We start from the raw sequence: 72,089 nt of genomic DNA, 5'->3' as shown, positions 1-72,089 counted from the left end.
AAGCATGTAGGAACTATTGTTTTAAGACGTTAGATTTTAAGAATGCTCCCACGTATGCATGTCGCATGAAAATACACTTTTATGTAAAAAAATATGTCTAATATTCAACCTTATGATATTTTCTTAAAAACCATGCATGTATGATAGGTAGAAGTTGCATTATTCTTTTGTGATTTTATGTGAAAAATGTTCATGTCTGGAAATTATGTGTAAATTGCACTATGTGTGGATGGCCCATGCACACATGAGGTATATGAGTTGGGCACAAGAAAGTCTTTTGTGATGCTAAAGAATGCTATTTGATTATAAGTATAGGCTCGTTGTTAAGTTTGTTCATTTTGGCTTTGCTCGGACCTGAGGTAAGGAAGTTAGATAGAACTCTATTTATTTATGCTATGAACGGTAAGATGGGTTTGTTGAGGTTAAATGTTATGTATGATGACATACCATGAGATATGAAGTATGAAATGTTATTTTGAGATGATATGATGAATTTGATGAATCATGTATGTCCTTTGTGTTGATATGACTGGATTGCATGTGTTTTGTATGCTGTATGAGAAAGTAAATGGTTGTTAGTGTGTTGAATGCGACACAACAAATGTGTTACTAATGACATAAAGACGTAACCCGAGTTACTAAGGATATAAAGATGTAACTCATAGGGCGGACGGGCCGATGTTATTCAAGGACCAGAGCCTCTTGTTTACCTCAGGATGTGACATGGACAAGATAGGGGGCCATGTTCACAAAGATATGATGATGATGTTGATGATGATGTTTATGATGATAATGTTTATGATGATGATGTTTATGATGATGATGAAGTTAAGTATGATGTATAACGATGTATGAATATGAATATGTTTTGTTGTGTTAACTTGTGTGTTGTTTGTACTTCCTTACTGGGCTTTTAGCTCACCTCCTTACTTTCCCTTCCAAGTAGCAAATATGGTTTCTCTTTGGCACGTGGGATGATGTGGGGAGTTCCGACGTCACAGTGTGTATGGTGTGGGGGTATCCTATGGGCGAGAAAACGATTAGGTTAAATGCCAATTTTAAAGAATGATATTATGTTTTATTTTGTTTTCAGAACTTATCAGTGGGACTTGAACTACATTTATTTTCTTTAAAAACATTGCATGAGAACTTTGTTTTATTTTAAATATTGGGCCCAACTTGCATGTTTTAGAAAGGCCCCACTGAAATTTTCATATAGTAAGTGGTTTCCTTCTATAAGTTTATGAGCATGGAGATGTTTTACAAATAATTAGTTTAGGGCATTTTACAAGGGAAAAGCTCTCCTCACAATCTAGCGGTCCACTCAGTTCCCTTCAACAACCGGACACCACTTCTCCAGCCCCAACTCAGTCCATGGGCTCCGTGGGAGCACTTTACATCCATGACAGTGGTTCCATCCAAATTACGACACAAACTTGAGGGTAAAAATTATTTGCAATGGACCCAATCTGTCAAAATTGTCATTTGTGGTCGCGAAAAACTAGTCTATATCACTGGTGACCTCCCTGCGCCTCCATTGACCGATGCATCTTACAAGGTATGGCAGGCTGAAAATTCAATTGTGCTTGCTTGGCTCATTAATTCTATGGATCCGAAAATCAGCCGCATGTATCTATTTTTTAAAACGGCTAAGGAGGTATGGGATGCTGCTCAGAAATATATTCTGATCATGGGAATACTTCTCAGATATTTGAAATTCGCACAAAACTCAAAGAGATCAAGAAAGGTTATAAGATTGTGACTCAATATTTTTCGAACTTACAAGATTTATGGCGGGATCTCGATCTGTATCTCGAGACCACACCTCTCTGTAATGGATGTAGCATAATCCAGAGACAACAATTAGAAAAGGAACGAGTTTTCAAGTCTCTTACGGGATTAAACAAAAATCTTGATGAAGTCTGGGGCCATATAGTTAGTTGTTCTCCTCAACCTGATACTAAGGAAGCTTTTTCTGAAGTTCGTCATGAAGAAGCATGACGCCGAGTCATGCTTACTATCCCTGAATCCCAACATGTTGATGGCTCTACTCTCATTTCATGGTCTTGTTCTTCATCCTATGAAAATCCAATCCCGATCCACTTCCAAACTGCGTGGGTGAACGACCCTGGTGTGATCATTATCAACGCCATGGACACTCCCGCTCCACTTGCTGGGAGATTCATGGAAAACCTGCTAACTGGACCCCTCAACGTCAACATGAGAGGAAGGTGTTGCGTAAAATAAAGTAAATTAAAGCTAAGTGAAAGTGTACATTGTCAACAACAAGTAATACAATAGCTAGTGCCATATATCGTCTCCACAATGACTGTTCTTAAGTTTTTGATTGTGAAACTAAAGTTTAAAAAAATGATTTTAAAGCACGAGAATTAATTGAAAAGATTGTGATATGAGAACTAAGTTATTAAGGACTAGTTAAATGAAGAAAAATAAAAGAAACAACTTAGGAAAATTGTATCAAGGAGTGACAAATGGTGTGATGGCAGCTAGAGTAATTATCCTCTAATATGCAACTCAGACATTGATGCTGGATTGATGCTGTAGCAATCGGTGGTCTAGTAGTCAAGAATTCTAATTAATTTTCATAGACTTTCGTCAAAGAACTATGATTCTAATGTTTTAACACAACCACATATGTCTATGCTAATTTAATTTTGAAGATTCAATTTAAGCATCAATTCCATAAGACTATGCATGGTAATAATATATGTCTATATCACTATAATGTTGAAATCAATGAATTCAAGCATGCACCATTCAAATTGTGTGTCAATTAATTCCAAAGTTTTCAGATTTGGACATTAACTCAACTTCTTACTAAAGGTGATCAATCATTAGCGAGCATTAATCATGAGAAATATTTGAATGAATAAACCTCAAGTGCATTAACATCAAAATCAAAATATCACAAGTTACATATTAGGGTTCAAATTATCCTAGCTATTTAAAGTTTAGCTCATGGTTACAAACTCAAAAACAACCAATTTAATAAAATCCATAATTCACAGAAGTGAAATTAATGAAAAACTAAGAGAATGGGTAAGAATATCAAGCCAAAATAATTTCTCCAAATGGCTTTGTCTTCTAGCTTTTTCTCCTTGCTTTTCCTCTATTTTTCTTCCATACCACGTTCAAGCTCTTCCTAAAATATGGGTGTTCTCCTTGTATCAGGCGATTGTCTCTATTTTTGCTCCCTGTCCGTTTGTTTTCCAATTGGGGGAAAAGATGATGATAGGTCTAGGTCATTCACCTTGCTTACCCACGCGGACCTCCTCTTCTCCAATGTCCTTTCTTTTATTTTTTAAGAAAAATGGACCCAAAGTAACTTAAAGGCCCGAAATTCAATTAATTACCTTTCAACCCAACTCAAATAGGTCCAAAGAAAGAAAATGGGCTGGATATGATAGTTATTTAGTCTCCCACGTGGTCTTTAAAAAAAACTGGCAGGTAGAACGTAATGCTGCTTCCATGTTGCAGCATCCCAAAATCCTGATTCACTTCAAGCTTCAATTCCCTCTCAAAATGTCTAAAGCTTTACCAATCATCTGCAAAGAAAAAATTTAACATTTTAGGATATATTTTCCAGCATTATACAAATATTTAATATTATCTTATTATATTTAATTTTTAACAAAACTAAAATTGAGACACTACAAAACATCCTAAACTACTATGTTCTTGATAAAAATATAAGTTTAAAACTATAAAAATAACTGTAATTCCTAGAGTTATCACATCCCCAAACTTATCTCATTACTCGTCCTGAGTGATGACTCTACTACCCAACAACACACAACACTACAAAAGACACAAGCGACACCACAAAGACACAACAATTCATTATCCTCTACCTATTACAAGTGAACTCAATCCCCCCAACTCACTCAATAGCACTAATACTACACTTATATGCTCAAACACGGTTACAATGCAACTACAAACAACTTATTTATTTACACTTAACTATATATACATATCTCTCTTCTTCTTTTTTTTTTCTTTTTTTTTTCTATATTTTTCTTTCTTTTCTTCTTTTTTTTTTTAATAAATACAAGGAAACTTAAAAAAAAAACATTTAAAATAAAAACATTGAAGATAACCAAAACATAAACACAATTAACAAATTTGAGCATATAAGTATATATTAATTAAAAATTATGAACACCCCAAGAACCAAGATACTCTTTCCTCACGTCCCCCCAAACTTATCTTAATTAATATCCAAGAAAAGTTAAGCCTAAGGTTTGGTGAGAAATAAAAATAAGATATTCAAAAAGGGATTGACTATCAAGTTAAGGTTACATGAACAAAATAGGCAAATAAGCTCAAAGTTGGGTCACTAGGGATAATAATTATAAGGTAGGCATGAAAAGCTCAGCGGTCTAAGAAAATTGCCTAAATCTTCTCTAAATCATTAAGCCTCCTAGGATTTCGCCTTAAGGGAATTATCAAGCCAATTCTAAAAACTTAAACCTTCATGAATACTTAGTTTAATCTATGGTGATGGGTTTCATGGTCAAACTATGCACACTCAATTGGGACACACTCTTACTATGGTTGAATTAGCACCAAAAACTTTAAGTACTAAAGGCTCACTAATAAACAAGAGTTAACAAATATTGCAATTTTGTTTTTCTGAAATTTTATCGTCAAGCCACCCAAAACTTTAGCACAACCCTTACATAAAATTGATTCCAATACAACCTAGACTCTAGATTCGACACAAAACAAACCTAACCAACACCTAAAACATAAGAAAAATACAAGACATTAAGGGAAACACACATAGCCCCCCCCAAAAAAAAAAACTTAAGAGAGAGCAATGTCCTCATTGCTACCGACACACAAACAACAATAGCAGTAACAAAACATCACAACAACTAGAAACAATCCAAAGTAAAACAACATAAAAAATAGAAGGCAAAGAAAACTCCCTCCTATCACTGGTTGCCACCATCGACATCTTCATCGCTAGCCTTTTTGTCGTTCTCGGTGCTATCTCCTCTACATGGAGTTAAGATGCTGTCTAGGAATTGTGGCAAGAACGAGAAAGGCTTTGTGAAATTCCTCGCAAGCATGTTCTCTATGGATTGATCGTGCACTCGAGCATAGCACCAATATGCTTGTTGTTGCTGATGCATCAAGTGCATCATGTCCATCATTTGACTTTGATTGGGGTCAACCATAGGGGAGTCACTAGAGGGAGCATTAGCAGGCATAGTCGGGGCCTCATTCTCATGTGGTGGCGCAACAAGCTGGTCATGGTCAACATCCGGGGCAACAGAAGAAATTTCCCCACGCTTCTTTGAATCAGAAGTCCTCAACACTTGAGCTATGTCATATGGGGTGATGCGACCTTGGATATACTTCTCATGGCCCTGCTTAGACATTGGGACACCTGCTTGATGACATAGCTGCGTGATCAGGGAGGGAAAGAAGGCATGCCCCACATTCTTATTGGCACACTCTTGTATCTCTCGTGTGATGATCTTGCCCACATTGATGGAAAATAATAAGAACATTCTCTCCCTATTGATTGTGGAAGTGTGCACGGTGGGCATAAAACTGATGCGAACAAAGTAAAACCATACTTTAGCTTCAAATGACAAGAATTCCCAGCGACATGTGAGGCAAACTTGGGTGGAGGAGGATATCCACTGAATTCCAGAAATAGTAAGATCATCCAATACTTGCTAGCATAGCTCCTAGTAACAGTTTTGAAACATGGCTGCATAGTCATCATCCTCAATATCTGGTAACCCATAAAGAGCATTGATGGCTTTGGATGTCAATGGGACTTCTGTTTCGTGAACCGTGACACTTTGTGACTGGGTGGTCCAAAGGTTGGCATAGAATTCTCGCACAACAGTGTCATTTGGCAGAAGGCTCGGGCTACAAAACAACTTCCAATGGAGAGCTTCAACGAGAGTTCAAATAGAAAGGGGCACTTTCGCATCATCGACACTATTAAAATTAAATCCATTGTATGCTAAATAGTCTTTGGTGCAAAATGTTGTCTCATAGCGATTGGCGGCCTCAGTACCACTTAACTTAACATAAGAGCTGAGCTGCCTAGCAACTTGCTTCTTACCCCGAGGCATTGTCAACAAAGAATCCAAGCAATAGAATGCAACCCGAAGTTTTGCTTACAAAAAGGCCCCGACAAATCAAGTGCAATGCTCTCCAAAGTATAGCAAAATGGATTTGAAATTCAGCTTCAAATGGTGCCCAAGAATAGCAAAATTGCCCACTAATGTATCCCCCACTTTGGCAACACAATAGTAAAAATTGCACTGAAAAAGCTGCTCAAAACATAGCTAAAATGCCCAAAATTTTTTAGAGATATCGCCAATTCAGTTAAGTCACTCGTGGTAACCTCAATAAAATTCAAGCAAAGTTACCCAATATGAACTTGAGAAGCATAAGCTACCATTCTACACGGTTTCACTATATGAACAAATTTTTTATTTCAATGCACAAAAAATAGACCACATATCAATTCAGCGAGCAACCATACCAATCAAGTAGCAATACTCAATGCAAGAACAACACTAAACCTCGTCATAGTCGTGAGCAATAGTACAATAAATGATTCAAAAGTGATTCAGTCCGTGTCATTATGGACCGATATACAAAGTCAGCTCACTTTTATCAGTGAGGACGAGCAAGAAATATAGTTGACCAGTATGCAGATCTCTATGTGAGAGAGTTAGTACGTCTTCATGGGACTTCAAGGGCAATACCCGTTTCTGATTAAAAGGGAAATATTCATAATTTGGCCCGTTATGGGTATATTTAGCATATATGTGATATATGTGTGGGACCACATTATTATGTGGATATATTTGGGTTACTCGGCACGAGGCGGTCCTAAGGAGCAAGCTAGTGGGAAGTCATAACGAGACCAATAATTGACTCGGTGAGAGTCAAGGGGTATTTTGCATATTTAGTAGATTACCAGGATTGGGTAATGGGGAAATTATTTGAGGATATTGAGAGTAACGGGAATTATAAGACGTCAATTATGATTAACGGGATATGTGGCAAACGACAAGTTTACCCTTGAGGGGCAGTGAGAGAGGAATTTGGCCCTAGGGGCATTATGGTCATTTTAGTGCCCATATAGTGACTTAGTCACTCTTTCCTTTAGCAATAGGAAACCCCCTAGAACCAAAACAGAGCGTCACTTTCCCTCAGCCTTCTCTCTCTCGTTAGTCACCTCCTCTCTTTGTCTTGAGGAGTTTTTTTCAAATTTTGAGGGGAGTTGGCTTGGAATTAGAGGCTTGAAGTTGGGTTTTAGTTAAGGATGACTTAAAGCCTGAACTACACAATTGAGGTAAAGCTACAACCATTTATTTGGTTAAATTCTCCCCTGTTTTTATAGTGTTCTTGAGCTTGAAGTTAAAGGTATTGGTTTAGTGAATTGGTGGAGGTTTTTGAGTGAGTTAAGCTTGGGTTTTGATGGTGTTGATGTGCTGTTAATGTTTGGGGGTTTGAATTATGGTTTTGGGAATTGATTGGGATGATTTTGGTAATGTTTTCGCTAAGGAAAAATAAGGATTTCTGGGTTCGCGGGGTCATGCCACAGCCTTGTTCTTAGGCGTCGTGGCCCGTGTGAACCTAGGGCACTGATGCAGTTCTACCTGGGAGGCATGCCGCGACCCTTAGGGGCATGCCGAGGCCCGTGTCTGGATTTTCCAGACATGGGGCTTTCTCTCTGGGGGGCATGCTGCAACCCTTAGGGGAAAATTGCAGCATGCATGGGCAGCTTTGGCCAAAATGGGTTTTTAGTGACGGGAATTCAAACCTAAGGGCTCAAGATCGATCCTACTACCCGATTTAGTAGAGTTCGACGTCCTGGAGGCTAGGACTTGGTCTAGAAGAGTTTATTCGCTCATTGTTGATGGGATTCTATATTATGGTTATGACTAGGTTATCGCTAGGGGCTTGGAACTGGGATTGTGCTCGAGGGTCGTTTATTGGTAACCTATGCTTGGACCAAAGGTATGAAAACTGCACCCAATATGTGGTACATGTGATACATGTGGTTATGGCATGGCCTGAATTGTTGATCATGAACATGAATAGGGCATGAATGCCTGAGTGTGTGCATGATTATGATTATGCTTGTGATTATTGATTAAGCATGCTGAATGCTTTGTATCGAGATATTTGACATATGATATATGCTTGTTTGCATTATCTTATTGAGAAAGGCTTGGCTTATCAGTCACGGATGGAAATAGCGCTAAGTGCTGGTCGAAAAACATTGACTTATTAGTAAAGGATGACAATAGCGCGCTGAGTGCTGGTCGTTTTGGTTAGGCTAACCAGAAGCGCTAGGTACGCTTAAACAGGGGATAGGACTAAGGGACATGGGTTGACTTATTAGCCCCATATCATAGCATTGACTTATTAGTCAAGAACGACTTTACCACGTTGAGTGTTGGTCAGCGCCAGGTACGCTTAAACAAAGGATAAGGCTAAGGGACCCGGGGTGACTTATTAGTCCCATATCCTAGCATTGACTTATTAGTCAAGGACGACATTAGCACGGTGAGTGCTGGTTGTAAAGCATTGGCTTATTAGTCAAGGATGACATTAGCATGGTGAGTGTTGGTCGTAAGGCATTGAATTATTAGTCATGGAGGACATTAGCACGATGAGCGTTGGTCGTAAAGCATTGACTTATTAGTCAAGGATGACATTTGGATGATGAGTGCTGGTCGTAAAGCATTGACTTATTAGTCAAGGACAACATTAACACACTGAGTGCTGGTCATAAGGCATTGACTTATTAGTCAAGCATGGCGATAGCACACTGAGCGCTAGTCCATATGATTTAGCCTAATTAGGAGTGCATTATACGCTTGACCGACCTATTGGTCGGAGAAAACTAAAGCGCTAGGTACGCTAGGCCAGCTCCAAGGCTGGTTATACAGAGGACAGGTTAAAGGGCCCCGAGGTGACTCATTAGTCCCATATCCTAGGGCGTTTAGCCAATATGATTTATTAATCACGTGTTTGGGCGCTGAGCCCCAGTATGATTCCACAATCATGTATTTTGGGCATTGGGTCCCGATATGATTCATTGAAAATTTATCTAGGGAAATTGGCCCCATATGAAACTGTAGTCATTTATATGAATGTTATGCATGCATGAGTAGAGTTATTAATGGTAGGCATGCTTATTATGATTTAACAACATGTTATTAACTGCTTATGAGCATGTTTAAGTTTTCTTGCCGAGCCTTGGCTCACGGGTGGAATATGGTGCAGGTAAAAGGAAAAGAAAGCTGGACCATCCTTGAGTTGGAGAGCTTAGGTGACGATGTGTACATATGCGGCTACTTAACCACCACAGTCGAGGGTTTAAAGAGGAACTAGGGTGAAACCCTATTTTGCCGCTTAGGTCGGCAGGTTGTAACTTTATATTGTAATTAACCTTTTAATTGTATTTTGGGATCCCATGTATACAGTAACCGTTTTAGTGAAACATTTGTATCTTTGACCAAAATTTTTAACTCCAAACCATTAATCATATTTAGTTACACAGTTATGACCAAATGACTCGTTTAGCGAGTTTAACACTATTTAAAATACATAGTGTAACAGTCCCTGAGTAGTAGGGCGTTATAGAGTTGACTCCAAAGGGTGGCTGAGTAGTTGAGGGAGACGCGAGGTGGTCGGAGATGGCCATGGTGGTGGCGAGTCGGTCTAGTGCGATTGGTTGGGTTCGTGGGGTCGACTTTGTGAGAAACTAGTAGTGTGAGACTTTGGGTCGTGGCTCTAGGAGGAGGCAGATTTGGGGTTGGCTTTGTGGGAAATTGGTAGTGTGGTTGTTTGGGTGGTCAGAGTTGACGAGGGCGTGGGGCAGAGATAGGTGGAGGGTGAGCTGAGTTCGTGGTGGTCGGCTGGTTTGTGGGGTTGGGTGGAGATGAGGCATTGGGTTGTGGTGGTGTTGTGGGGTTGGGTGGTGCAAGGTGGAGGTGAGATGGTGGGGCAGCTGGGTGAGAAAAAATTGAGATGATGATTATGATGATAGGATATTAGGGTTTCAAAAGAGGTTAGGGCTAAAATTTGAAAATTTAGGCCCAAATAATTCATTGAATTTAAGCAACTTTGCTGAAGCATTGTACCAACTTTGTTGTAGTAAAGTTAAGTCAGAGAGTTATCATTCCCACTAAAACTTTGCTGTAGCATTACATGAACTTTGCTGCAGCAAAACTAAGTCAGAGAGCTTGCTCAAAATTGATGTTGCTACGAAAAAAATGCCAAACTCTGCGACCCATTTCATTCCATTTTCTTTGTAACCACAAGCACATTAAACCATCAAAACCAAAATCTAAAAGAAAAGATTTACTATATATATATTTTTCTTTACTACTTTTATATATATATATTTTGTTTGGGTTGCATTACAATAAATCTCCAAAATCCACAACAACCCAAGTTGTTACATCTTCTTCAAGGATCCTCGAAAGAGATTGAGCACTTGTTTTGCTCTACCTCTCCACCCCAATAGTGTTTCAACCTCTACCCATTGACCTTGAATTCACCTCCTTCATTTCCTCTCAACTCCATAGCCCCATAAGGATAAACCTTAGTAATAGTGAATGGCCCAGACCACTTGGACTTGAGCTTCCCAGGGAACAGTATGAGTCTAGAATTAAACAATAAAACTTGCTGCCTTTCTTCAAATGAACAGGGTTGGATATGCTTGTCATGCCACCTCTTTGTCTTTTCCTTATAAAGCTTTGCATTCTCATATGAAAAAAAATGCTTTTCTTCCAATTCATCAAGCTATAGCTTTCTTTTCTCCCCTGCCAGTTGCAAATCTAGATTGAGTTGTTGGAGTGCCCAATAAGCTCTATGTTCAAGTTCCATTGGTAAGTGACATGCTTTTCCAAACACTAAGTGATAAGGAGACATCCCCAAAGGAGTTTTAAATGTCATTCGATAGGCCCATAAAGCATCATCCAACCTCTTGTACCAATCCTTGCGATTTGGATTCACCACCTTCTCAAGAACACCCTTGATTTCTCTATTAGACAATTCCTCTTGGCCATTGGTTTGAGGGTGGTATGCGGTAGCCACCTTATTATTCACATTAGACAACCCCGTTCATTGGAAGTGGCTTGGAAATCTTAGAGAAGTCTTTGATGAACCTTTCTATAGAACCCCACATGGCCTAGAAAGCTTCTAATGTTCTTCACTGAGGTAGGAGGTGGGAGCTTTTCAATAACCTCAATCTTGGCTCTATCAACTTCAATACCATGCTTTGATACTTTATGGCCCAAAATAATACCTTCCTTAACCATAAAGTGACATTTTTCCCAGTTAAGGACAAAGTTTATTTCTTCACATCTTTGCAAAACATTAGCCAAATTGTTTAAGCAGTCATCATAAGAATCACCAAAACAGAGAAGTCATCCATGAATACTTATAAGAATTTCTCCATCATATCAGTAAAAATGGCCATCATACATCACTGGAATGTAGCAGGAGCATTGCACAAACCAAAGGGCATTCTCCTAAATGCAAAAGTACCATAGGGGCAAGTAAATGTAGTCTTGTGTTGATCTTCTGGGGCCACCGCTATCTAATTTTAACCAGAGTACCCATAAAGGAAAAAATAGTACTCTCTCCCAACAAGTCTGTCTGACATCTAATCAATAAAACAAAGACAGAATTGATCCTTTATAGTGGCCTTGTTTAGCTTCTGTAGTCCATGAAAATCCTCCATCCAGTCAAATCTCTAGTACTAGTCAACTCATTGTCTTCATTCTTCAACACTATGATCCCACCTTTCTCAAGCACACACTGAACATGACTCACCTATGAACTATCAGAGATAGGATAAATAATGCCACTATCTAACCACTTGATGATTTCTTTCTTCAGTAATTCCTTCATGATAGGATTTAGTCTCCTTTTCCCCTCAATAAAACCTTTTTCACTGTCTTCAAGCAAGATCTTATGCATACATAAAGAAGGACTAGCACCTCGAATATCTGCAATAGTCTACCCAATGACCTTCTTGAACTTTCTCAACACCTCAAGCAACATTTCTTCTTGTTCACGAGTCAACTTCGCTGAAATAATGACAGGTAAAGTGGATGATGGACCCAACTAGGCATATCGCAAATGTGATGGCAAGACTTTCAACTCCAACTCACGTGGCTCTTCAATTGATGGTTTAGGAGCCTTGAAATCCCTAGATGACAACTTCAATGAATCAAATCGGCCTCTTGTTCTTAACCCTTGATAATTAGCCTCCAACCAAGCTAAGTACTCCTCATCATCTTCGTCATTTTGAGAGTCAAACAACAATAATCTCTCTAATGGATCATCAACATTACCTGTCTCAGAGTCCTTTGATACCAAAAAATCTACCACTGAAACAACAGAGCACTCCTCCATCTCATCATGAAACTTCATAGCTTTAAGAACATTAAAAGTAACCTTTTCATCTTGGACCCTCATAGTAATCTCACCCTTCTGCACATCTATCAAAGTTCTTCATGTTTCAAGAAATGGCCTCCCCAAGATAATGGGCACTTTTGTATCTAGCTCATAGTCTAGCATAATAAGATCAGCAGGGAATATAAATTTGTCTACCCTTACAAACACATCTTCAATCTTCCCATCTGGGTGAGCAAGAGATCTATTTGCAAGTTGAAGAGTAATTGTAGTAGGCCTGAATTCTCCAATCCCCAATTTCTTGAAAACAGACATGGACATCAAATTAATGATAGCACCCAAATCACATAATGCCATCCCACAATAAGTGTTTCCAATAGTACATGGAATAATGAAACTCCCAGGATCCTTCAACTTTGGTGGAAACTTGTCTTGCAAAAATGAACTACACTCCTTGGTTAGAGCCATAGTTTCAAACTCTCCTAACCTTCTCTTCCTTGTGAGAACATCTTTCATGAATTTCACATAGTTAGGCATTTGCTCAAGTGCCTCTACAAGTGGGATGTTGATATGCAGCTGCTTCAACATATCTAAAGTTTCTTGAATTAAGAATCCAACTTTTGCTTCTAAAAACGTTGAGGAAATGGAGGTGGTTGCTTTGAAATTGAGCTGTCTGGGCGACAATGCTACAAAATTCCAACAACATTCTGGGCAGAGGTAGATTTTTGTACACTAGGAATTTCAACATCTTTGTGGATTTTCTCATTTATTTGGATTGAAGAAGGCTCACCCTCATGCCCAGAATTTGTATTGGTATATTCTCCAACTCTTCCCCACTTCTCAAAGTGACAGCTTTACAATGTTCCTTGCCCACATTTCTTGGATTCTCGGTATCACTTGGTAATGTACCATGGGGTATATTTCTAAGCTCATTAGCTAGTTGCCCAACTTGGTTTTCTAAGTTCCTCAATGATCCCACTTGGCTTTGAATCATGGCTTCATTCTTCACTATATACTCCTTCAACATGTTCTCAAGAGAGCTAGATTGCATTACTTGTTGTTGTGCTTGTGGAGAATAGCCTGGTGGTAAATTTGGTCTAGGAGGCATAGAATTTCTAGTGCCAACCCCATGATTTCTCCATGAAAAGTTGGGATGTTGCCTCCATGATGGATTGTAGGAGTTAGAATAAGGACCATTCCTATTTGATTCCCCATATAACACACAACTGCTAGATTGGAAGGACAGTTGTCAAAAGTATGACCATCCCCACAATACACACAAGAAATGTTCTCCATTTGCCCCATTTGTGTCCCCATAGGCTGCCCCATTGAATGATTCATTCCCATGTTCATTGTCTTGAGCATATTAGAAATAGAAGAAACTTGGGCCACCAAGGAAGTGATGACATCTATATCATGAATACCAGTCACCTTTCTACCTGTAGATGATCTAGTAGTGGGCCACCGATAGTTGTTGTTGGATATCCTCTCAAGGAACTCATATGCCTCATTATAGGACTTAGCAAGAAGAGCCCCATTCACCGAAGCATCTACCACCATTCTTGTGTGAGTGTTGAGACCATTGTAGAATGTCTCCATTTGGATGCTATGAGGAATGCCATGATGAGGGCAATTTTGCAACAACTCCTTAAACTGCTCCCGTGCCTCATATAAAGATTCTTCATCAAGTTGCTGAAATGAAGTAATCTCATTGCAGAGCTTGGCATTCTTAGTGGGAGGAAAGTTCTTCATCAAAAACCACTCAGCCAAATCATGCCAAGTAGTCAAATAACCAGAAGGCAAAGAGTTCAACCAAGCTCTCACTCTGTCTCTAAAGGAGTATGGGAACAACTTCAATCTCAGGGCATCCTCTGTAACTCTGGGCAGCTTAAAATAATCACTCACTTCAATGAATAAGCGAAGATGAAGGTGAGGATCTTCTGTTGGCATCCCACTGAACTGGCCCATAGTTTGAAGCATTTGGAACATAATTGGCTTCAATTCAAATTGTATAGTCTGAATTTCTGGTCTCACAATGCCTGGACTGAGCTCGTTGAAGAGGGGGAGAGCGTATTGCCTAATAGCATGGTCTCAGTCATCTGCTACAATAACTGCATTTTCCCCATTATTGGCAGCTACTCCCCCTTGAACTACTCTTTCTTGAGCAGCTCCTACTTGATTTGCTGCTCTTTGAGCGGCTCTCTGTTGAGCTCCTTGCTCAACATCCATCACTACTACTTCCCTGTTGTATTTTTGTACTTTTCTCCTTCTTCTGAATGTTCATTCAATTTCTGGATCAAGGGGAAGTAGTTCAGAGTGTTGACTCTCATTCAGACACTGTTTGAACCTGAATTTGCACGAGAATCACCCAGTTAGCACAAACAAAAATTAAACCAAATTGCAAAATAATTAATTTCACAATGATTGACTCCAAACAACCCTCGACAATGGTGCCAAAAACGTTTTGCATAAAATAAAGCTAAGTGCAAGTGTACACTGTCAACAACAAGTAATACAATAGCTATTATCAAATATCATCTCCACAAGGATTGTTCTTAAGTTTTTGATTGTGAAACTAAAGTCTAACAAAATGATTAAAAAGCACGAGAATTAATTAAAAAGATTGTGATATGAGAACTAAGTTATTATGGACTAGTTAAATGCAGAAAAATTGTATCAAGGAGTAACAAATGATTTGATGGAAGCTAGAATAGTTATCCTCCTAATATGCAACTCTGACAGTGATGCTGGATTGATGCAGCAGCAACCGGTGGTCTAGTAGTCAAGAATTTTAATTAATTTCCATAAGATTTCATCAAAGAACTATGATTCTAATATTTTAATAAAATCACATATGTCTATGCTAATTTAATTTTGAAGATTCAATTCAAGCATCAATTCCATAAAGATTATGCATGGTAATAACATATGTCTATATGACTACAATATTCAAATCAATGAATTTAAGCATGCACCATTCAAATTGTGTGTCAATTAATTCCAAATTTTTCAGATTTGGACATTAACTCAACTTATTAGTAAAGGTGATTAATCATTAGCAAGCATTGATCATGGAAAATATTTGAATGAAAAAAATGTTAGGAAAACTTATACAGGATCTTTATTTATTTTCATGTAGATCTAATATTAAACAAATTAATATAAGATAACCTAGAACATATTTCTAAAATTGAATTCAAAGAGAAACAATGATAAGAATACTTACACTATACGCAGCGGAATGAAAGAGTCATTCCTTCAGTTTCTTAAACTCTTGTATCTTTTCTGTCGCAGAGTATTATCAAGAAACTGAACCATTCTTCTAATTTCTTCACAGTCTTCCAATGTATCCTTAGAATCACCTATACTAGTGTGGGAAATTCTCAACACATGAGATAGATACAGAGAGAAGAAGAGAAAATAACAAAGAGGCATAGAAAATAACTTGTGTTTAGAGAGAATCTAAAACCTATAAGAAAATCTGACTTGTGACTTGTCAAACTTATGTTTTGACTTCTCTTTAAGCACTCCTTTTATAAACTCAATCAGGCCATTTAATTTAATTAAAAAATCAATAAAATAATAGCCAATTAACAACCCTAGGTTGAAATTATCATGGGCTTTAGGCCCGTGAAATTTCCCATTAGATTATAAGCCCATTGGACTTAAAATCAAGACATGTATTATTTTCCATTGATTTAATTAATTAAATAATTATTTAAATCCTTTATCAAATTAATTATTTATAATTTGAACCTAATTTAAACTTATTTATTAATTTAGATACCAATTTATCTTAATTAATAAATCTACCCTAATTTCTCTTTTCTTCTCTAAATTATATAACTTTGTGAAACTATCCAAAATTGACCTGGTCAACTTTGATAATTCTAATTGATAATTAAATGAATTAATTGAGACTATCTAGATGATTTTATCCAAGGTACAATGGGGACCATGGGCCTATGAAATCAAGCTCCAATAAGTTATCATAAATCTAACAAATAAATTTACTAATAAAAGGAAACCATCGTTTCACTTCTTCATCAAAAGCTATAGATGTTCATATCTATGATTAACACTCCCACTCAATTATACTAATGAGTTCCCAAGATGTAAGTATGGGCTAGTCTGTAGGATAAGCTGGTAACGAACAAGTCAAAGAACTCAAATAATACAATCAGTTAGAACACTAACCACTCAAAATTGAGATTGAATTGACCTATGGTCAACTATATGATATGACTAGAATAGATAATAACGGTACGTTTACTTATCTTATCAACTGTCAATATCGGTCCTGTCCGATGTAAAAAATACATCCAATCTTATCTACTTTGTTAATATTCTGGAAAGAACATAACACTGTAATGTGTAAGTAGATCATATTGTAGATTGTCAAGTCAATGTAAATCCTGTGCACTAACTAATCTAGAACTAACATATTTTGAACATATAATCATATTTATATTCCACTGTGATTACGTCACTATAAATAAGATTAGCTATATGCTCGGGATTTAATAGAAGTTTATATTAAACAAATAATCATGAAAAAAAAAACATGTGAGAAAAGTGATTGACCAAGTCAAAAAATGTTTTCTATTCTTTTATTGATAATAAAATGAGATTACAAAGAATTTGAGTTTTAATTAGGGCATAAAACCCAAACAAACTCCCACTTGCACTAATTGAAACTAATGCCTTAATTATACTAATCCCATTTCCTTGATATGCTTATCAAATGTAGCTTTTGGTAGTGTCTTTGTAAACGGATCCGCAAGATTGTCTTCAGTTGCAATCTTCATAACCTTCACATCTCCCCTGGTCACATATTCTCGAATAATGTAATACTTCCTTTCTATATGCTTACTTCTCTTGTGACTTCGATTTGGATATCGTTCATGTGTTGTCACAAAACAACACAAGCAGTTTATCCATTTCTGGAATAACACCAAGATCCGAATAGAACTTCTTTAGCCAGACTATTTCCTTAGCTGCTTCTGACGCGGCTATGTACTCAACCTCCATGGTGGAATCTGAGATTGCAGACTGCTTTACGCTTCTCCAAATCACAGCTCCACCCCCAAGAGTAAACACCATTCTAGAAGTAGACTTCTTGTCATCGACATCAGTCTGAAAATCTGAATTGGTGTAGCCTACAGGGTTAAGAACACCACCCTTGTAGACTAACATATAATCCCTAGTCTGCCTTAAATACTTCAGGATATGCTTAAATACTATCCAATGTTCCGGTCCTGGATTTGACTGATACTTGCTCACTACTCCCACTGCATAGTAGATATTTGGTCTAGCACACAACATGGCATACATCAGACTTTAAACTGCAGATGCATAAGGAAATTTTCTCATTGCATCTTCCTCTTCAGGAGTCTGGGGAGACTGCTTCTTTGAAAGATGAATTCCATGGCGAGACAGTAACCGCCCTTTCTTGGAATTTGTCATTGAGAAACGTTCAAGCACTTTATCTATGTAAGCTGCTTGAGATAGAGCTAAGAATCTGTTCTTTCTATCCCTAATGATCTGGATGCCTAGAACATAACTTGCTTCACCCAAATCCTTCATCTGAAATTGAGTGCTCAGCCAATTCTTCACATTTGATAATTTCTTAACATTGTTTCCAATGAGTAAGATATCATCTACATAAAGTACCAGGAACACCACTATTTGATTTGCCTTCAATTGGTAAACATAAGGCTCATAAATATTTTGTTCAAAGCCATAGGTTTGATTATTTCATCAAACCTAAGATTCCAGGAACGAGAAACTTGCTTAAGTCCATAGATGGACCTATTCAACTTGCAAACTTTTCCTTCTTGTCTAGCTACTTTAAATCCTTCTAGATGATCCATATAAATGACTTCGTCAAGCTTTCCATTAAGAAAAGCTGTCTTGACGTCCATTTGTCATATCTCATAGTCGAGAGCGACTGCTAAGGATAGGAGGATGCGAATGGATTTGAGCATGGCTACCGGACTAAAAGTTTCCTCATAGTCACGCCTTCTCCTTGGTAATAACCCTTTGCCACTAATCAAGCTTTATAAGTCTTGATATTTCCATCAACACCTTGTTTCTTCTTGTAGATCCACTTGCACCCAATGGCCCTAAAGTCACTAGGTGCTTCCACAAGATCCCAGACGGAATTTGAGTACATGGACTCCATTTCCTGTTTCATGGCTTCGAGCCATAGTTCCTTTTTAGGACTTGCCATTGCCTGTTTGAAAGACAACAGATCATCATCACTAGTGTCACCAACAACCATATTAATTTCACCATCCAAACCATAATGAGCTTGGTTCCTAGAAACCCTCCCACTATGACTAGGTTTCGTGATAGTTTGCTCAGGAACTGTGGCACTTACTTCATTTAAATCGACTTGCGTTAGTTGGACAAGAAGAGTGGGAATTTCATCTTCAACTCACATTGATGACGATGGAACATTGGCTGGAGTCAATTCTTCAACCATCTCCTCTAAAACTACTTTGCTGCGAGGTTTGAAGTTTTGGACATAGTCATTTTCCAGAAAAGTAGCATTCATAGAAGTAAACACTTTCTTTTCTGAATGAAGAAAAGTCCACCCTGAGTACCTTTAGGATTGCCAAGAAACATGCAAACTTTAGTTCGTGGTTCTAGCTTTCCTTCCTTTTTCCTCAGGACGTGGGCGGGACACCCCCAGATTCTATAATGGTGTAAACTGGGTTCACGACTATTCCAGCATTCTAAAGGTGTTTTGGGGATTGATTTTGACGGCACGAAATTGAGAATGTCATTCGCGGTTTCAATTCCATATCCCCAGAACGAAGTTTGTAGAGTTGAGTAACTAAGCATGCATCTAATCATTTCCAATAAAGTTCTGTTACGGCGTTCCGCTACACCATTTTGTTGCGGAGTACCTGGGGCAGTAAGTTGTGATAAAATCCCAAGTTCAGTTAAATGATCTTGGAACTGCATATCCAAATATTCTCCACCCCTATCAGATCGCAAGATCTTTAACATTTTACCCAATTGGTTCTAAGCCATTGCTAAGAATTCCTGAAACTTTGAAAATGTTTATGATTTCCTATGCATTAGGTAAAGACATGAGTATCTAGAGTAATCGTTAATGAAAGTGATGAAATACTCAAAACCACCCATGGCTTGTACATTCAAAGGTCCACAAACATCTGAATGAACAAATCCAAGTGGTTCTTTGGCCCTATCACCCTTTGCAGAGAATGGATGCTTGGTCAGTTTGCCTTCTAGATAAGATTCACAGACAGGTAATTCACCTAAGGTGAGTTCCCTCAAAGTCCCATCCTTTGTAAGTCTTTGAATCCAATCATAGCCAATGTGACCTAGTCTTAAGTGCCATAAATACGTCATATTATCGTTATCGGTCTTTTGGCGTTTATTGGTCATAGGTTTAGCTACTTTGAATAAATCATTGTTAAGAGCGAGGGGTTCGTTAGGTCACAGAATTAAAGCCTGTTTTCCAAACATGCAATACACAATTGTGATCCATTGAAAGAAATAGATATATTAGAACTTGTGAAAGTCATAACAAATTGTTCTAATTGCAACATGGAAACTGAAATTAAATTTCTACTAAAATCTGGAATAAAAAATACATCATTTAAAATTAAAAATTTATTTTCGAACTTCAGACGAGCTCTTCCTCTAGCTTGGACCGCAACGAATGTTCTGTTCCTAACTCTAAGCTTTAAGCCGCCTTCGTTCACTTCCTCCCACAATTCAAGAAGCCGTAAAGAGTTGCAAACATGGTTGGTAGATATAGAATCAATAATCCAAACAGATTTATCATTCTCTAAAACACATGTTTCCAAGATAAATGAACTATAATCATTACCTTTGTTTTTCGCTGATAGAAACTTAGAGCAATCTCGTTTCCAATGCCCCTTATCTTTGCAGTGAAAGAACTTATCTTTACCTTTCTTGTTTTTCTTCTTCCCCTTATGCGTCTTTGCAGCCTTTGCATGCTTAGGGTTGTTGTTTTGTCCATTCTTCCTCTTGTTTTCAGCTTTCGAAGACGAAGTTTGGTTAGCTTCAGCCTTAGCTGGATCAGCAGCAACAACAGTAGTCTTATTTTCTCCTCCTTTACTAGGTCCACCCATGATAGGTTCAATAATCTGAAGCTCGTTTATGAGCTGTGTCAGACCATAGTTGAGTTGATCACGAATGTGCAGACACTGTGCCATCACTAACGTGCGGAGACGGTGATATCCACGCATTTACGGTGCCATCACGAGCATTGACGGTGCCATCATGAACGTGCAGACATAGTGCTTGTTGGGGATTCCTCAATCATGATTAACTCGGAGTTGTCACCAATCAACTCTATGTTGATATTCTGCTTCCAATTAAGGAAGTTTTCTCCAGTGGGTTACTCCATCGAAAGTGGAGAAAGGATGGGAGTAGACACAGACACTACTTAATTTAAAACTACAAATTATCAATAAAATGGAAATCAATCACATTTGCTCAATAAAACTCCTATTCACATAAATTTCAAGAAAAAACACAACATATACCAAAATATGTAAGATATGAGAATAAAATACCAAAAAAATCATATCTCTATTTCTTTAGGTTTTTAACTAATCTATGATATCCTTGTCCCAATTGGCGAGAGTAAAAAATACCACTAGTAAAATAGAGTTGTAAACTCATTTAATAATGGACACCATTATTAACAACCTACTATTCGATCAAAATAAGAAAACAAAATCTCTTATTTTATGAGCTAGACCCACTGTTTCGATAATCATAGATATAGTCCTAGTAGTCACCGTAGGGGTGAGTCTAGTAGAATTTGACCTATAATTATCTATCTTTCGAAATCTAACCTTGTCAAAATAGCTAATGAACACCTTCTGTAGTGGGACGAATCAAAGCGCCTCGAGGTCCCATTAAGCTATTGACTATGTTAAACCAACGGTGGAGATCAAATAAAATTCTTAAAATAAGCTCATTATTAAATTAAAAATATTATTTTTATTATTTATTTTTAGAAAATTAATGACTATAGTTTTCCAAAAAAATTAAATAGATTAAATTTTTTAAAACCAAAGTCCTATAATTTTCTATCAATTCTAAAGTGTCACATTGAAACAAATTCAACTAATTTAGAATTAATTTGTTGCTAATCAATATTTAGGTTTAACTAATATAATGAACCTGTACAATTAAGTCCAACTCAGGTAAATGGGCCTTAACAATTGGACTTGTATGGAGGAGGGCTGGGTCCAGTATGTCGTTCCCACTACAAAGACCCTCAATCTTCCATACAAGGTCCAAAAGACAGAAATTTAAATATTCGTTTTATTAATTGTTATTAATTGATTAGGCCCACTATAGTCATGCAAAGCAAATGGGCCTTCACAAGTGGAATCACCCACAAGAGAGGAATTTAAACTTTACATTTCTAATGGGCCCAAATAAACCTGTCATTTTATGAATATTTTATTTGGCAAAAACCATATATCTAACAAACATATGGGCCACTATATGCATCTAAGCCCAATTGCGAAAATACCACATATAGTGCAAACAGACATTACATATGAGCCACTATATGCATCTAAGCCCAATTGCAAAAATAACACATATAGTGCAAACAGACATGTTATAATTAGATGGGCCTAATCATGTTACTATATGAGCAATTCTATGAATTTATGCGAAAATACCACAATTAATTTCATTTTCTAAAATACCCCAATTAATTATCTAGAATTTATAAAAAAAAATTCAAATTAATTAAATTTTTACAAAAAATAAGTCAATTTAAATGAAATTTATCAACAATTAACAATAGTTAATTTAAATTTCATTTATCAACAATCAACTTGGTTTTAGGTTAATTTGAAAAAAAATATTAATTTAATTTAAATAGGATTTATCAACAATTAAATTAAAAAAATATTTTATTAATTGGCTGAAAAAACATGATATTTTTCAAATTTAACCATTTTAAAATTTTAAAATCAATATCTTAATTGTTTTTTTAAAAAAAAAAATCTTGTTTTATTACAACTATTACCTAATATTTTAACCATTTAAAAAAAAATATAAATAGTTATAACAATCCTAAAATATCTTAAAATAGTTAAACAAATTCAAATACCCATCAAAATATCTAACTAACAATATTCAAATTTCAAATAATTTAAATATTAAAAACTATAGTATAAAAAGATATTTATATTTTCAAATAAAGATTTAATAAAAAAATCAAGAATTTCAATGAAGATATCTTAAATATCTGATATCATAATTATAATATTTTAATATATTAAAAAATTTAAAATTAAGTTGTTAGTCTATTTTTAAATTTGAATTTGAATCTTTGTAGAAAATATCTAATTATTTAAATATCAACTAACAAAAATATCTTATTTAAAAAAAAAAAAATTTTAAATACAAAAACAAATCTGACATTTTTGGCTTTGACTATAAAAAATTTATTTCCACAAATTTTATTTTTCTTTAATTTTCAAAAAAAAAATTAAAATTTTTTTTGGCTGCGCTGGGCGCGCGCGCATGGCAGCCAGTGCAAAATTTGTTTCAAATTTTTTTTTGAGCAATTTTTCAAACCAAAATCATTTTATAATTAATTTTCAACATGTTTTACACAAAATAAAGCATATATTAAAATTAATAGCATAGAAAACACAGTAAAATAACCTAAAAATTGCTAAAATTCACATAAAATCAATATGCTTCATAAAAATATGAAAACCATCGACTTATTCAAACACATCAAATAATCAAATTTTAAACATGTTCATTCATGAAAATAAAGATTACCAAAGGCTCTGAGGCCAGTTGTTGGGAAAACTTATACATGATCTTTATTTATTTTCATGTAGATCTAATATTAAACAAATTAATATGAAATAACCTAAAACATATTTCTAAAATTGAATTCAAATAGAAACAAAGATAAGAATACTTACAGTATACGCAGCAGAATGAAAGAGTCATTCCTTTAGTTTCTCTACCTCTTGTATCCTTTCTGTCGCATAGTATTATCAAGAAACTGAACCGTTCTTCTAATTTCTTCACAGTCTTCCAATGTATCCTTAGAATCTCCTAGATTAGTGTGGGCAATTATCAACACATGAGATAGATACAGAGAGAAGAAGAGAAAATAACAAAAAGACTTAGAAAATGACTTGTGTTTAGAGAGAATCTAAAACCTATAAGAAAATCTGACTTGTGACATGTCAAACTTATGTTTTGACTTCTCTCTAAGCACTCCTTTTATAGACTCAATTAGGCCATTTAATTTAATTAAAAAATAAATAAAATAATAGCCAATTAACAGCCCTAGGTCGAAATTATCATGGGCTTTAGGCCCGTTAAATTTCCCATTTGATTATAAGCCCATTGGACTTAAAAATCAAGGCCTGCATTATTTTCTATTGATTTAATTAATTGAATAATTATTTAAATCCTTTATCAAATTAATTATTTATAATTTGAACCTTGATTTAAACTTATTTATTAATTTAGATACCAATTTATCTTAATTAATAAATCAGCCCTAATTTCTCTTTTCTTCTCTAAATTACATAACTCTGTGAAACTATCCAAAATTGACCTAGTTAACTTTGATAATTCTAATTGATAATTAAATGAATTAATTGAGACTATCTAGATGATTTTATCCAAGGTACAATGGGGACCATGGGCCTATGAAATCAAGCTCCAATAAGTTATCATTAATCTAATAAATAAATTAACTAACTTATTAAATCCTCGTGACTCAACTATAGACTCAAAATTGCACTCTTGAATTCATAGAATACTCTATAACAAATATAGATACGCTATTAATTATCCATTGTCACAGCCATAATTGTCACTCAATCCTCTATGGACGGTCTACAATGAGATAAGACTAAAATACCGTTTTACCCCTCATTGTATTTTATCCTTAAAACACTTAGTTCCTTATAAATGATATTTCAGTAAACTAATTTAATTATTGAAATGAGATCTCTATCATTTAACACCTTGAACAAAACTAAAAGGAAACCATCGTTTCACTTCTTCATTAGAAGCTATAGATGTTCATATCTATGATTAACACTCCCACTCAATTATACTACCGAGTTCCCAATATGTCAGTATGGGCTAGTCTGTAGGATAAGTTGGTAACGAACAAGTCAAAGAACTCAAATAATACAATCAGTTAGAACACTAACCACTCAAAATTGAGATTGAATTGACCTATGGTCAACTATATGATATGACTAGAATAGATAATAATAGTACGTTTACTTATCTTATCAGCTGTCAATATCGGTCCTGTCCGATGTAACAAATACATCCGATCTTATCTACTTTGCTAATGTTCTGGAAAGAACATAACACTGTAATGTGTAAGTAGATCATATCGTAGATTGGCAAGTCAGTGTAAATCCTGTGCACTGATTAATCTTAGGGCTAACTTATTTTGAACATATAATCTTATTTATATTCCACTGTGATTACGTCACTATAAATAAGATTAGCTATATGCTCGGGATTTAATAGAAGTTTATATTAAACAAATAATCATGAAAAAAAAACATGTGAGCAAAGTGATTGACCAAGTCAAAAAATGATTTCTATTCTTTTATTGATAATAAAATGAGATTAAAAAGAATTTGGGTTTTAATTAGGGCATAAAACCCCAACATAAACTTCAAGTGCATTAGCATCAAAATCAAAATATCACAAGTCACATATTAGGGTTAAAATTATCCTAGTGATTTAAAGTTTAGCTCATGGTTACAAACTCAAAACAACCAATTTAATGAAATCCATAGTTCAGAAATTTAGAAGAGAAATTAATGAAATACTAAGAGAATGGGTAAGAATATCATGCCAAAACTAATTTCTCCAAATGGCTTTGTCTTCTAGCTATTTCTCCTTGCTTTTCCTCTATTTTTCTTCTCTGCCACGTTCAAGCTCTTCAAAAAATATGGGTGTTGTCCTTGTATTAGGCGACTGCTCTCTATTTTTGCTCCCTATCCGTGTGCTTTCCAATTAGGGAAAATATGATGATAGGTCTAGGTCATTCACCTTGCTTACCCACTTGGGCCTCCTCTTCTCCAATCTCCTTTCTTTTCTTTTTTAAGCAAAATGGACCCAAAGTAACTTAAAGGCCCAAAAGTCAATTAATTACCTTTCAACCCAACTCAAATAGGCCCAAAAAAAGAAAGTGGGCTGGATATGATAGTTATTTAGTCTCCCACATGGTCTTTAAAAAAATTGGCAAGCAGAACGTAATGCTGCTTCCATACTGCAGCATCCCAAAATCCGGATTCACTTTCAAGCTTCAATTCCCTCTCAAAATGTCTAAACTTTACCAATCATTTGCAAATAAAAAATTTTACAATTTAGGATATATTTTTCAACATTATACTAATGTTTAATATTATCTTATTATATTTAATTTTTAACAAAACTAAAATAAAGGCACTACAAAAAATCCTAATCCACTCTTTTCTTGATAAAAATATAAGTTTAAAAGCATAAAAATAACTCTAATTCCTAGAGTTGTCAGAAGGCATACCAAACACAGAACCAAGGCATCGTTGATATTCCACCAGACACTGCCTCACTCCCATTAGTAAGGAACACCTTGCACAATTGTATGCACTCTTGAATCAGTCCTCTTCCTCGAGTTCCAGGTCTCATAGTGCTTCTTGTTCTATTGCCCACTTTGGTAATTTTTTCTCTGCACTCACTCGCTCTCAAACACCTTGGATAGTTGATTCTGGCGCCTTTGATCATATGACCAGTTTGTATTCTTTGTCTGACTCCTATACTCCATGTTCTAATCCTTCTAGTGTCAGAATAGCAAATGGCACACTCTCTCTTATTTCAGGAATTGGTACCATTAAATTTTCGGCTGATTTAATTCTCAAATTTGTCCTTCATGTTCCTTCCTTAACAAGAAATTTAATTTCTGTCAGTAAGTTGACTACTGATAATCGTTGCCTTGATAAATTCCTTTCCAATTCTTTTCAATTTCAGGAACTATCCTCAGGGAGGACGATTGGCAGTGCTAGGATTCATGGTGGACTTTATTTCTTTAAAAATCGTCATCAAATAATACAACAACCTAGTTCATCTAGTTTGACTTCTACTTCTTCTTCTACAATAAACTTTGTTTCCATTTCAAACTCTAGCAAAATTATGTTATGGAATTATCGACTTGGTAATCCAAGTTTTTCATATTTAAAACTTTAATTTCCATCACTATTTTCAAATAATAATTATAGTTCTCTACAATGTGATATTTGTCAATTGGCTAAACACACACGGGTTGTATTTCCTCCAAAATATTATACTCCAATCAAACCTTTCTCTTTAATTCACAGTGACCTATGGGGACCTTTAAAAGTCACCACTTCTCATGGTCATCAATGGTTTATTACATTTATTGATGATCACACACGTCTTACTTGGGTATATCTCCTCAAACACAAGTCTGATACTTTTCACGTGTTTAAAAATTTCTATAATATGATTCAACACACAATTTCAGACTTTTATTTGTATATTACGATCGGATAATGACACAAAATATTTCAATTCTATATTAGGTCCCTACCTATTGGAAAAAAGAATTATTCATTAAAGTTCTTGTGTTGATACCCCTCAACAGAATGACATTGCTGAGCGTAAGAATCGTCATCTCTAGAAGTTGCACGAGCTCTACTTTTTACTATGCATGTTCCCAAATACCTTTGGGGAGATGTTATCCTTACCGCTGCCTATCTCATCAATCGTCTACCTAGTCGTCCACTTGGTTTTCAGACACCATATTCTCTCCTTCAGATTTCCTATCCCCATCTATCTTCAAACAGTCTTCCTATCAAAACCTTTGGGTGTACAGCTTTTGTCCATATTCATCCTAAGGATCACACCAAACTTGATCCTAGAGCCCTGAAACTATATTCATTGGCCACTCTCCTACTCAAAAAAATCGTTGTATCTAGAGATGTCAGTTTTTTGAAACCACTCCATACTTCTCTCCCACCTCGCTTCAAGGGGAGACCAACACTTATCCAGAGAATGAAGCTCAGTGGTCATGGAGATTAGAAATACATTTGAGTCAATCTATAATCCCATCACATCCCAGAGACTCATCTCTTCTAGAATCCAGTCACCCTTCGGCAGATCCAAATTCAAAAGATCCTGCCTCATCCTCTAAGTCAATAGAAACAGATGCAAATCCTCCAAACCAACAACAAGAGTTGCTTGTTTATTCTAGACGACAAAGAAATAACCAAATCATGAATCCTCAACACAGCCAAGAAGCCAACCTGATGGTAGATCCTCTTCCTCCAGATGAGTCAGGGAATAATCACTCAAACACTGATCTAGACATTCCTATAGCCCTAAGAAAAGGAACTAGGTCTTACACTCAACATCCCATCTCCAAGTTCATCTCTTATTCAAAATTTTTGTCTTCAGTTAAAGATTTTACTTCTAGATTGTCAGAAATTGTCAATCCTAAGAACATTGAAGAAGCACTTGATATTCCTGAATGGAGAGTAGCTGTTCTTGAAGAGTGAAAGCCCTTGAGAAAAATGAGACTTGGAAATTAGTGGAATTACCACCTGAGAAAAAGGTGGGAGGATGAAAATGGGTGTTTACTGTCAAGTATAATGCAAGTGGATCTATCAAAAGGTACAAAGCTCAGTTAGTTGCAAAAGGGTTTACACAAACCTATGGGATTGATTATATTAAAACCTTCGCTTCAGTTGCTAAACTCAATACTGTAAGAGTTTTACTCTTGCTAGCAGCCAACCTGGTTTGGGAGTTACATCAGTTGGATGTAAAAAATTCCTTATTAAATGGAGAGTTAAAAGAAGAAGTTTATATGATGCAACCAAGATACTACTAATACCATGATCGTCTACAAACTCAACAAGTCACTCTATGGCCTGAAACAATCTCCTCCGACATGGTTCAATTGATTTCTGAAAGTAATGAAAGGTCTTGGGTACTCACAGGGCCAAACAGACCACACTTTGTTCATTAAACACTCAGGAAAAGGAGAAATAACTATCTTGATTGTGTATGTTGATGATATAATCATCACCGGTAATAATACCAAAGAGATGATTATGATCAAAGGATTGTTGGCAAAGGAATTTGAAGTCAAGGATCTTGGAGTATTAAGATACTTCCTTGGTATGGAATTTGCTAGGAGTGAAATGGGTATTTCTGTATGACATAGGAAGTACACTCTTGATCTTCTAAAGGAAACTAGAATGCTAGGTAGTAAACCTTGCAAAACTCCAATCAAACTTAGAGAAAAAAAATGAATGTTCACGAGAGATCCAGTTGACAAGGGGAGATTCCAATAGATAGTTCAAAAACTCATTTATCTCTCACACACTAGACCCAACATTGCATTTGGTGTGAGTCTAGTAGGTCAATATATGCATGAACCTCGCCAAGGTCACCTCAATGCCGTGTATCGAGTGTTGAGGTATTTAAAGCAAACACCAGGAAAATGGTTATTCTTGAAGAAAGCTCCTGAACAGATAGTTAAAGTATTCAAAGATGCATACTGGGCTGGATCGATTAATGATAGAAAATCTACATCTGGAAATTCTAAATTATTATGGGTAACTTGGTAACAAGGAAGAGTATGAATCAAAGTGTTGTTGCAAGAAGTAGTGCAGAAGCAAAATATAGAGCCATGGCCCATGGAGTGTGCGAAGCAATTTGGCTAAAGAGACTGTTGGAGGAGTTAAAGATTGAATATGAAGCTCATTTTCAACTTTATTGTGACAACCAGTGTAACGTCCCAAAATTACCTATTAAGGCTTAGGGCCTTGATTAGGGGGCCAGGATGGAAATATATGGAATTATGTGCTTATTTGTTGTATTTAATTGTAATTATGTGGATCATGTGATAATATGACTAGTTGTGCATGTTTAAAGATATTAAATGTGAGACCCGCTTCTTATTAGAAGGGAAATTATGATAATTTGGCTCGTTGCGGGCATAATTGTATATTTATGTGATATATGTGTGAGACCACATTATTATGTGGGTTTATTTGAGGTACTCGGCACGAGGCGATCTTAGGGAGCAAGTTAGCGGGAAAGTCGCAATTGGGCTCAATAGTCGACTCGGGGCGACTTGAGGGGTATTTTAGGTATTAGGCATTTAATTGGGTTATCGGGTAATGGAAATGAATAATTTGGTATATATTTGAAGTTAGTGAGTTTAATAGGGAATATTGGGGAATTTGACCAGTTTTTCCAGAGGGACGTTTTTGGTACCCCGAGCCTTGGGATTTGCATAAGTCACTTAAGCTTAGGAAACTAAAGACAAAAACATTTAGAAACTGTCACTAACCGACCATTTTTCTCTCCCTCACTCTCTTTATCTCAAAACAAAACTTCACTAAGTTAACCATTGAAGAACAAAGGGGTTTTTTGTCTCGAAATTAGAGAATTGAAGCCTAAAACTCGGGGAATAAGTTCTGCTGCAACTTGTGGGATCAATCATCAGTTGAGGTAGGTTTTAGATTGTGTTTTTTGCCATTGAATTCTATGTTTTTCTTCGCTGTTTTGAAGAGTTTTGAACCTCTTAGCTTAAGAATTGAAAGTGTTATTTTGATGAGTTTTATGGCTAGATTTTTGTTGGGTTTTTTCGCTGGGAAGATGTTAGAAATATTTTGATAATTGAATTATGGTTTTCGGATGAATTTGGATTAGTTTGGTTTGAGATTAGCTACTAAAAAGTGTGAAAATTTTAGGTTTGAGGGGCCAAGTTGCGACCTTGTTCTTGAGGGGTTGCGACTTAGCTTGAACCTAAGGCCTTAGTAGGCCTCTGTCTGGGAGGCGTGCCGCGACTTACAAGGACAAGTCGCGGCTTGCGTCCCTTGACAGAGAGGGCAGACTCAGATAGGAGGGGCACGCCGTGACCCTTTCGGCCAGGTCGCAGTCCGCCTAGGCATTTTGGCCTTGGGAAGCTTTTTAAATAGGGAACCTTTTCCTAGGGCCCGGGATCGTTTCCACTACCCGGTTTAGTGAAACTCGAGGCCCTGGAGGCTAGGACTCGGTCTGGAAGTGTTTATTCGCTCGTTATTGATGGAATCCTATTTTATGGTTGTGACTAGGGTATCACTAAAGGCTCAGAACCAGGATCGTGCTCTAGGGTCGTTCTTATTTACACTTACTCGGACCTGAGGTAAGAAAACTGCACCCAATAAGTGTTATATGTGATTAGGGCTAGGCCCCACTATTATCAATTATCTTGACTAGGGCTTGGGCCCCAAGGACATTTAGATTTAAGCTTTTGCTTCACATGTTGGTTGATATCTGCTTAAGTGCTTTATTATTGTTGTATTAATTCCATGGTTTGGGCATGAGGCCCCATTAAAGAAGTATGATTAGTATCGGGAGAATGGTTATTCGATGGTGTTATGTGATTAACATGCATGCATGCTTATTTGTTGGGATATGCCTATCCATATCTGTTTTGTATTCCTGGATTAGGGCTTGACTCATTAGTCAAGGACGGCAATAGCGCATTGCGCGCTGGCAGAAAGGCTTAGGCTTGAACTAGCAATGTATTATTATGTTGGCCGACCCTATGGTCGATGAAACATTAAAGCACTAGGTACGCTGGACTAGCTCTACGACTAGTTACTCAAGGATAAGGGAAAAGGCCCAGGTGACTTTATGGTCACGTAGCTTGGGCATAGGGCCTCGGGATTGACTCTATGTCAATTGTTTAGGGCAGTGGCCCCAAATTGTTCCAATGACCACTTGTAACTAAATGACGATATGTGTAGGTTATTACTACTGGACGTGCTAGATAAGTATCAGGAAGTATATATTATCTGTTTATGCACATGTTGAGTTTTCTTGGTGAGCCTTGGCTCACAGGTGCTTTGTGGTGTAGGTAAGGGAAAAGGAAAGCTTGACCAGCCATGAGTTGGAGAGCTTCAGTGGCGGCGTGTACATATGCAGCTGCTCGACCACCACGGCCGGGGATATCTCAGAGGAACTAGGGTTATAACTCTATTTTTGTTGCTTAGGCCGACTGAATGTAATTTTGATGAATATTCACCTTCATAAAAGTTTGGTTGTGATATTTTGGGATCCCATAAATATTTGAATCTTTTCAAATAAAAGTTAATGGTTCAATTGACAAAATTTTTAACTCTAACCCTTGACATTGATCTTAGTTACACGTTTTAAGCCAAATGACTTGGTTAGCAAGTCTGACACAATTGAAAGTACACAGTGTAACGGTCCTGGATTAGGAGGACGTTACAACTTGGTATCAGGGCTGCCAAAGTTTAAGGGTTCCTGAAGACTGGCCGGGCATGTACACTCGCCACTAAAGACAAGCTCGACTCAGGGTTCGGTAGTTATTATGTGTTTATATCTTTAAATGCTTTAACATGATATGAATGCCTTATCTGCGTGCCTGTTTAGGAAGCATGAGATAATCTGATAGGGCCTGGCCCTTGACTGCTTTATGAATGATAAAGAATGTGCTTAGTAGCATTGTTATTGCTTGTGAATGCAAGGGACCTGCTTATGAGCGTTATTATTTGTATATAGCCTAGGAAATGTTTAATAGCACTGTTAACGTTGGCAGGGAATGAAAGAACATGCTTATTAGCTATGTTATACTTGTGAAAATGCATGGATATGTTTATGTGCATTGTTAATTACTGATGGGTATAAGGAAGTGCCTATTAGAACCATGAATGAATATATTGTGTGATGGCATGCTTATTAGCATTGCACTTGTTTATTATTTGATGATTTTGGATCGTCAGGTGGCAAGAGGTACATTTATTACTTACCTAATGACCGATTTGATCTCTGAGGGTGGATTGAGTAACAGTATGAATCCTCAAACATCAGAGAGATTGGTTGGCCAAGAGTTACAGATCAGTGAAGGGAATGACTAAGGCCATGCCCCACCGCCAGCTCCAAAAAACTGGCAACAAATGCTTGCAGACTTGCGAGCCAGAGTAGAGAGGCAAGAAGAAGAGATACACCTCATGAGATAGCAATAGGATCCAGCAGGTAACCTACAGGCTACCGGATCGACAGTAATACAGCCAGAGGTACCAGCAGTAGTGTAGCCCTAGGCAGGGGGAGATAGGTGGGAACCCCTGTATGAGAGGTTCAAGAAGCAACACCCTCCAGTCTTTGAGGGCAGTTCAGATCCACTAAAGGTTGAGCAGTGGATGACTATGATAACCATTATCCTGGATTTTATGAGGGTAAGTGGTAACGAGGGGGTGGCCTGCGCCACTTATATGTTTAGGAGGATGCCTGGATATGGTGGGAGGTGGTATCCTAGACTAAAGCAGTTACCACCATGGAGTGGGAAGAGTTCAGGACCTTATTCAATGAGAAGTACTACAATGACATAGTTAAAGCTACGAAGGCTGAAGAGTTCAGCATGTTACTTTAGGGTAACATGACTGTGACTGACTATGCCCTGAAGTTCGATAGGTTGATAAAGTTTGTCGGGAATTTGGTGCCCATTGATGGGACCAGAAGAGAGAGGTTTGTTTAGGGGCTACAACATATGATAGCCACAGACGTTCGTATTACTACTGTTCTACGACTGACTACCTATGCACCAGCTGTGGAGAAGGCGTTTACATGAGAGAGCGTAGAGAACAAGATCTGGCGTGACAATGTAGCCAGAAGGGATTCTAGGAAGTCGGGAACTCCATTTCCAGGTTTTGGTAGGGGTGGAGACCCTAGTGATCAAAAGAGGAAGACTCTGGACACAATTTTAGCTCCAGGGGTAGATAAGAGGCCACGGGGCATACAGACAGGCCGCCAGAGTGGCGGTGAGACACGGAGGGAATTTCCGGACTATGCTAGGTGCAGGAGGCGCCATATTGGGGAGTGTCGGGTGAAGGTCTGTTTTGTTTGTGGTAGTAAGGGACACTTGAAGAAAGACTGTCTGAGAGTCAGAAAGGAGGAGCCAAAGAAGGTGGATAGCCTAACGCCAGCTGGGGTGTTCACCTTGACCCAGGCAGAGGCCGAGGCTAGTCCATCGGTAGTTACAGGTCAACTTTCTAGTGTTGGAACCTTCTATACTGTTCTTATTGATTCGGGTGCTACGCACTCTATTGTTGCAAGTACGATTATAGATGGGTTGTGTAGACCATGTGAATTTTATCCTGTGGGGTTTGGTACAATGTTGCCTACTGGGGAGTTAGCGGTTTCCAGGAGATGGATTAGATCACTACAAGTTACAGTGGATGGCAGGGAGTTACCAGTTGACTTGGTGGAGCTAGAGACGAATGATTTTGACATAATTTTGGGTATTGATTGGCTAGAGAAGTATGGGGGAAATGATAGACTGTAAGAAGAAGATGGTAGCCTTTGAGCCAAAGGGTGAGGGCCCCTTTGTTTTCATTGGCACTGTGCATGGACCCCGTATACCTACTATATCGGTACTTAGGGCTAGAGACCTATTGCAGGGGGGATGTATAGGTGTCTTAGCTAGTGTGGTGGATACCACTCAGGTTATGCCAGTGGGACCAGAGCAGACCCGATTAGTTTGTGAGTTTTTGGATGTGTTTTCAGAGGATCTTCTAGGGTTACCCCCACACAGGGAGATTGAGTTTGTAATTAAATTGGCACCATGGATAGAGCCAGTGTCTAGGGCACCTTACAGGATGGCTCCAGCTGAGATGAAGGAACTAAAGGTTAAACTACAGGAGTTACTGGACTTGGGTTTTATTAGGCCCAGTTTCTCGCCATGGGGCGCACCGGTCATCTTTGTGAAGAAAAAAGACAGTTCTTTGAGGATGTGTATCGATTATAGAGAACTGAAAAAGTTGACTATCAAGAACAGATATCCTCTACCAAGGATTGATGATCTGTTTGACCAGTTGCAGGGTAGAACAGTATTCTCTAAGATAGATCTTCGATTTGGTTATCACTAGCTGAGGATCAGAGAGGGGGACATACCGAAGATAGCTTCTTGCACCAGGTACGGGCATTATGAGTTTTTGGTGATGTCATTTGGGTTGACTAATGCCCCGACATCATTTATGGATTTGATGAACAGGGTGTTCAAAGATAACCTGGACCAGTTTATGATCGTCTTTATTGATGATATATTGATATACTCTTGGACAGAGACAGAGCATGAACAATAACTCAGATTGGTACTACAGAGGTTGAGAGAACATAGGCTATATGCGAAGTTCAAGAAATGCAAATTTTGGTTGCCATAGATGACTTTCTTGGGTCACATAGTCAATAAGGGTGGATTTAAGGTAGATCCGACGAAGATTGAAGTGGTCAGAGATTGGCCAAGACCGAAGAATGATTCAGAGATCTGGAGTTTCTTGGGATTGGCAGGGTATTACAGATGCTTTGTGGAAGGATTCTCCAAGGTTGCATCATCATTAACAGAGTTAACTTGCAAGAATCAGAAGTTTGTTTGGTTAGATAAGTGCGAAGACAGCTTCCAGAAGCTCAAGAAGAGTTTGATCACCACTCTGATTTTGAGTCTTCCTACAGATCGGGATAAGTTTGTAGTTTACTGTGACGCTTTGAGGCAGGGTCTGGGTTGTGTACTTATGCAGACAGGGAAGGTGACTGCCTATGCATCACGTTAGTTGAAGAAATATAAGCAAAGATACCCCACACAGGGCTTAGATCTTGCAGCGGTAGTTTTTGCACTGAAGGTGTGGTGACACTACTTGTATGGTGAGAAGTGTCAGATATACACTGACCACAAGAGTTTAAAATACTTCTTCACCCAGAAGGATCTGAATATGAGGCAGAGACGTTGGTTAGAGCTGGTAAAGGATTATGATTGTGAGATCCTCTATCACCCTGGGAAAACCAATGTGGTAGAAGATGCCTTAAGCCGGAAGGGACTGGGACAACTATATAGTGCCAGATAGATATCGAGGAGATTGGTTGATGACATGACTAGAGCAGGGATTGAGTTAGTAGTGGGCCGTTTAGCCAATATCACTTTACAGCTACTCTCTTGGAGAGAATCAAGGAGAAGCATTTAGATGACCCACAATTGAGGTAGGTTAGAGCGGATGTCCTAGCTAGAATAGCTATGGACTATACGGTGTCAAGTATGGGCTTATTGAGATACATGGATCAGATTTGCGTTCCGATGGACACTGGGATTAGATGAGAGATTCTGGATGAATCTTCTACTACCCCTTATTCTCTTCATCCGGGTACCACGAAGATGTTCCACAATCTCGAAGCTTTGTATTGGTGGCCTGGGATGAAGAGGGATGTGACTGAGTATGTGGCAAGGTGCCTAACTTGTTAGCAGGTCAAGGCTGAGCATCAGAGGCTGGCAGGGTTGTTACAACCTCTGGATATCATAGAGTGGAAGTGGGAGGATATCATGATGGATTTTGTCGTAGGATTTCCCAGGATAGTGGGCCAGCATGATTCTATTTGGGTCATTGTGGACTGATATATGAAATCAACTCATTTTCTTCCAGTGAGGACGAATTACACAGTTCACCAGTATGCAGATATCTATGTGAGAGAGATAGTTTACCTTCATGGGACTCTGAGGTCTATCGTGTTTGATAGAGATCCTATCTTTACTTCCAAGTTTTGCAGAAGTTTGCAAAGGGCGATGGGTGCATAGCTGAAGTTATCACAACTTATTATCCTCAGACCGATGGTCAGTCTGAGAGGACTATCTAGATATTAGATGACATGTTGAGAGCACTTGTGTTGGACTTTGAAGGGTTCTGGAGTAAATATTTGCCTTTGATAGAATTTTCCTATAACAATAGCTACCAGTCTACCATTGGGGTAGCACCTTATGAGTTGCTATATGGTAGGAAGTGTAGATCACCCATTCATTGGGATGAGATGGGTGAGAGGAAATATTTAGGTCCTGACATAGTTCAGAGGATCACCGAGGGTATCGAGAAGATTAGAGCTTGGATGCTCACATCTCAAAGTAAACATAAGAGCTATTTAGACCCGAGGCAGAGGAACGTAGAGTTCCAGGTGGGAGACTATGTATTCCTTAGGGTTTCACCTCTGAGAAGGGTGAAGAAGTTCTGGAAGAAGGGCAAGTTGAGCCCTAGGTATATGGGACCGTTTGAGATTATGGAGAGCATCAGGCAGGTGGCATACAGGTTGGCTTTACCCCCTACACTGTCTAGTGTGCATAATGTATTCCATATTTCCATGTTGAGGAAGTATGTGTTAGATGGAACTCATGTACTGAGTTATGAGGATCTGGAACTGGAGGCAGACTTATCCTATGAAGAACAACTAGTTCAGATTCTAGACAAGAAGGACAAGGACCTGAGAAACAAAACTATACCTTTAGTAAAGGTATTATGGAGGAACAACAAGGTTGAGGAGGCGACTTGGGAGCTGAAGATAGATATGCAGGCTCAGTACCCCAAGCTCTTAAGGTAAAACTTTCAAGGACAAAATTTTTGTAAGGAGAGGATAGTTGTAATGTCCCAAAATTACCTAATAAGGCTTAGGGCCTTGATTAGGGGGCCAGGATGGCAATATATGGAATTATGTGCTTATTTGTTGTATTTAATTGTAATTATGTGGATTATGTGATAATATGACTAGTTGTGCATGTTTAAAGATATTAAATGTGCATGTGGGCCACTTCTTATTAGAAGGAAAATTATGATAATTTGGCCTGTTGCGGGCATAATTGTATATTTATGTGATATATGTGCGAGACCACATTATTATGTGGGTTTATTTGAGTTACTCGGCACGAGGCAATCCTAGGGAGCAAGTTAGCGGGAAAGTCACAATTAGGCTCAATAGCCGACTCGGGGCGAGTCAAGGGGTATTTTTGGTATTAGGCATTTAATGGGGTTATTGGGTAATGGAAATGAATAATTTGGTATATATTTGAAGTTAGTGAGTTTAATAGGGAATATTGGGGAATTTGACAATTTTTCCCTCAGGGACGTTTTTGGTACCCTGAGCCTCGGGATTAGCTTAAGTCACTTAAGCTTAGGAAACTAAAGACAAAAACATTTAGAAGCTGTCACTAACCGACCATTTCTCTCTCCTTCACTCTCTTTCTCTCAAAACAAAACTTCACTAAGTTAACCATTGAAGAACCAAGGGAATTTTTGTCTAGAAATCAGAGAATTGAAGCCTAAAACTTGGGGAATAAGTTCTGTTGCAGCTTGTGGTATCAATCATCAGTTGAGGTAGGTTTTAGATTGTGTTTTTGGCCATTGAATTTTGTGTTTTGCTTGCCTGTTTTGAAGAGTTTCGAACTTCTTAGCTTAAGAATTGAAAGTGTTATTTTGATGAGTTTTAAGGCTAGATTTTTGTTGGGTTTTGTTGCTGGGAAGATGTTAGAACTATTTTGGTAATTGAATTATGGTTTTGGGGTGAATTTTGATTTGTTTGGTTTGAGATTAGTTGCTGAAAAGTGTGAAAATTCTGGGTTTGAGGGGCAAAGTCGCGACCTTGTTCTTGAGGGGCCGCGACTTAGCTTGAACCCAGGGCTTTAGGAGGCCTCAGTCTGGGAGGCGCGCTGCGACTTACAAGGGCAAGTCATGGCCTGCATCCCTTGACAGAGGGGGGAAGACTCTCAGATAGAAGGGGCACGCCGCGACCCTTTCAGCCAGGTTGCGGCCCGCCTGGACATTTTGGCCTTGGGAAGCTTTTTAAATAGGGAACCTTTTCCTAGGGCTCGGGATCGATTCCACTACCCGGTTTAGTGAAACACGAGGCCCTGGAGGCTAGGACTCAGTATGGAAGCGTTTATTCGCTCGTTATTGATGGAATCCTATTTTATGGTTGTGATTAGGGTATCTCTAGGGGCTCGGAACCAGGATTATGCTTGAGGGTCGTTCTTATTTGCTCTTACTCGGACCCGAGGTAAGAAAACTGCATCCAATACGTGTTATATGTGATTAGGGCTAGGCTCGACTGTTATCAATTATCTTGACTAGGGCTTGGGCCCCGAGGACATTTATAATTAAGCTTTTGCTTCACATGCTGGTTGATATCTGCTTAAGTGCTTTATGATTGTTGTATGAATTCCGTTGTTTGGGCATGAGGCCCCATTAAATAAGTATGATTAGTATCGTGAGAATGGTTATTCAATGGTATTATGTGATTAACATGCATGCATGCTTATTTGTTGGGATATGCCTATCCATATCTGTTTTGTATTCCTGGGTCAGGGCTTGAGTCATTAGTCAAGCACGAAAATAGTGCGTTGCGCGCTGGCCGAAAGGCTTAGGTCTGAACCAGCAACGTATTATTATGTTGGTTAACCCTATGGTCGATGAAACATTAAATCGCTAGGTACGTTGGACTAGCTCTACGACTAGTTACTCAAGGCGAAGGGCAAAGGCCCAAGGTGACTCTATGGTCATGTAGCTTGGGCATAGGGCCCCGGGATTGACTCTATGGTCGATTGTTTAGGGCTGCGGCCTAAAATTGGTCCAATGACCACTTGTAACTAAATGACGATATGTTTAGGTTATTACTACTGGACGTGCTAGGTAAGTATCTGGAAGTTTATATTATCTGTTTATGCACATGTTGAGTTTTCTTGCTGAGCCTTGGCTCACGGGTGCTTTGTGGTGTAGGTAAGGGAAAAGGAAAGCTTGACCAACCATGAGTTGGAGAGCTTCGGTTACGGCGTGTATATATGCGGCTGCTTGACCACCACGGCTAGGGATATCTCAGAGGAACTAGGGTTATAGCCCTGTTTTTTCCGCTTAGGCTGGCTGAATGTAATTTTGATGAATATTCACCTTTATAAAAGTTTGGTTGTAATATTTTGGGATCCCATAAATGTTTGAATCTTTTCAAATAAAATTCAATGGTTCAATTGACCAAAATTTTAACCCTAACCCTTGACATTAATCTTAGTTACATGTCTTAAGCCAAATGACTTGGTTAGCATGTCTGACACAATTTAAAGTACACATTGTAACGATCCTGGATTAGGAGGACGTTACAACCAGTCTACAATTAACATTGCTCATAACCCAATCCATAATGATATAACATAGCACGTGGAGATGAATCATCACTTTATCAAGGAGAAAATTGATGCATGTGTTATCAAAATTAGATAAGTGCATAGAGACCAACAACTGACAAACATTCTTACCAAGGGATTATCTAAAAAAGATATTTGATTTCCTTACACACAAGCTTGAAGGGGAGTATTGACATATAGGAAATTGAGTATATTAATTGTATATATATTTAGTTTCTATATTTAAAAATTGATATGATTTTGTATTTATGTTAGAATATCGTGCAAAGCCTATATATTCGTAACATATTCATCTTAATAAAAATATTTTCCTACCATTTTTCTGAATTTCTTCAAAGGACATGCATCACCAGAAGGTGTTTTATGATAAGAACAAGGATGCGAAGGTGCAACAAGAGTCAAAATACAGTTTGTACATTTTTTCCTCGACATTACAATATTGGGTGTACGACGGCAGTCAGTAGGTTGCACATGAGTATGTTCTGATCTCTGGAAATATGGTCCCGAGGATGCTTAGTTGGTTGCACTAGAAGAATGAGGATGTCACCAAGTCTACGATTTCATAAATGTTCTCGAAGAGCACCGTAAGTTATTTTTTATTGACGATAAGTAGTTATGTTGACTCATATGAATATATTTTATGATAATTTGACTTAAATCTATGTTTTATGTTGGTTGTAGTTGATCATGTTACTCTTGTTGAAGCCCCAACCAGTAGAGGTGGAATATTGTGATGTCCTGAAAGAGGGTGATGCTCCTCTCTATCACGGGCTTGGCCATCACCCTGAGGAGACTGATGGGGATGATGAGACAACCCTATATTTTGAGAAAGTGGTCGAGAATGTGTCTCAGGTTTCCAAGGAAATACATATATTCAATGATGCTTGCCCTGAGGAGGAGGAGGTTGCGGGTCCTTCCCCTCCCTCAGCCCCAGGCCCAACCCCAGCCCCTATTGTAGCTGATATCAGAGAGATGGTACTGAGGTTGGAGAGAGTCGAAGATCGACAGGAGACCATCCTCAAGAATTAGTCTATCATCATGGACATAGGAAGTCATATTCTAACATTTATATAAGAGCGACTGAGACACCTAGGGGCGATGCAACAGATTTAGACTCAGACTCATTGTATATGACAGATGATTTTGAAGTTGATGAGTCATCCACTCCTACGATGGTTGTTGTCACACTAGATCTTGCAACTCCGGGTGTAGCTATTGTCAACCCTCAAGAGGTGGCTGGGGTTGAATTAAAGAGGAAAAGACGTCACCCTGATTGGTTTCAAGACTACTGTGATTCAACGAGAAAGAGATCTCATGGTGATGCTGCTATTCGCATCAAATGCAACATCACATAGCATGCGACCACCATACTTCATCTTCAAGAAAGTGTCATCCACACATTGTTGGAAATGTGCCCTGAAAGCATATGTAGTAGACATTGTTTTATGAAATAAATAAATGAATTGAATTTGTTATGCATATATTTTATGAACTATATTATTCTGTGATAATATTAAGTAAATATCAGGAAAATTCCTAAGTTCAAATATGTGATCTCAAACACGTATTGGTACGGGAGGATTGTGTTTGAGATAAATGAACTTGAATAGTTCGCAGTAAAATAAAGTTATGGAATCTTTAGATTAATTACTGCAAGTACGGTCCACTAGTATTATGAATACATGTGATCTAGATCCGGATCACTAGTGTGGTAGGACACTTTAGTGGAGGTGCTTTATATATTAGAGAATATATAGAACTGGACTAGATATGTTTATTAATACTTAGTTAAATACCGTTTCAAAGTGTTAATTAAATATATCAACTAATGATCATATACAAATAGATCTTAATCCTGAAGTTACTATGAACTCCTGTTTATGTTATATGAGTTCTTTGATTCACTTGTTAGGGTTTGTCAGAATGATCAAGCTAGAAACTTTTGTTTTGGGAACTCATTAATGTAGATAGCTGGGGACATAGTATATAGATATGGAATCTATGCCATATCGCAAGAGATTGAATGATGGTTCTCTTCAGGGTTGATTTTTGGGACTGAAAGGTTATTGAGCTCAAATTCATAATTTAGTTATGAATTAACCTTCACTAGTAAAGTCAATGGTATTTAAGGAAACAAGAGATAATTGAAAGGGTAAAACGATAATTTTATTCCCGATTAATTATGAACCATTATTAGAGGGTCAAGTTGTATGCAATGATTATATCTGTTTACCCAAAAAACGACTGCTGATGATGTGGCAGGGATTTCTCACACGTGGTTGACACGTGGTAGAAGTGCTGTTCGACTATCGACCAGAGGCACATCGCTTCGTAAGGGCTTAACTTTTAGATACGACCAGGCTGGTCGTATAATTTGATTTGTTTCCTTCTAAGATTGTAATCTTATAATAATTGCATTGAATATTTCCTCATTATTACCTTGATACGCAGTTATTAAGGAAAGATATGGCCCGTTGGCCTGTGTAACCCTCCTTGAGCTTATAAATATGCATGAAATAGCTCAAGGAGGGGACTTTTTTGATCCCTGAATCTTTTTGCTAAGACAGAGAGAGAAAGAGAAGTGTAATTATCCATCGTTTCATTGTATTTCTTCCAAGGTTTGTGAAACTCAAGAACCCTAGTTCTTTGATCACGACTTTGAGATTCAATATTAATAATAACACTAAGTGGATGTAGGTCATTACCATTCTTTGGGGTTGAACCACTATAAACTTCTTTTCCATTGGATTAAATTCTTAATTGTCATCTTATCTTTTGTCGTACATTTGACTCCGTGTCATTGGCCAAATCAAGGGTCAACATTCTGGTGCTTTCATTGAGATTTTGACAAAAAACTGTGAGAAAATTTAATGGCGAAAACATCCAAGAAGACTGGACAGGCTACTGGCGTTGCACCATCCCAACCTCCTCCCCCAAATGTGGCCAAGAATGAGCCACATTTGGAGTTTGATGAGGAGGAGTTAGATTCCGAAACACAGAGGGAAACGCTAGGAGTGCTGCAAGATGAGTTGGCTAATCTGAGGGCCAATCAGGAGAGTGCTGCAGAGATGATGGCGCTACAGCAAAGAGAAATAGAACGCCAGCACAAGGAGCTGAGTGAGCGGTAGGCAGAAATGGATCGTCGGCAGAGGGATGCCATGGCCGCCCTTGAAGCAGCCATCCAACTGGCTAGGAGTCAGGCTGTGCCAACCTCCCAGCCAGATCAGCCACCGAATGTGCCACCTCAAAGAGGTCCCAATCCAAGCCCTCCGCTCCAGCCAGCAAGCCCTCAAAGGCTGGAGCAGCCGCCTGTGGCTCAGGATGATGTCCCACCTAGGGATCCTGAGCAGTAGCCTCCATCTCAGGCTAGTCAAGGCAATCCCCAGAGCCCGAGGCAGAATAGGGCCAGGCAACCGCCCTGCAGCCCTAGACGCCCCGGGGATGAAGAGCCAAATCTATCGAGAAGGGGGCAGGGTCCTTCTACCAACAGGAGGAACACTGAGTCAAGCTCTGCAGTCAGGGGCCCCCCATGTCATAACAATGCACGGGGACTGAACGACCAGCGCAGGCCTCCCCCTGATGCTCGGGAAATGCCAGTCCGAGGAGGAAATAGCATGAATAACCGGTCACACCGTAGTCAACCACAATTCAGAGATGGCCATGACTATAATGAAGCTGATTCCAGCAGAGGTCGGAGAAATGAGGAAAGAGGTGGAGGCAGAAGCCCCCCACCTAGAGAAAATAGGCCAGCTAGCCACAATGTTGGGGGGCAATCCAGGCAGCAGAACGTCTTTATTCGACTAGGAGTTAGCGAGCAGAGACGTAGAGACGATGATTTAAGGGACGTACTTAACGACCCCATGAGAGGCATGACGAGTACACTCCCCCGGCACCGGTGGCCCCAACAATCCCAGAAGTTGTTCAGCCTCAGATTGATGCTCTGAACCAGGCAGTACATCAACTAGTCGGGGGACGAACGTCCCATATTGAGTACGATAGGAGGAGGGGCACCCCCTTTGTACAAAGGATTGCTGCGGCTGAAACCCCTAGTAAGTTCAAGATGCCAACATTTCCAAACTTTGACGGGTACAGAGACCCAGTATCTCACGTTAATAAGTTTGAGATACAAATGGATATACAGAAAGTGTCGGAAGATGCCCGCTACCGGATCTTTCCAGCGACACTATCTGACATCGCCCAGGAGTGGTTCTTTAAGTTCCCTCCTGCTAGTATAGTATCTTGGGAGATGTTTGTAAAGTAATTTTACGGACAGTTCTACACGGGTCGCGTACACCCCACAGAGGCCAACCAGTTGGTCGAGATACACAAGAAGGAGGGAGAGCCCTTAAAGGAATATGTCCAATGCTTCATGCAAGCAGCAGCTGGAGCCAAGACAGTGGGTGATGAAGGTAAGATGATGGCTCTAACTGTTGGGGTTAGGCACCATTCACCCCTCTGGAGTAGCCTCAGAAAGAATGGGGTAAGAAGTACCCAAGAGTTTTTGGATCGGGCTGATCGATATATCAAGCTCGAGGACACGATCGCCAATGAAGGAAAATCACCAACAAAAGACAATGGGCCCAAGGAAGAACCTGCCAAAGCCGCCAATGGGTCGGGAAAGCCCAATGGCAATGATAAGGGCAACGAGAATGGAAATGGTAGGAACGATGGAAAATGGATGAACAATGAACCCTCAGCTTCTGAGAGTAAATGTCCCAAAGGAAATCAATACGAGCTGAGATTCAGAAACTACACGACCCTTGTCGAAAGCCGAGCTGAAGTCTACCAGGCGACCAGCTCAAGGGTGCCTTACAAACGACCCGCAGCTATAAGGAAAGATATCTCCAAGAGAGATACGACAAAGTTCCGTCATTTTCACAATGACTATGGGCACGTCACCAATGAATGTAACCAGTTGAAAGACAAGATTTAGTTCCTGATCAGGCAGGGAAATTTAAGAAGATATGTGCGAGCCGTAGGAGGGTCTCAGCGAGAAGCTCAAGGTGGCAACGAGCAGGCGCCTGCACACCAACACTCACCACCTCTACAGCCAGCTCTTGTGGTAGGGACTTTGTGGAGGACTGCATCTTCCAGGAGACAGTGGGAAGGCAAGAGAACGATACGCTCGAACCCTACGCCATGACCAGGACATCAAGATCATGAGTGTGGAGGAACGAGCACCGAAAAAGGCTCGAACAGAGGAGGAATTGATAACCTTCTCTGAAGACGATGCCTAGCACGTGCGATTCCCACACTCCAATCCAGTGGTCATAGACGTACAAATTGCCATCATGATGGTGAAGAGGGTGTTGGTCGACACAGGAAGTTTGGTCAACATCCTGTACAAGTCTTCGCTAGAAAGAATGAAGCTGTCCTTCAAAGACCTGGAGCCATGCAACCAAACCATTTATGGTTTTTCCAGTGAAGGGATCTCCCCAACAGGGTCGATTAGGCTTCCAGTTATAGCAGGTACTGCACCTGCTAATAGGACATTACTCACTACTTTCATAGAATATGATTGTCCTTCAACATACAATGCTATAATTGGGAGACCAATTCTAGTCGACCTACGGGCCGTCACTTCAATATGGCACCTTGTCATGAAATTCTCGACAGACGCAGGGGTAGGATGCGTATTGGGAAATCAGCGGGAAGCAAGGGAGTGCTACAATGCCTCGATCACCAAGGCAAAGAAAGGTGTATCGAGAGATGTTCCCGGAAAAGAGTTGCAAGTGGCAATTGATTCTCAGGCCCACTCAGCTGATAATGTCACCAAATAGGGTGTTGCCCAAAGTGAGGATAAAGACTTGGATCCTCGCTTTGGGGATTTTGGGGAAGAAATAGGACCCATCAAGGACCTTGAAGAGGTCCAAATCGATGAAGAAAATCCGACCAGGGTTGTGAAAGTCGGTAAAAACTTAGAGACAACCACAAAACAAGCACTGGTGGAGTTTTTAATGAGGAACCAGGAAGTCTTTGCCTGGTCGCACAAAGACATGGCCAGAATAAACCCTGCAGTCATTAGCCATGTCCTGAACATCGACAAGAGTTTTCCACTGGTGCAACAAAAAAGAAGGCTGCTCGACAAAGATAGATCAAAGGCCTTAAAAGAAGAAGTCAAAAAGCTGAAGGAGAATGGGTTCATCAGGGTGGCATTTTATCCATCGTGGGTCTCTAATCCCGTGCTAGTTCCCAAGCCAAATGGCAAGTGGTGCATGTGCGTGGATTTCACAGACCTTAATAAAGTCTGCCCCAAAGATTGTTTCCCACTCCCAAGAATCGACCAGCTGGTCGATGCCACTACAGGGCATGAGATTCTCTCATTCATGTATGCATACTCCGGGTATAATCAGATTAGTATGCATCCCCCTGATGAGGATCACACTAGCTTTTGGATTGATACAGGGCTTTACTGTTACAAAGTAATGCCTATCAGTTTGAAAAATGCTGGTGCGACTTACCAGCGACTAGTCAACCACATGTTTAAAGAACTGATCGGCACAAACACGGAGGTCTACGTCGACGACATGTTGGTCAAGTCGAAGAAGGCAGAAGGGCATATAAAGGATTTGCAAGAGTGCTTCAATGTCTTGAACAAATATCAGATGAAGTTGAATCCCCTTAAATGCTTCTTCAGAGTAGGATCATGGAAGTTCTTGGGATTTATAGTTAACTCGAGAGGAATTGAAGCCAATCCTGAGAAAATTAAATCCCTGATCGATATGAAATCGCCAACAAAGATTAAGGACGTTCAAAGTTTAATCGGAAGAATTGCCGCTCTCAGTAGATTCATTTCGAAGTCAACAGATAAGTGCGTTCCATTTTTTATTCTACTTAGATGCAACTAAAAGTTTGAATGGACGGAGGAGTGCGAGTAGGATTTTCAAGCATTGAAAAGTCATATGGCGCAACCACTGGTCCTATCGAAACCGGTTGATAAGGAAACTTTGTTCATCTGCCTGGCGATCACGGAATATGATTCTAGTGCCGTTTTAGTAAGGGAGGAAGAAGATGTGTAGAAGGCTGTTTATTATGTAAGCAAGAGGCTAATTGGAGTGGAGCTGCGGTACCCACCTATTGAAAAGTTAGCCTATTGCTTAATTTTTCCCTCCAGGAAGTTGTGACCTTACTTTCAAGCTCACCCAATCATAGTTTTGACCGACCAGCCTCTACGGAAAGTCCTACAAAAGCTAGAGGCTGCGGGTAGATTGTTAAAATGGGCAGTCAAACTTGGGCAGTTCGATATATCTTACTTGCCGCGAGCAGCGATAAAAGGGCAAGCCCTGGCTGACTTCATTGCAGAGTTCACTCAACATACAGATAGCGAGCAGACTGAAGAGCCTAATGAGCCTGAGTCTCAAAACCAAGCTCCCTTGTGGAAATTATTTACAGATGGTTAGGAGTGATATTGATAACGCTGAAAGGGCATCGATTTCACTGCGCAATCAGGTTTGACTTCACTGCTTCTAACAACGAAGCCGAGTATGAAGCATTACTCGCTGGGTGGCAGTTAGTCAGGGACATGAATATAAAGATGCTCGAAATCTACAGTGATTCTCAGCTGGTGGTGAATCAAGTCATGGGAGAATACCAGGCACGAGGTTTAAAGATGGTTTCCTATTTAAACATAACAAAAGATCTATTGGCTCAGTTCGACAGATACACCCTCCAGCAAGCACCTCGCGACCAGAATTCCAATGCTGATGCTTTGGCCAAGTTAGCAAGTGCGAAGGATGCTGATACTCTGAATATAGTACCGATTGAGTGGCTGTCTATGCCAAGCATCCGAGCAGAGGCAACCACTATGGTGATCCAGATGGCGGATACATGGATGGCACCATATATTGAGTATTTGACGCAAGGCGTGTTACCAATGGACAGAAACAAAGCTAGGACCCTTCAGTGGCAAGCTGCTAGGTATATCCTGGTCGATGGAATCTTGTACCGAAGGGGATACTCAATGCCACTCCTCAAATGTATTTCAAAAGAGAAGGCCAAAGAATTGATGAAAGAGGTACACGAAGGCTTTTGTGGAGACCACGCTGGGGGGCAAAGCTTGTCAAAAAAGATCCTGAGGCAAGGATACTTCTGGCCCATGATGAATGAAGACTCGATGGAGTTTGTACAGAGGTGCGACAAGTGGCAGAGGTTCTCCAAAAACCCACGAGCAACCCCTAATGAGCTTAAACAGATGAAAATTCCGTGGCCATTTGCAGTTTGGGGCATAGATCTAATAGGATCTTTGCCCACAGGAAAGGGCGGCGTCAAGTATGCTGTGGTTGCCATCGACTACTTCACTAAATGGGCCAAAGACGAGCCGCTCGCAACCATAACGACCAAGAAGGTGCTGGATTTCGTGATCAAAAACATCATTTGTCGCTATGGATTGCCAAGGAAAATTGTCTCGGATAACGACACCCAGTTTGATAGTGATTTATTCACGGACTTTTGCGAATGACATGGTATTATCAAGAGCTTTTCTTCAGTCACTCATCCCCAAGAAAATGGACAAGTCGAAGCAGTCAACAAAACGCTAAAGGATACTCTGAAGAAAAGACTGGAAGAAGCTAAGGGGGCATGGCCAGAGCAATTGCCTGAAGTCCTTTGGTCGTACAGAACTTCCCATCGAATAGCAATAGGCCATACTCCATTCTCTTTAGCTTATGGGTATGAGGCTGTAATGACCCAACTACTCTAGACTTTGGACCATTAATGACTACTATACATAGACACTAATTTTTTAATAAAACTTACAAGTGAAATAATCATAACTTCATTGAAAACTTATAAAACATATGTTAAACTACATAAAATTTAAAGTAGGATATGGGATCCCATTGTTTTTAAAATAAAAAAACATAACATAATTTTAAATAAATGGATTACATAATAAAGAGCGGAAAATACATATAAAATTTAAAGAGACTTCATCCTCGAATCGAACGCTCGGTCCATCGATTCCATCCTGCCTCAATACACATCCCCAAGCTTCCGCCACCAAAGCTATTTTCCTGCACATATAAACATAAAGGAGTGAGTCTAATGCCCAACAAGGAAAACCTAACACGTAAACCATATACATAAAATTCATAATGCAACATATAATAAAACATATCATAAACATATGTCACACATACTATAATGGCCATTATTACTTGGGGCTCGTAAACTAAACAAGTCATATGCCCATTATATTTGTGGGGCTTGCTAGCTAAGCAAGTCATATGCCCATAAATTTATTGGGGCTTGTTAGTTATACAAGTCATATGCCCAAGTCTACAACATACATAACATAACCCATAAATCATAAGTTAACATAACACATAAATCATAAGATAACATATAGCATAACATATAATATCCTATCCTATTTTCCTTACCAAATATACCGGGATATGTGAACAGGTTTGGGACCTTGGGACACTCCTAAAAACCATCAAAGGAAGGTGAGTATACTTAAAGAAAAAGGGATGAAAATACTGAAAGAACTATACCATCGAAAGATACTTACCAAGAACCTTATGTTCAAGATCTTAGATTTCCTAACCGAGAATAAAGAATGAAGTTAGGATGTTGAGTAGAAAACTATAAGAACTTAAGGAAAACAATACCAAAATGAACTAGAGTTTGGAATACCTTGAATGCTTCTATGACCGATCTAAACCTTGAACTGAAATGTGCTATAAACCTTACTTCCCAAGTGTTTGGTAAGCTTATAATGATTAAGCTTATAATCCCCAACCCAAGTGTTTAAGCACTCAAAAGTAACCTAGCAGCTTGCAGCCTCTGAACTTAGCTTGATGAATGAATAAATGGCTGGGTACTAGGTCCTATTTATAGAGTTCAAGAATGAAAAGATTTTCATTTAACTTGAATAAAATAATGGCTTTTCAAGTGAAAAATATTTGAATTATTGTTCAGCAGAGGCTGAAGACTCGGTCAGAAAGATGCTGGACTTATCAAGAGGTTAAAGATTAAAATGAGAACGTTTTAAAAAACATTCAAAAATATATCAAAGGAACCGATATATTGCCCCTAGTAGGCGATATATCGCCTGGGCCAGTATGCCCGAGGCTCGTCGAGGTGATCGTGCGAAGTTACGTGTTTTTCGTATCCCCGTACTACGATATATCGCCCCTTATAGCTGCGATATATCGGCATACGCTGAATATTTAAACACAAAATTGTACATTTTTAGCCTAATTTGAATTGAGTAAACAACCTTGACTAAGTCCTCTAACGATTTCAAAGCTGCTGACAGACCCTAGGATATTCAAATATTTATCTTAATAAACTTATTCCTCAAAAATACTTAATTTTCATTAAACATACATATGACAAGTGTTACTATCTTATTGGGTCTAACTAAACCTTATAATATAATAAATATCACCATCAATATCAGTCATATTAATCAAACCTTAGGTGAAAATTAATATTCTTAAACTATAGGTTAAACTTAGAAAATCTACAAATGTACTACGAGTGTCCAATTAAATCCCGGTCTGAACCAAAATCCACAGTCATAAAAATACTACTACTATTACTATTATTACTACAGTCTAACTAGCTAAGTAAAGTTCTTGGACTCTACAGAGGCTATGTTGCCTGTTGAGTTAGATCCGCCCTTGCATCGCAGAATAACGTATGATCAAGGCTCAAATAGCCAGCTATTGATGGAATCCCTGGACTCGATCGATGAGAAACGTGAACAAGCCCAACTCCGAGTAGCTGCGTACCAGTAAAAAGTCGCCCGATATTTCAATTCTAAAGTGCGAGAAAGGAAATTCAATGTCGGAGATCTAGTACTTCGAAGAGTTTTCCTAAACACCTGCTACCAAGTTGCTGGAGTACTCGGACCTAATTGGGAAGGGCCTTACCACATTGAAGGAGTCCTCCATCCAGGCACCTACAAACTTGCTCGCCTAAATGGAGATCTCCTTCCTCGCTATTGGAATGGAGAACACCTGCGTAAGTACTATCAATGAACAATCCTTCTTAAAGGATTGGCTTGTATTAATTTTACTTTTTACAAGTTATGAAAAAGGGTTGGCCATTTTATGTGACTAATCGCTTATAAGTGTAAGATCTTTTTGATCACTTGTATAGACACATTTTGTCCATTTATTACGAGAAATATAAGGGACTGTGCGCAGCCAGTCATTCTTGCCAATTATTGTATTTTATACAAGTATTTGCTAATTACGTATGTTGTTTTGCTGTATTACAATTTTAATTATTTTGCTCCAAGAAGTATTGTTTGAACAGGTTTTGGTCAAGGCAAGTGACCAATGACCTAAAGCTCCTCGATCACTTGGGGGGCATATAAGGTATCTAGTAAGCAAAGCATATCGAAAGGTATGTAAACACATGAGAAAAATAAGTGATAGCATGCTAGGGTACTTAGAGTATTTTTCAAAATTTTGTATTTTGTTAAATCAAACCAAAGTACTATGCTAAGTTCGGTCATGCGAACAGATGTTATAATAAGATGCAAATATATTATAATATCAAAATGGATCCTTTTACACCATGAGTAATCGTTGCTCGGATGTAATTGTTCAATTAAAAGTAAAAGCTACCCGTGCAGCAATAAAAATTCAACTAGAAAATAAAAGTGGCTTTACATCACGACCTATAGGCCGTGTACTTAAAAGATTAAAGAGAAAGAAAAATAGCAGACTATGAGGCTGGAGGATCTTGAGGGGTGCCCTGGTCGACAACAGTTGTAGCTTCATTGCCCGCCCCGTCCACGCTAGTGGCCAAGGAGATTTTGGGCGAGGCAGGTACCCTTGCTCTCTCTTCTTCCGCCAGTTGAGCAACGTAGTGGGCTATCTTAGCATGCCTTGTGCGCTTGGGAAGATAGCTGAAATTAGCCTCTTGGTTGTGTTTCCAGAAGTCATAGAAACACTTAACCGTGGCGTTCTTGTACCTTTCCAAATTGCCGGCGTTAGCTTTTTCAAGCTTCTCGATCCGGCCCTCCAATGTTGTAGTCTCCTGTCTGCTCGCGGTCAAGTCCTCCTTGAGCTTTTTAGCCTCGCGATAGTTGACATGGTTAGACTCCTTGAACTTGTCTCTTTGCTCGACGACCTTATCCAGAGTAGCCTGCTTCTCTCTTAACTCCTCAGCCAGTTTGTTCTTCTCCTTAAGCACTGCTTCAAGCTGTTCAACGTATTTCGCTTCGGCAACTTTGAGTTCTTCAACGTGCCATTGCTCCGAAGCCCTAGCCGGCAGTAAGGGTCAGCATTGCCTGCGATCAGAGTGAAAGTTAAACTGACTGTAGAGTATAAAAAGGCTGTCTCCACAGAAAAAGATAACTTACACTGGAAAACTCATTTAATGCGTGGGTTAAGATCTGGTTGACGTCCATCATCTCCGTCACAACCATCACCTCTCGGCAACGTTCGTGCTTCAAAATTTTGGCCACCCTGTCTTTTACCGATCTTAAGGCACGACTCAATATGTCGCCCATTGTGGAAGTAGGAGTAACCTGCTGAGTCTGGTCGGTTGGGGCCGGTGGAGAAGGTGTCGACCAGACAGAAGCAGGAGGGGTTTGTTGCTTAAGAGGAGAAGGAGGTGGTGTTACATTTTTTGAAGGTCCTTCTGTCGGAGGGTCTGCAGTATGGGTTTTCTTGGCCGGAGGCGCTTTATTGCTTTCCCTGGGATGCCGCTTGCTCGTTTTCTTCTTGCTCGAGGGAGCTTCAGGAGCCTTGGGGGCACTGTATATGTCGAACACATTCTCGGAGTCCATGTCTGTAAGAAAAGCAACTACACGAACAGTGAGATAGTATAAACGATTGAGTATGTTATGTCAGGAAATGAAACAAAGAAAATTGTAAGTGAAATACCCGAGCTATCATTACTGGTTGCTACATTATATACTTACTAGTGTTATACTCACTCTCTGGCATGAAGAAGTCTGAATCTAAATTGGGAGCGTACTTGAAATTGCCGTCCCCATCAAACAAGTGACAGGGTGTTGGCAAACTATCTAAGAGCGAGAGATCAGTACCGTTCTCATCTGAAGATTCATCGAGGGGCTCATCCTAATCGTTACCCGGCTAGGGGGGGCGACGTACCATTCAACATCTGGTCGAACGGTGTTTCGAAGCTGAGCACGAGTTTGAATGTTGGGGTCAGGGATATTTCTTTCCCGACCACTGGTCGAGGGAATTCCAGCCTGAGGAGCAGGCTGATTTGAAGGGTTGGAAGGTTTCTTTTTCTGGGCAGTGGATTTTACTCTACCCATGGCTGGAAGGTTTGACTGAGGTCTATTGGGTGGGGTTCGAGAAAAAGGAATTTATGGTATCAACAGCGATGGTTGCTCCTCGTCTTCAAGTAATTGGGCAAGCAAGTTGTCGTCGATAGGCCTTTCACCTCCCCACGGATCTTGCATGAAAAGCTGCGAACATAGAAAAGGGGAGGTGAGAACGTAAAGCCTAAAAATCTGTGTCGAGAGTTAGAATAACGTTGCTCGCGTATAAAAGTTAAGCTTTTATACGGCCAGCAGCATTCTAGCAAAAACACTAAGTTTTATATGAGCAGTTTGAAAAGCGGAAGTAAAAATTTTTTCGGGAAAAAAGCTTTTTCGACTCCGAAGGGGCGGGAAAAACCCAGTTTTTCAACTAGCCTAAAAATCGATTTTTTACTTCAATTTTATGCCCTAAATCTAAAATCTCGACTACCAAACTGGCTCCTAACTCCTACAAAACGTTACTTCACTACCCTATCAAGCATCTATTGATATACACACAATCCCCATAACAGTTTCAGCCAAGAACATGCAAAGGTTCAGAGATAAAAATAAGTATGAAACAGTTTTGCATGGAAACTCAAACGTCTAATAAGTTTGTGAAACTTACTTAGATGAAGAACGAAGTCTGAACACGAAAGCTTTCGAGCGTCCGAATGTGAGTTCCTGGGAATTTCTGGGCTCTGAAGATAGAAGTTGTTCGAAGTTCTTCGAGAGGAGATGGCATGTGAAAAGTAAGAAGTAAAAATGTGGATTTGGGGTATTACTTATAGTGACTGCGACACGGTAGAAGAAGTAATCATGAATTACCTTTTTCAAAGCCTGGGGAAGTGTAATGGTCATCAGACAAGTTATTGGGAAACTGAAAAGACTTGTTTGGACTTGATTGATCACTTTTTTCAAGGAAGCACGGGCGACTCTGACAGATTTTGTGGGGGTATTCGAAGGGTCAGTTTCCTAAGTTTACTTATTGCTGGTCGCAATAAATAAACTTGGGGGGCAAATGTTTACCCAAAAAACGGCTGGTGATGATGTGGCAGGGATTTCGCACACGTGGTTGACACGTGGCAGAAGTGCTGTTCGACTATCGAAAAGAGGCACATCGCTTCGTCAGGGCTTAACTTTTAGATACGACCAGGCTGGTCGTATAATTTGTTTTGTTTCCTTCTATGATTGTAATCTTATAATAATTGCATTGAATATTTCCTCATTATTACCTTGATACGCGGTTATTAAGGAAAGATATGGCCCGTTGGCCTGTGTAACCCTCCTTGAGCCTATAAATATGCATGAAATAGCTCAAGGAGGGGACTTTTTTGATCCCTGAATCTTTTTGCTAAGATAGAGAGAGAAAGAGAGCTATAGTGCAATTATCCATCATTTCATTGTATTTCTTCCAAGGTTTGTGAAACTCAAGAACCCTAGTTCTTTGATCACGGCTTTGAGATTCAATATTAATAATAACACTAAATGGACGTAGGTCATTACCATTCTTTGGGGCCGAACCACTATAAATCCTTGGTGTTTTCTTCTTTTCCATTGGATTAAATTCTTAATTTTCGTCTTATCTTTTGTCGTACATTTGACTCCGTGTCGTTGGCCAAATCAAGGGTCAACAATATCAATGGACGCTTTATGATTATAAAGTACTCAGTAAATGAAATGTCTATAATTACAAGAGTGCAGTCTCATATTTATAGTGGAATAATCATGAGATTAATAAATTAATATTATTTAATTAAAGAGTTTAATTAATAATCTTAAGTTTATTGGAGCTTGGAATTATGGGTCCATAGGTCCCCATAGCGGCTCTATCAACACTATTCAATGTAAGAGTTGATATGAAGGGAAAAATAGTTTAAAGACATATTTAAGAAGAAATTTGTTCTTCAGGCCAAATGTGCAATTATATGATAATAATGATTAATTAATTAATTACAAATTAGTTGTAGTTAATAAAATTAATTAATATTTAATTATTGTATAATTTTTGAAATTATATTAAATAATTAAATTAATTTTGAAATTTAATTAAATAATTAATTAATTATAATTTTCAAAATTATAATAAATTAAATATTTATTTTAAAAAATATTGGATTTAATTAATTGGTAGAATTAATTAAATATCTTTATTTGAGTGGGAGATAATAATCTGATAAGTTCAAATTGGATTTGAATTTAAAAGATTAATATTTATTCAAATAATTAATTATATTTGATAATTAGTTAAAAAGATAATTAATTTAAATTTGAATTAGTTATCAGGTTGTTAGATCTTATATGACAAAGTAGTTTGAATAAATAATTAAATAAAAATTGAAAAACCAACATCTCTAAAATAGGGATGCTACACGTGCACACACAGTTCAGTAGAGCTATTTTCAGGGATAGGATTTTCATTTTTAATTAATTAATTAATTAAAAAGTAAATTGTAAGTTGGTTACTGATTTATTTTTTAAATTTGAATATTTTCTTTTAAGAATGACTAATCTATAAATATTCAGATATCTAAGACAACTTAGAAGATTCGCTCTGTGAAAAATAGAACGATAGTTTTCTCTCCCTGAAAAATAAAGAACCAATTCTCAGGCCTATTCTCTTGATCTCATGTGTTGAGTACATCAAGTAGAATCACAAATAAAATATCCTTCCTTCTCTAAGTGCCCACACACTTCTTGAGGTGTAGAGAACGCTTTGGAAGATCTTGGTGTGAGTGCTAGGAGCAGCTTGGATAGGAAGATCGTTCTAAATACGAAAAGATTGCAAGGAAAATTGATAGGCTTCAAGAGGTATGAATTCTATCCTTATCTTGCTTATGATTAATGTATGTATATTAATGGATCCGCATATTTGAAGGTAGTTTAAATATGTTACAAATTTTTTGTTGTACACTGGGCCAACCCCACCACCGTTCCGCTGCGTATTAGGAAACTCGTTCCTAACACACATATAATAGGACGACATGATCTAAATCCCCTTCTACAAACTCCTAGTGAGAAGAAGAAATAAAGAGAGCGACCATCCTCTGTGACAAAATTAGTTATTGTACCTGGATTCTTTTGCTGCAACATGTGCAAGTAAGAAGGTAACTTGGCGTAGGAGTCTTCAGGTGTACCCCTAACATACATGAGTGCCTTTTCTCTGCATCTCCATGCTTTCATATAACTCATATCGATCCCATAATACTTCTTCATATCCTCCTTTACATTGTTTGCCATGTAGCTAGTGCCATTAGTAGCATATTTGTTCTTGATAAGGGGCCTAACGACCCACGGTGCTGCTTGACGGTGGTCTTTCTATCGTACTTCTAGTGAGAATGTATGGACACTATTGTAAACAGTGGTCTCAAACATGGAAGACCGTGCTTGTTTTTCCCCCTTAATCTCCAACCATAGTTAGGATCTTTGCAGGTGATATACAACACATCAGTACCAGACTTCTTCACCACAAACTCAAAAATTATTCTTCATTGCAAAGAGAGTCTCTTTTGTTTTCAAATCCATCTTGTCGTCAAAAGTCTTCCCAAGGTGTATTTCTCCCACTGGTGCACCGGATAAGGATGTCTGTGATCGACTAGAGGCCATAATATCTTTTCTTCGTAAACAGTGGAGCTCTCCATCTTGTGTGATCTTTTATTGAAAATATTGGAACTTTCCCTCTACTTTTATCTTCTCCTCTAGCAGGACGACTAGAGCTTGTGCAAGGTGTTCAACGTTCTTCACTTGGTAGGTATGCTTGTGCAATAGGAGGTACTGGCGATTCTTGTACTTGTTCGACTTCCAAATTGTCTGACCTGCTAATCAAAACTTCTATTAATCGAACCCTATCGAGCAAATAAATAAATAAATATATCGAGCACCCACCGAGAAATATATAATAGATCGAGCTATTATTTAGCCATAATCGAGCACCTATCAAGCTCGATAATAGAACCTATCATCTACATCTTATCAAGCTCTTATCTTGCTCCTATCAAGAACAAAAGTTGCAGAAAACGTAGAAACACCTAGAAAATCAAATATCAACAAAACTCACAAACCCACAAAAAAACACACCAACCTATACTCAGATATATTCGAAATAGCAAAAAGATATTGTGTAATATCAGTCTAGTGCTGTTCCAATATTTTGTCTTATTGATGATATTTCTCAAAAATTTAGGTAGTTTGTCGATATTTGTATGGATATGGAAGTTACATGTTGTTGACGGTAAGTGTTTACCGAGTTTTTCGGAAACAAATACGAACGGAATAATAAAAAGACAAGAGCTATAGAAATGCAGAAATATAAATAAACAAACAGTGTTTTTACGTGGTTCAGGCGTTAACGAGCCCTAGTCCACGAGTCGATGTTATTATCCCTGTAGATAATTACAGTAAGATGGCTGGTGTATAAGAACTTCACACACTCACAGTGTTTCTCTCGGGTTCTCTTGAAGAAGATGAAGCTAGAGAGATTTTTTTAGAGTTCTTGCTATATAATTTGTTCGTCCCCTATATCGTAAAATGAGGGGGTATTTATAGCTAGGGTTTTGGATTAGGGTTTTTCTCTACTCCCATGAGTCTTAATTACACCAGCCATAAATAGGGAATACAATTACTGTAGTAGCATGGCTACAAGACTCTATGTGGGTATATTTACGTGAAAGTATGGGGAATACACAAAGTCAGCCGTCTTTTCCAAGTTGTCAGCGGAACAGTAGGCGAAAAGGTACCCTTAGGCGTGCTGGGATGTGTGCGGCCTTGACTTGTCGGGCGTGTCAGACGGGATCCTGTGTCAGGTGGATATCATTCCAAATATACCTCCTCCATGACTCGACCACTTGGTCTTGTTCCGTGCGTGGCACGGAACTGTTTCCGCGAAGACCACTTGAAGAGCTTCTCCTGGAAGGAGCTTCCCCGAAGGATACCCCTTCGGGAGTCCGGGAGAGTTGACGAGTTTCCGTGTCGTGTTTGCTTGAAAGAGTAATCCGGACACTAAGCGGGAGAGGCGAAGCCTTTCTGTCCATCCGCAAGCTCTGGTCACCTACCGTGAAGGACATTGGTAATTCTGCTTCCCCGAGGATATCCATCTAAACGCTATCCGGAAATCTGGATAACATTTACCCCCCAAGGTCACGGAGCTTTGGGAGATCCGGGAGCTTGTACAGTCCTCCGGGTATTTCGGTTTCGTAGATTAGGCGAGGGGCCACCATCTGTGTTCCCGGAAGGGTTCCTTTTTCCCGCCTGAATGTTAGTATGAAAAAGAAAGGGAATTTCTTCTATTTGAACTCAAGTACTCAAGTGCGGCAGGGGCCACGAGTCGCGCCGGGAATGGTTCTGCGATCAAGACGTGTGCGATCAAGACTGGTTGAGTATGCGTGCATCAGGTATCTGAGTAATGATTTGACGGTTTTTAATGGTACTCTGGGCCCGAGGTGGTATAATGATGGCAAATAAATACTTTATTCCCATCCGAGGAGTCATAAATAGGATCGTCGCTTCATCTCCAGCCGTTGGATCTGATACACACGGAATGGGAAGATCGGGACCGTCCATTTGAGGAATTCGAAACGACTTCTTCCCTGCTATAAAAATGAGGGAACGGACCTTTCTTCCTCTTTACGCTTTCAAATTCTCTATCTTTCGGATTTTCAGATTCCCAAACCTTCGAACTCTCAGGCTTCCAAGCTTCCATTCCTTTGAACTTGCCACTTCTTTTGGTAAGGGATCTAGAAACTTTTCTTTTGATTTGGCAGTGGGTTTATTCGCCGAAGTTCAAGGTTTGAATCGCCGTTCGTCTTTGCAGCTTTTACTTCTCGCGATCGTGCTGTGCGGTGATCCGGTTACTCCTTCAACCTTCAACTACCCGAATACCAGTAAGTATTTCTACTTTTCTCTTTCCTCCCAAACCTTAGGTTGTTGGAGTTGAGGTTTCTGCCATTATCGCCCATGTGCATGCGTGAATAGGGCTTTGATAGGCATGTGATTGATGTGAGTCGATAAGTAGTCTCTTTTGCATGCTTTGACGATTTGCGTTTGGAAAGTCGTTCCTTGTCTTGCTTGTGTTGTTCTGGTTTGCTGTTTTAGGGCATAAGCATGAACGCCTTTAGGGTGTCTTTCTCTGGAAAAACACTTCTTTTGGTGGGCTTAGGCTCGGAGTCTGAGTCTGGTTCCTTGCTGCCCTTCGGGTGGCATGGTGTCAACCCCTCGGCAAGCTCGGTGGGAGCCTCTCCAAGCAGTTTTCGGGGAGGGTCTCCCCGACGCCTTTGATACCACTAGGGTATGACAAGGGTGCTGACTGCCTAGAGTGTTTTCTTCTTTGTTTCTTTTGTTCAGTGACGAACATCTCAAAGGAACAACTCCTCGCTGTGGTGGAGGCTGATTCTGCCCAGGAGAGGGGTTCCCCTGTCGCTGGCGCAAAGGGGAAAGGAAAGGCAAAAGTGGTCGCGGCTAGCCCACCGACTTCCAATAGTTCAATCTGGGAGATGGACCAGAAGCCGAACCTTTTCAGGAATTACGGCATGCTGGAGCTGTATTCCTCCGAGGCAGGCCTGAAGAACATCCCAGGTCTGATGTGGCACCGTCTGTCGGTGCTGGGCGAGTCGGCTAGCCAGAGTCACGAGGGCTTTGGTGCCTGGAGCTGGGCACACATAGTGTGTGGGGCGCACTTGCCCCTAAGAAGTTACTTTGCCAATTTCTGTGTGAAGGCAGGGATTGCCCCCTTCCAGTTGATTCCCCCCAGCTACAAGCTCCTAGCGGGGTGGTTCATCTTTTGCAAGTCCCGGAAACAGGAAGCTCCTACCCCGGAGGAGGTGCTGTACTTCTACAGGTTGAAGTCTCAGCCTATGAGGGGTCATTCAGACAAGGTGGGATTTTACAGGCTGGAAAGGCACCCGGAGGTGATGTGTCCTACCTGCCATACCGCAAGGGTTCCAGACCTCCGGGAATACTGGTTCCTGACGACTGGCTTCCCGTTGAAGAGGGTGCCAGCCCTATCTTTGGACTTCAAAGTCCCTGGTAAGTGCTCCTTCCTCTCCTTTTTAACTTTGTTTCTTTACGTTAGATTTGCCTTTCGGGAGGAGCTCTAATGCTTGTATTTGGATTTTGCAGAAGTCGTTCCGCGGACACCTCGCTGTGCGGAGATGATAAGGAGGTCCAAGTTCTACGAAGGGCTTTCGGAGGAAGAGTTGGAAGTGGAGGGACTTGTGACCTCCGAATCTTTGAGGGAGTATGGGCTACTCACCTCTTTCCAAAACATTGAGCCAGTGAGTGGCAGGGGGCAGAGTCAGGTGTCAGCCGACATCCGGGAGCAGATTGCCCTGGAGCTGTCCAAGGTGATCAACCAAGCAGCCCGGGATGAGAATACTTTATCTCCTAGTTGGGCGGAGAGGTTCCCCGACCCCCAGCCGGAGGAAGAGGAGATCGAGGCCCGCCACGCCGCGGCTTACCCTAACGAAGGGGCTCCGGGGGCTAGTACCTCCGGGAGAGGTAAGACTAGTTTTCGATTGATCCACACCCCCAGCCTGTCTGAGGTTTCCCGGACCTCTCAGATGGGGTTCGATCCCCGCTTCCTTAGGCTAGATCCGCGTAGGATACCCTTTGACAGATGTTGCGATAGGGTAGATGAGCTCCTCGGGTGTCTGAGTGACGGTAGTCTGCCAGAAGGTGTCATCATGGTTGACCCTTCTTCCCTCAGCATGTCATTCCCGGACTTCAAGGAGTACGGGAGCTTCCTGGAGTAGGAGGCGGTGTTTTGTTTTGCTCGGGGAAGGCCATCCACGTTTCTCGTGCATGGTCGTCCCTTTCAAACTTTTCTTTTTCTTGTTTCTTGTTCCCTGCTGGCGGACTTGCTTGTGCTTTTATGTTGTTGATTGTCTTGTCTTCTGCTTATCTTCTTTCTCATTGCTTGTTGGTTCGTTAACCTTGCTTCGTATGTTTCTTGCAGAGTATCCAGAAGCCAAGATGTTGGGGAGAGTTACTTTGCTCATTAAGAAGGCTGCCACCAGCCAAGACCCATCCAAGGGGAAAGGACGGAAGGCCAAGGCTGGTAGGGGAGGTAAAGCTGCCACCCCCAAGAAGACAAGTGGCGAGGCGCAAGCGTCTCCGGGGGTAGAGAAGTCTCCTGCCGACGGGCCTTCCGAGACTATGATGGTCTCGAGTAGCAGCAGCGACGGGGAAGGGCTTGTGTTCCCCGTGAAGACGACTGGGGTGAGCAAGCGTCCCGGAGGGGATGCTGAGGGCGCCGAGAAGAAACGCCTTAGACACTCTTCTCCCGGTCGAAGGCAACAACAATAGCAACGACAGCAACCACAACTACAACAACAGCAGCAACAAGAAAAATAGAGACAATCACCAACGCCACAGCGGCAGCAACAACAACATCCAAATCAGCAGCAACAACAAGGGCAATTACTCCCGCTGCCGCAGCAGCAAAAGCAACAACAACAACAAAGGCAGTCACCTCCGCCACCGCAGCAGCAAAAACAACAGACCGGGGCCTTAATACCCCGTCTGCCTCCTCCTCCAGCCCAAAGGGAGTCCACCCTTTCGGGATCTCCTTCTTCTCAGCAAACAAACCTTCCTCTGCCTGGCCTGAAGTTCCACTTCCCGCAGAAACCAACCCGTTTCCCCGCTGCCCTCCTGGAGGGTGTAAGACGGGCCGATAATTTTTTGAAGAGACGGTTGGAGGCTGAGAAGGCCATTACCCAGGGAAGGGCAGACAACTTGTTTGCCGTGAAGAGAGCTGAGTTGGCCGAGGGGGTGAGGTCTCTTCACCCGGCTGGAGCGGTTTTGGATGGCCCAGCCTTGGAGAAGAGGCTGGTGCCTAGGCTTGGACGTGCATTGGCGTCGTTCGGAGCGGAGATGATGGAGGACATGGCCCTGAGCTTGTGCGAGCTCAATTCTGAGAAATGGGCCATTAGTAGCAGTAAGGATCCGCTGTTGCTGACACATGCCGTGAAGCAGCAATTGTCCGGGGTAAGCCGTCAGTTGTTGTGTTTTGGGATCATCTGTCCTTTGGTTCGGCTTAACTCATTCTGTTGTCTTTTCTTGCAGGCCTCTCTGATCGCGGAACGCTCATTCCAGGAGGTGGGTACAGTTCTGGTTCAGCTGGAGGAGAGCCAGCTGGCTCGCCAGGCCTTGGAGGCGGAGAAGCAGAAACTGACCCAACAGGCCTTGGAGGCTTCGGAGAAGATTGATCAGGCCCGGCGCACGGCTGAGGAAGAGGCGGACAAGAAATATCTTGGCAAATATCGAGAGTACCGGGCCAACGCAGAGAATGAGTTCAGACAGCGGTCAGATGAGATGAAGGCCGAAAACTCCCAGCTCCGGGAAGAGCTGTCCCAAGCCAGGGTGGAGAAGGATACCTTGGAAGCCCGCTTGCAATCAAAAAATGATCTCCTCCTTAAGCAGCAAGAGGAATATTCCACTCTTCAGAGTAAGCTGCACGAGGAGGAGCAATTTCATAAGAGGAGCAAGGATCTCGTGTCTATGCTGGAGTTGGGGCTCGCCGAGAAGGATAAAGAGATCGGAGCCTTGCAATTCACTGCCAGGGGGCATGTGACCGAGAAGCAATCCGTGCTGAGCCAAAATAGGGAGCAGCGCAAGGAGATTGATTCTCTTAAGGGAGAGCGGGATGCCTCCAAGGCCGAGAAGGAAAAACTAAGGGCTCAATTAGCTGTCGCGGAGGCACAGCTGGCAACCTCCGAGGCGGAGCGCTTGAAGGAGAGGGAGGATGCCGAGGTGGTTCTGAACAGGACGATTAATATATCGCACGTGGCCCTCATGCATCAACTCTGGAAATTGAACCCGGAGGTACTAGGCTATCTGGGAGAGGATGCTGACGCCATGAGGGAGAAGTTACAGGTGTGGGATCAAGGCCCAGAGGTGTACGTCCAAACTTACAACGTTGACGAGCGTGCTGGAGCCCCTGAGGCAGGAGATCCCGGAGAGGCGGGGACCTCTGAACCTGCACGTGATGAAGTTCCACCTCCCAATGAGCCGACTCCGCCTGCCCCAGTTGGAACTGCCGACCTCGAGGCCTTGGACGCGGACACTACTGCCACCCCCAATGCTTGAAGGGGCCTTATCTTTAATAATTTTTCATTTGAGTTTTTCTTTGGGGTGAAGCTCCTTGTACTCTTTTCTCATTGCAGACACATTTGCCATAATTATAGCATTCTCCTTTCTTTTCTGCCGAGTTCTTTATTTATCTTTGCGTTTAGGGTAGACTTTTATACGGTAGAAACTGTTGTAGGGGCGCATGAGGTTTTGGTTCCAACGGCCAGAACCTATGCACCGTATTTTAGCTTTCCTAAGGCAAATAGCCAATCCCGGGACTTGTAGTTATACTGTTCGCTGGGATTGCTATGGTGAGCCGTTCCATGGCTCAGAACGGGAGTTCTTTTGGTGAGCGTCGCTAGTCTTAAGGTTAGATCTTTGTGCAGCAAAACTAATTGTCGTTGCGAACCTCATGGTGGCTGACTTCAGGGACCTGGGATGGAGCCCTGGGAGGCAAGGCTCGTTGCTGTCGGGGAAATTGCCACGCCCACCAGGTTTGATCCCGGAGCAGGGGCTTTGCGAAGCAAGGCCTGCTGTGAGTGGGGGATCGACCATGTCTGCTCCTGGAGCTGAAACTTGCAGTGGTCGAGGAGTTCGCCATGCATTATTTTGTGAGATCCGGAGCTGAAGCCTGCGAAGCAAGGCTTACAACGGTCGCGGATCTTGCCATCTTTCGCCTTGCGGGACCCGGAGCTGGAGCTTGCGAAGCAAAGCTCTACAGCGGTCGCGGAGTATTCTGCAAAGGACTTGTCAGAGAGTTAGGGGTGTTTCGGCGTAGCTCTCTGAATGTGCCCCAACCCCCAGTCCTGTACATCGCTGGGCTACAGGAGATAATTTTCATGATGCATAGTGGCAGGCATTTCAATGGCAATTTTCACAAAAACACATAATGCGCACATGACACGCAATGCAAGTATGTTTATGGCAAAAACACATAATGCGCACATGACACGTAATGCGAGTATGTTTATGGCAAAAACACATAATGCGCACATGACACGTAATGCAAGTATGTTTATGGCAATAACAAATTAACCTAAGCTTAACAATTTAAAAAATGCTAGCATACGAGTGGTGTTCTGCGTATATTTTGTTCAAGGGGCGTATGGCTATGCCTTAGCCATGTATACCCCCCCAAGTGAGCGTGGGGTCCGGACGTCTCCGGACCGCGTGGTCACTTGTTAAAACGCAGCTTTGAACACAGGGATAAAAAGTGCAGTAAAAGTGGAGTGAATCTCTTCGTGTTTCATTAAATTAGCCTGCTAGGCACGTGTTTTACAGCAGGGAGGATTATTTCCACATTTTTCACTTTTGCTAATTTCACCAAGGACTTCCGACTAGATAGTCCGGGGCCTACTGGTAGTAACGGCGGAGGTGCTCCGCGTTCCAGGCGCGTGGGACTTTAGATCCGTCGAGTCTCTTTAAGTGATACGTCCCATGGCCCACTTTTTCTTGTACTTCATAGGGGCCTTCCCAGTTGGGTCCGAGGACTCCCACTCCCGGATCCTGCGTAGCAGGAAATACTCTCCGGAGGACAAGATCCCCAACTTCGAATGTACGGCTCTTGACTCTTGTGTTAAAGTGTCGGGCTATCTTGCCTTGGTACATTTTTAGTTGGACCTGCGACTGCTCCCGGAGCTCTTCGATCATGTCCAAGGACTCCTGGAGAAGGGCGTGGTTCCGGGTAGGGTCGTAGGTGTCCTGCCTGTGAGAGGGGATCATAGTTTCTACTGGGATGACGGCCTCGCAACCGAAGGTCATGGAATAAGGTGTGTGCCCCGTCGAAGTTCTCTCTGTTGTGCGATAGGCCCAAAGTACTCGCGGAAGTTCTTCCGGCAAGTGAGCCTTGCAGGCTTGGAGTTTTTTCTTCAACGTGGTCTTTAATATTTTGTTTACTGCCTCCACTTGCCCATTAGCTTGGGGTCTGGCAACTGCAGAAAAGCTTTTGATAATTCCATGCGAAGCACAGAAGTTCGTGAAATGTTCACTGTCAAATTGCTTCCCGTTGTCGGACACAATTTTTCGTGGAAGCCCAAAACGACACACTATATTCCTGATGACAAAGTCCAGTGCTTTTTTAGATGTGACCGTGTTCATAGGTTCAGCTTCAGCCCATTTGGTGAAGTAGTCTACCGCGACTATGGCATACTTCACTCCACCCTTTCCAGTTGGAAGGGAACCTACTAGGTCAATGCCCCAAACGGCGAATGGCCAGGGGCTGGTCTGTAACGCCCTACTTCCTTAGAGCCGTTACTAAGTGGGTTTTAAGACAAAACAGTGTGCAATGAGCTCGCTAACCGAGGTTTTTGAACAAAAGTGTGACTAAATAAAAGTTAAGGCTGTAATCTTAGAAAAATGCGTCGTTTCAATAAAACTTCTAGTATTAAACATTTGGGATCCCAAAAGAAGGTTTGAAAACTATTTACATCTTGAAATGAGTTTACAGTTGATTGATCATAAAAATCATAGATTATTACAGCCATTTTCGAATAAACCCCCAACCAAAGCAGTCGGGCAGGCCAAACATGTACGCGTCGCTTCACGCTCTCCGTACTCATGGTTGGTTGACTCAGTCTTTGCCCTACCTGCAACACGGAGCACCCGTGAGCCGAAGCCCAGCAAGAAAACTCATGCAGAACATAACATATGCAAATTATACAATTTATCATAATAGATAATCCACACATAAACAAGTCAACCATAGACTAAGCAAACACGGCCATGCCGTCCCCGAAGCCTTACCGAAGCCTGGGGTCTCGGTCTTCACCGCAGGATCTCACACATATCCTGTGGGTCCCGGGCCTTGCCCTGACCGTAGCATCCCATGTGCTAGGTGTTACTTCCGGCCCCGCTGCCGTTCTCGGCCTTGCCGCCCTCGGCCATAGCCGTGCAATTCACTATAATCATATATAGCATAAATCAAACACATTCAAACAAATATCAATTCATTTAAATCTGCACCCTAACATGTAATGCAATAGAGGGCCATGCCCGGCAATCATTTCATCATGCAACATGCAATATAGGGCCGTGCCCCGCAATCACACTATGGGCCCACGCCCTATCCTACGGGTGTTATAGTTTTCTTACCTTAGTTCCAAATGCTTTAAATAGAAATGACGGCCCCCGAGCACGATCCACTTCCCGAGCACTAGCTTAACACCTAGTCACAACCAAGATAATGGATACCAATAAGATTAATCTCCAATGAGTTTCTAAACCAAGTTCTAGTACTCGGAATGTTGAAATTCACCAAACATTGTAAAAGACTCAACCCCGAGCACCCTAGGTTAAATTCCCAAGCCGAAATTCTCAAAATCCCAAAATTCCTTAAGCGCCCCGGCATGGCCCAACCATGCCGCGGCATGGCCCCCAAACAGGGCCACAAAAACGCCCAGAAACAGGTAAGGGCCGCGGCCCTACAAGGACCATGCCGCGGCCCGCCCTCCATCCTCAGCACAACTTAGCCTTCAAGGGCCGCGGCCCTCCAAGAACTATGCCGCGGCCCGACCCTTCGAACCCAGAAAAACCCACCATTTTCAAGCTTAAAACCTCACCTAAAGCCATCCCAAAGCTCCCAATTCAAAACCAATTAATAATCACAACATTAGGATGGTTTAAACAACACAATTCCACCAAAAATCCAACCTAACACTCACCAAGATCCAAATTCCAAATTTCTGAAATTTCAAACCTAAAACTCAAAACCAACCATAGAAATTCTCAATTTCAACCATCAAACTTTAATTTAAACCTTACCTCAGTTGTAGAATCGTTTCCCAAAGGATCCCATGACCTATCTTCAAAGTTTCAAGCCTCAAACTCCACCTTTACCCTGATTTGTTCTTGGTTAACTCTTGAGCTAAACCTCCAAATCCCACCATCAATTTTCAGAAATTCAAGCTTGATTTCTCCTAAGATTTCTGTGGATTTCATGAAAGAAAGAGGAAAGAAAGAAGAAGAGGAGAGGGTGGAGGCTGGGTCGGTTTCTCTAAGTCTCCAAATGGTTTATTTGTTTTGTTTTTATAACTTAAGTTGGTTACCTCAAGGTTCGGGGTACCAAAATATCCCCGAGGCAAAAATGGTAAAATCCCCCAGTATTCCCGCCTAGACATCCTAACCTCAAATATATCTCCAATTATTTATTTTCATAACCCAATATCAAAAATACTCCTTGACTTGCCCAAAGTAAATTATAATGCCCCGTTGTGACTTTCCTCGCTATTCAGCTCTAGGATCGCCTCGTGCCGAAAGTTACCAATCACGGAAATACCCACATACCACTGTGGTCTCAACAATCATCACATATTAATACAGTTATGCCCAACATGGCCAAAATTAAAATTATGCCCTTCAAACACAATCCGGGCCTACATGCATACTAATATACATAGTCATGCATCTCAAATAATCAAATAATCGAATAGTCACATAACATGCTTTAAATCATAAAACCACACATAAATCCCAACCTGCCCTCCTGGCACACTAATCAAGGCCCTTAAGCCTTATTAGCGAATTTGGGTCGTTACATGGTCATTAAGGTAATTTCTGTAGGCGGCGCTCGCGGAACCTTGGCGTACCTCTGGCACTGCTCACATTTTCTGACATAATCCACACAATCCTTCTTCATGGTGGGCCAGAAGTAGCCTTGTCGAAGGATCTTTTTGGAGAGGCTCAGCCCGGAGGTATGGTCGTCATAGAAGCCTCCGTGAACCTCATGGATGATGGCGCTGACTTCGGTTCCGGCAACACACCTAAGGAAGGGTATGGACAACCCCCTGCGGTAAAGCTTTCCATCCATAACCACGTATCGGGGAGCTTGATACTGGAGCTTTCTTGCGTCAGCTTTATCAGTGGGGAGCTCTCCGGTGGTGAGAAATATGAGGATGGGTCCTATCCAGGAATGGGAATGGTCGATGATGGAATTTACCCTCTGTGTCTCAGTAGTGGGTGCTTCTAAGTGCCCGATGGGCACCAGGCCATATTGTTCGATCTCCGGGTCTGTTGCAAGCTTGGCCAGCGTGTCCGCGAGTGAGTTCTGGTCCCGGGGGACCTGGCGGATTTGGTAGCCTTTGAAATGCTGCAGTAGGCCGCGGGAGAGAGACACGTAGGCAGCCATTTTTTTGCCTTTCGTCTGGTATTCCCCGGATATTTGGTTTACCACAAGTAGGGAGTCGCTGTATACTTCGATTTTTTGGGCTCCGACTTCTCTGGCCAGTCGTAATCCAGCTAACATGGCTTCGTGTTCTGCCTTGTTGTTGGATGCTGGGAACGCGAAACGGATGGCGCTCTGGAGCTGATGCCCTTGGGGAGATATTAGGATGACCCCCGCTCCAGCTCCTTTTTCATTTGAGGCTCCGTCTACATAGACCTTCCATGTGGGAAATTCCGGGACAGGATCTTCCGGGAGGTCATTCATTCCCGAGCATTCCACAATATATTCTGCGAGAGCTTGTCCTTTTATGGAAACACGTGGTTGGTAGTGGATGTCGAACTGGCTCAGTTCCATGGCCCACTTAAGCAATCTGCCAGAAGACTCGGGTTTCTGCAAGACTTGTCGGAGAGGGTGGTTGGTGAGTACTTTGATGGTGTGCGCCTGGAAATATGGCCTTAGCTTCCGCGAAGCAATTAGCAAGCAGAGGGAGAGTTTTTCGATCATTGAATATCTGGACTCGGCGTCCAGTAACCTCTTGCTTACGTAATACACAGGGAGCTGGATACGGCCATCTTCCCGGACGAGAGCGGCATTCACTGCGTGCTCTGTTACAGCTAAGTATAAGAACAACGCCTCTCCTTCGACAGGTTTGGACAGAATGGGAGCTCGGGTTAAATGTTCCTTGAGGTGTTGGAAGGCTGCTTCGCATTTGGGGGTCCACTCGAACTTCTTGTTTCCTCGCAACACATTGAAGAAGGGGATACACTTGTCAGTGGCCTTGGATACGAAGCGGCTGAGAGCAGCTATCCTTCCGGTAACGCTCTGGACATCCTTATGCTTCCGGAGGGAAGGCATATCTATGAACGCCTTAATTTTCTCAGGGTTGGCTTCCACTCCGCGGGAGCTGACAATGAAACTGAGGAACTTCCCAGACGAGACCCCGAAAGTACATTTCTTTGGATTCAGTTTCATTCCATACTTTCGGATCACGGCGAAAGCTTCCTCAAGGTTGTCACTGTGGTCCCCGGAGGTCTTGGATTTTACCAACATGTCGTCCACGTACACCTCCATGTTCCTCCCCAGTTGGTCCTTGAACATCCTGTTTACTAGACGCTGGTACGTCGCTCCAGCATTCTTCAAACCGAAAGGCATGACCACGTAACAGTAGACACCCTTGTCCATGAGAAAGCTGGTGTGTTCCTGGTCCGCGACATGCATCTGGATCTGGTTGTATCCGGAGTACGCATCCATGAAGGATAAGAGTTCGTACCCGGAAGTAGCGTCTACCATCTGATCGATTCGCGGAAGAGGGAAACAATCTTTCAGGCAGGCTTTGTTTAGGTCCGTGAAGTCAATGCACATTCTCCAGGACCCATCGGGTTTCGGGACCAGAACTGGGTTGGCCAACCACACGGGATAGTGTGACTCTTGGAGAGAGCCTATGGACATCAGCTTGTCCACTTCAGCCTTGACGGCTTCGGCCCTCACTGGATCTAACGGCCTCCTCTTTTGGCGAACTGGAGTTGCAGATGGGTCTATGTTGAGTGCGTGGCATGCAACATTAGGATTAATCCCCGTCATATCAGCGTGGCACCATGCCAGGATATCCTGATTGTTCTTCACAGTGGCCACGATCTTATCTCGAATGGCCGACGACAGGTTTTTCCCCACCTGAATGACTTTGGTGGGATCTCCCGGGTTGAGGATCACCTCTTCGACTTCCTCCATCGGTTCTATCACTTTCTCGATCCCCACTCTTGGGTCGAGTTCGTCAAAGTATGCCCCTTGAGCACCCCTAGTTTCTGGTAATTCTTCCGCCAAAGGAACGACAGCAACCGTCTCCTGGACCGTGTAGACGGATCGGACGGAGACGTTATAACAGCTTCGCGCGCTTCGTTGGTCTCCTCGAAGGGTGCCGATACGCCCATCGTCGCATGGAAACTTCAAGCATAAGTGGCGTATTGAGGTTATGGCCCCACAATCTATTAGGACCGGTCGGCCTAGGATGGCATTATACGCCGTGGGGCAGTCGACCACCACGAATGTGCTGTGCTTGAAGGCACAAGCGTCGCTTTCTCCTCTGAGGGTGACTGGAAGTTGAATTTTGCCTAATGGCATGAGTGCATCCCCATTGAACCCTTGAAGCTGGATGGGGCATGGGGTCAGGTCTGTCTCGGTTAATCCGATCGCGTGGAAGGCCGCTTTGAAGAGGATGTTTACGGAGCTTCCGTTATCGACCAAGATCCGTGAGACCTTCTTATTGGCAATCTGGGCTTCCACCACGAGGGGATCGTTGTGGGGGAAGTGCACATGTCGAGCATCGTCCTCCGTGAAGGTGATGGGAAGGTCCATCATTCGGGGACGTTGAGCAGGTGATTGAACCAAGGCGCACATCTCCCCGGTGTGTTCTAACTCCCTCAAGTACCTCTTCTGGGAGTTGCGGGTGCTTCCGGCAAGGTGCGGTCCTCCGAATACATGGTTCCGGGTCTTCCTCCTCAGAGTCTGACAGGGCCCCACTTTGCTTCCGGACCAGCTTGGTCAAGGCAGCAATCTGTTCCTCGAGCCTCTTTGTATCACTCTCCGGGAGGTCACGTCCCCGGAGCTTGTCATTAATATGATTTCGGAGGTCATCTCCGCGAGGTCGGGCCTTTTCTCCTTTGGCCTTTTCATACTTGGCCTCCAACCTTCTTCTTAGGTCCACCGTGGACCAGCTATCTTCGGAGTGCGAGTTCGCAGCCCGACCGTCCTGGTTGACGGAATCACTGGGGCGGTTGTTCCTTCCCCTAGGCCTGGGTGCCTTAGCACCGGGCCCTTTAGGCACAGAGTGCCCCCTTGGGGCTGAAGGTCGTCTGGGCTTAGGAGCACCAGAGACCTTCTGCGTGCGGGGGGGGGGGGGGCAGTCGGCCTGGTGATTCACGCCTTTAGGAGGTGCAGGGGCGTCAGTGCGCACAGGCTCCCCAACTTTTTCTTTGCCCTTGTTAGGGGCGGCTTTGGATGGTTCAGCAGCGGCTGGATCCGGCATGGGGGCATCAGCACCACCTAGAACAGAGGCATCCTCGTCCGAGTCGCCTAGATCTCCGAACTTGCTTTGGAGGCGCTCCATCATGCGTTGCATTTTTTCGGAGACGCGCTCCTGCTCAGCAAGCTTGGCCTTAGTGACCACCAGTTCTTCGGCTACTTGGACCAGTTCTGGGTCCTTCTCATAGTAGCAGCCGTCTTTGTAGTAACCGTCTTGGACATACTCTTCTTCGTCTTCTAAGTATGTCGTATCTTCAGTACTGACCCGATCCTGGCGGGACGTCGGGTCTTCACCTTGGTAGTCCAAGGGTTCGTTTTGTACCGCATCTTCCATCATAGTATCGGGGTTGACCCTAGCATTTTTGTCAATCGCGGATTTTCTCGTAGTCACCATCTCTTTAGCACGAAGTGAATACAAAAAACGTACACAGAAAAAGAGCTGACTAACAACTTCCTACAGCTCTCAATGAAAGCACCAAAATGTTTACCGAGTTTTTCAGAAACGAATACGAACGGAATAATAAAAAGACAAGAGCTATAGAAATGCAGAAATATAAATAAACAAATAGTGTTTTTACGTGGTTCAGGCGTTAACGAGCCCTAGTCCACGAGTCGATGTTATTATCCCTGTAGAGAATTACAGTAAGATGGCTGGTGTATAAGAACTTCACACACTCACAGTGTTTCTCTTGAAGAAGATGAAGCTAGAGAGATTTTTGTAGAGTTCTTGCTATATAATTTGTTCGTCCCCTATATCGTAAAATGAGGGGGTATTTATAGCTAGGGTTTTGGATTAGGGTTTTTCTCTACTCCCATGAGTCTTAATTACACCAGCCATAAATAGGGAATACAATTACTATAGTAGCATGGCTACAAGACTCTATGTGGGTATATTTACGTGAAAGTATGGGGAATACACAAAGTCAGCCGTCTTTTCCAAGTTGTCAGCGGAACAGTAGGCGAAAAGGTACCCTTAGGCGTGCTGGGATGTGTGTGGCCTTGACCTGTCAGGCGTGTCAGACGGGATCCTGTGTCAGGTGGATATCATTCCAAATATACCTCCTCCATGACTCGACCGCTTGGTCTTGTTCCGTGCGTGGCACGGAACTGTTTCCGCG

At 41.0% G+C, this 72,089-nt stretch overlaps 2 protein-coding genes, 1 long non-coding RNA gene and 1 other non-coding gene across 4 annotated transcripts in view; 2 read left to right on the top strand and 2 right to left on the bottom strand.

Annotated features, from left to right (window-relative positions):
• The window catches only part of LOC133829132 (uncharacterized), a 2,324-nt gene extending 1,631 nt beyond the window's left edge, over positions 1–693 (top strand). The window contains exon 3 of the long non-coding RNA XR_009891556.1: positions 666–693. This is a non-coding gene — a long non-coding RNA (uncharacterized LOC133829132). The remainder of the gene's footprint in view (positions 1–665) is intronic.
• Positions 694–12,543: 11,850 nt separating this feature from the next.
• Positions 12,544–13,495, bottom strand: LOC133832508 (uncharacterized). Its single transcript, XM_062262845.1, has 2 exons — positions 13,243–13,495; positions 12,544–13,130 (listed from the first exon to the last, which is right to left on the bottom strand). The coding sequence occupies exons 1-2, from the start codon at positions 13,493–13,495 to the stop codon at positions 12,544–12,546; spliced, it is 840 nt and encodes a 279-aa protein (XP_062118829.1).
• Positions 13,496–14,059: 564 nt separating this feature from the next.
• On the top strand, positions 14,060–14,166 carry LOC133833364 (small nucleolar RNA R71). The gene has a single exon (XR_009892745.1). It is a non-coding gene; the product is annotated as a small nucleolar RNA R71 (small nucleolar RNA).
• A 36,933-nt stretch (positions 14,167–51,099) lies between these two features.
• Positions 51,100–52,250, bottom strand: LOC133832507 (uncharacterized). Its single transcript, XM_062262844.1, has 3 exons — positions 51,822–52,250; positions 51,432–51,661; positions 51,100–51,148 (listed from the first exon to the last, which is right to left on the bottom strand). The coding sequence occupies exons 1-3, from the start codon at positions 52,248–52,250 to the stop codon at positions 51,100–51,102; spliced, it is 708 nt and encodes a 235-aa protein (XP_062118828.1).
• Positions 52,251–72,089: the final 19,839 nt, after the last annotated feature.

Source organism: Humulus lupulus, chromosome 4 (genome assembly GCF_963169125.1).
Source record: "Humulus lupulus chromosome 4, drHumLupu1.1, whole genome shotgun sequence".
In the NCBI taxonomy this organism is placed as follows: domain Eukaryota; kingdom Viridiplantae; phylum Streptophyta; class Magnoliopsida; order Rosales; family Cannabaceae; genus Humulus; species Humulus lupulus.
The sequence above is the reverse complement of the archived record's forward strand: the minus strand, read 5'-3'. Positions and strand labels throughout refer to the sequence as shown.

What these genes read in the sequence shown, in the direction of transcription:
- LOC133832507 (XM_062262844.1), bottom strand. Translation starts at nt 52,250, where the DNA reads ATGGACTCCGAGAATGTGTTCGACATATACAGTGCCCCCAAGGCTCCT. An exon ending in CATTAAATGAGTTTTCCAGT is followed by an intron (nt 51,662 to 51,821) that starts GTAAGTTATCTT and finishes TACGTTGAACAG; the next exon opens with CTTGAAGCAGTGCTTAAGGA. An exon ending in AACGCCGGCAATTTGGAAAG is followed by an intron (nt 51,149 to 51,431) that starts GTACAAGAACGC and finishes TAATCTTTTAAG; the next exon opens with TACACGGCCTATAGGTCGTG.
- LOC133832508 (XM_062262845.1), bottom strand. Translation starts at nt 13,495, where the DNA reads ATGCAATCTAGCTCTCTTGAGAACATGTTGAAGGAGTATATAGTGAAG. An exon ending in TATACCAATACAAATTCTGG is followed by an intron (nt 13,131 to 13,242) that starts GCATGAGGGTGA and finishes GGAATTTTGTAG; the next exon opens with CATTGTCGCCCAGACAGCTC.